Below are 72,089 nucleotides of genomic sequence, written 5' to 3'. Positions count from 1 at the left end.
TGTACGGAGAGGTATTTTCAATCAAGAAACTGGCATGGTTGGAAATGTTATACTTATACCCCTTGCATGGCAGCCTTTATCCAAACTGAGCCTTCCTCACGTCTCTGGGGGCTGCAGTTATGAAATTTCAGTGCCACTTGTAGTTTGCCTCTTAGGTGTTTAGGGTCCAGAATAAAAATGTTGATATGTAGCATTGCCCATAACTTTACAGACAGATGCAGTCCAGGCCGAATCCTCATAGAAGCCAACTGCAGAGCTGCCGCTGTGGTTGCCATGTTAGACACACAAAAGAAATCTCACAGATTGAATCAGTTTACCTTGAAATGCCTTTTCCCTTTCACCTTCATGAGAGTACCAAATGTTTTTGTTAGTAATGAAAACCCATTCATTATATAAAACAGCAGCTGGGAGGTAGGTGGTGGTAGAGCTGCTCCAACTCTAAAGCAAGCAGCCTGTGTTCACAAATGTTATTTCTTCATATTTATGTCTGACAGTTGCATAAAAAACACTTTTAATGACATCCAGGGGGTGTCTTTTAAAATATTTCTCCCCCTCCTGCTTGAGATCCTTCCCTGTTTAATCTCTGCAAAGAAAGTATTGCTTATTCAAGTAAGGCTAACCAATCCTGACTCATTTTCTTTGGATTATTTGTTTTCTTTCCAGCATGCCTTTTCTATCTGAAGTAGATGATCTCTTTCATGTTAGCAGTGGAACTCATACAGCTGAAAAAAGAAGCATTGCCATGTTGTGTTATGACCAAGTCTCATGCTGACTTCCAAAAATATATAGAAGTATCATCAGCTCTCTTTCCTTACTGAGATTAGTTAGTAAAACAAAATTTGGGGAACAACAGCATGTTACTTCAGAAATTATACAAATTTGCCTTTAAAAAAAAAAATCTCAGTATTTTAATAATGAATTAATAATTTAATTTAAAATTTTATTTTAAATAAAGCATCTAGTGATGGTTCTGAAGTATGGAAGGATAATGGTGAACTTTAGAATTCCTCCCCTCTCCTATTTGGTTACTGGCTAAGCCCAAAGTTTGGCTCCAGACTGTAATAAATTTGTAATAAATCTAGATTGTAATAACTTTGCCAAAGCTATGACCAGTATCTATCAATGCAAATGTCCCTTTTGCATTGCTACTTCCTTTTTTGGAGAAAAAAATGCCTTGCCTCTTTATTAAAGGCTTAATGTGTGGAAATTGAGAACGCACACATAGCTGGTCTTGAGGATAAAAGGAGATTGAGGAAGAATCGTACTGCTACAGCACCAACCCCAAATCAGACTTTTCCCTGCAGCCATTGTGGCCGGACCTGCCTGTCCTGCATTGGTCTTGTCAGTCACCAGCGAGCCTGCAGCAGACGTGGACTACTGCACCTTTCTTAAATCTTCGTTTGTGAAGTCAAGCCGAGAATGTGTGGAAATTGATAGCTGGAGCTTTTCAAAGCACAAAGATACCATAGAGTTTTTACCCAAATGCTAGAGCATCTCTTGTGCAATGATGACTTGCTGAGGAGCAATGACATCACTTCCAGGTGATGTCATTATGCTGGGCATGTTGGGCACTGACAGAGCTCTTTGGGGGCAGGGATCCCCCCACCGACCAGCTCCTGCTGGTGGATTGGGGGCCCAAAATCAGGGGAACCTCCGCCCTCAGCAGGAGGCTGGAACCCTAGGGCCTGCCCTGTTGTGAAACAGATGGAACTAGCCTAAAAAAAGATCCATTGGTATTTTCTTAGAATATACTTTTTTAGGGCAAATGCTGTAACGAGTTTTCTGTTGCCTGGAGGAGACTCTCAGGTGAAGGCAAGGGCAGATAATGCAGGGCCCTGAAGCCTGCCACTGGGCTTCACAGTGGTACGTCTTGTCAGGGTTCCAGGCTGCTGTGACCTGACACTGTTGGAACAACACAGTTATAACCTGGCAGTGTTTGCATAAAAACTCCTGCTGAATGGGCACTCTGGTTAATTACCACACCAAACCGCAGAAGTCAGTTTTCCTCCAAAGAGCACACAAACAGAGAAACTTGGCAGCCTCTAAGTGAAATAACAAAAGGTTTGACTGAACTTTCTGTGGAACCTTGAGCTGTTCTACACATTGCATGGAAAGAAACGAAGAAAGGTCTTGCTAGTTAAGATATGTTTTACCAATCCTGGTTCTTTGATGAGCAACCCTGAATGATGTCTATGAACAAGACAAAAACACATTGCAATTTCTATGAGCATTTAAAAATAATCTTAGGTATACACTCCAAAGATGTAATGCGTCAAAGTGGCCCATAATATGCTGTAGAAACACTAAGCACAATTTGAGATCGGTGCCAAATCAGCACAACAATTTTATTCCAACTTGTCTTTTGGGCACAATTTAGATTAAATGCAACAACTGGCTGCTTCTCAGAGTAATCCATGTGATATACTGGAGGAAGCATAGGGAAAATTCCAGCTGAAGAAACAGCCTTGCTGTGTGTTTGGCAGAGTTGGGCAAAGGGGCGGGAGCAGTACCTTATTCGCCAGTTCTTGCCTCCCCCCAAGATGATTTGCCTTCTGGCACTAGAAAAGAAGAGCATGCAGCCACTAAAGAACTGTCTAAAACCTTGCAAAGGGCTGGCACATCATTTTTGGTTCGTTCTGAAGAGCTGGGAGGGTTCTTCATGTGTTCAAAGAATAAAAAACATTAAATAGAACTTTTCCAATAAACCACAACATGGTATGCGAAGTGTCACTTTACAGGCTCTAGCCGACATATGACTGCACTGCTAACGCATGAAGAGCACTTTATCAATAGCACTTGCTACTGCAATGGGCACATTTGTGAAAGAAGAAAAACCCACTTTCCCAGTGAAACACACAATTACCCTGTTGCTATTGTTTTCCTGCAACAACTAATGTACGTTTATTACACAATCAGATTGTCATTGGAAAAGGTCCTGTGTTAGGAGAGACCTCTCTCCCAGGAATGTTCTGAAAACCTCTGTGGATATTCTCAAGCAAATATTCTGCTGTGAATGGTCACTCCAGAGAACTGTTGGCTTTCAGTTGAATGAATTAATACTCCCAAGATGGTGCTCACAAATACCATGACACCCGTCAGTGGGGTTCTGGTGCCAATGCTTCTTGAACAAACGCTGTCTTCCCCAAAATAAACAGTCTGTCCTGGCTGCCCTATAGCTCACTGGAGTAGGAGATGCTTCAGAAGGCTCCAGGATTCCTTTTATCTGCAGGATGCATCCATCCAGAAACAGCTGTCTCCATCATAGCAGAATGCTTAGCTTGCAACCTTCCAATATTCTAAAATTGGCCCCAACAACCCATGGCAAACGTTTTGTGGCACAGCTCACCCCTTGTTCTCAAAATGTCAAAAGTGACATAGGTTCAAAAAGCCTAGGAGCCCCTGTAACGCATAAAAACTATAGGCTGCTTGGCTAGTAAAAGAATTCATTCTCTATTCTGAGCTACACTATATTCTGCTCGGTCACTTGTGCTCTCAGCTCATGGAACTGAAATCCTTTGGCTGATAGTTGGTCATTTTTGGACTCTTTGCTGTTCTGGAACCTGCTTGTTCTGGAATTCAGCCAGTGTCACTGTTTGGCAAGCTTCAGCCTGCAGACTTGGCAAATTCAGACCGGGCGTAGTACGTACATATATATATATTTACTATTGAGTCATTTCGGCAGTTGAGCATTAATTATAAAGCCTCTTTCTTTTTCAGGAGGATGTATTTATGACATATTTAAAATAAACAGTTTAATATCTGACACTTCTCTAATGATTCTGACAGTTTTAATTTCTAGTTTCCTCCATTTTAAATCCTGGTTTGTGGGAGGAAGAATAAACTTTCACTTCATTGGGTGTCTGATTCCAACATCATGGCAAATCAAGAGTTTGATTCAAGGTTTCAGAAAACAGGAATCCTTCAGTTGTGCTTCATGCTCAAGGGGAGACGGCAACAAGCACATGAGTGTAACCATGAGTTTGTGCAAAGTTTGTTCATGATGTCTCGAAGCAGCCGTAAACATGTAGGCAAACATTCCCTTTATATACCTTGCCTTTCTCCCCAATTGGACAACTTTCATCATTCTCTTCTCCCCCGTTATAGCCTCACGACAACCCTAGGCAGTAGATTAGGCTGATAGTGGCCAAAGCCACCCAGCAAACGTCCATGGCGGTATAGGGAATGGAATAGGGTTGCCATTCACCAGTGGGGGATCCCCTGGGTTTTGGGGCTTCTGTCTGCTGCCAGCTAGTTGGCCAATGGGGAAACGCAAAGAGCACTGTTGCTGCACAACATCCCCAATGTAATGATGTCACATGGAAGTGACATCGTCACATTGGGGACATCATGTGGCAATGCTCTGGTTTTTGGGCAAAACCCCTGCCCCAGCATGTTATCGGCACCTGGCAACCCTAGACTGAAACCTGGGTCTCACAGATCCTAGTCCAACACTCTAACCACTACACTATGCTAGCTCTTCCCATGGACATAGCTACTCAATAGGTTTTCTTTCAACACAGCCAACTGTATTATTTTTTCTCCTTAAAACATTTATTAGCTGCCTTTCTCCTTAGTGGAACTCAAGGCAGCTTACAACATACATTAAAAATACAATATGAACAATATAAAATGAAACAATTATAAAAACCCATAAAAAGTCACAACTGTAAATTGTTTTAGAGAGCAATCTTAAGCAGGTGTCAGGGCTTTTTTTGTAACAGGAACTCCTTTGCATATTAGGCTACTCCCCTCTGATGTCGCCAATCCTCCAAAAGCTTACAGGGCTCGTAGTACAGGGCCTACTGCAAGCTCCAAGAGGATTAGCTACATCAGGGGTGTGTGGCCTAATATGCAAAGGAGTTCCTGCTACAAAAAAAAGCCCTGAGCAAGTCTATGCAGAGCTTACTGAGGTCTATTTAGTAAGGTTTACTCAAAAGAAAGTCTTTCTCTCTCTCCCTTTTTGTAAATTATACAGTTATATAAATGTTTCCACTACTTCAATACTCCTGACAAAAATGGCAGAACAAAGTGTATTACAGTAACTCTACTGTATTGTTTTATTTGGTTTTAGTTGCCTTGCAGGGGAGATTTCTTTCTCTTGAATGACTTATGGATATCAGAGGGATAAACTTTGGAATATTCTTATCAAATTCAGCCTTCTTCCTGTCTTTTTATTGCCTTCAAGGGAGTATCTAGAAACCACGCTCAGCATGAAGTCTAGAAATGAAGATGACAATATAAACAGGGAATAATTACAGTATGTGAATGAAACAGAACAGAAGCAACTACCCAAATCCCATGGTTACTGTAGGAATAAAAAGGTACACAGAAGGAGAAATAAATCTTAAGACATCTCAAACATCCTTTTTAAAATATGCTTTCTCATTGGTTGGATTTGAGCACAGAAGCCAAAACAACACCTGCAGTCTGATCCAATGTTTACTTGAAAGTAAATCCAATTATTTCCAAATTGTGGTTCACCTGGAATGTACCGGCAGAAAGGATTTGTTTAAAGACATGGTGTTCAAAAATTATACCAACCTTGTTTGTAATCCTCACTTTGTCTAAAGTCGACTGCATCATATGACAGCATGGATGGTTTGTTGGCAATTTAAGTCAAGAAGTATTTAAAATAGTTTTGATTTTGTGCAAGGATGGATTCGGCATGGTGGCTGACTGGTGGCTTGGCATATGCTCCCAGTGTATTGATTTGCTGGGCTTCCCTATGCCCCAGAGTCATCATGTGCAGGCCATGCATTATTTCAAAACAGCTCCATTTTTAAAACATTTGTGGTAGTGGCACCTGAGCATTAATCTTTCAGCAGCATTCATCATGATGGTGAATGCTCAGAATTTACTGGATTAAACTACAGTTCTCATGTAGCAGTATAAAAACATAAAAAGCTTTTTGTGATCCAGTTTACAACACTTCATTAATATGAACCCTCTCGTCTTTGGGAGACAGGCAAACTGGCTGTAGCTGGAATACTAGACAAGCAACTCCCACAACATACCTGAACAGGCTCAAGACAACCAAAGAAAACACCTTTTGTATGTTTTTTTTTTTCTGTTATGGGGACAGGATGGGTGGGAAGTGTGCAAAAATGCTCATGTGCAACATGCTGCAAAACCTGAAACCTAAGAAGATGTACACCCTTCTAATCCCATTGAAGTCAATGGCCTTAGAAACATGAAATCTACTTAGGGCAGAATTGTAAATGGTATGGGAATGTCTTGACCACTATGAAGCGCATGGGGAGAGTCGTAACAGCCCACAGTGGGCTATGTTGCCTTCTAAACAGATCTCTTCAGCACCTTGCTGCACGTAAGTTAAACAGAATCGCCACCTATGGCTTCAGGCTTCGTCTGTAGGGTTTTTCCACACTACAGGTGTTGTATATGTGGACTAAGGTTGTATATAAGTAATGGGGTTGCTGCCTGGCTCATTGGTGCCTGCATGACTAAGCTTGGGGACTCAGGAACAATGGGCAATAGGATCCAAATCTTTGCTGCCCTGCTCCAATCACGGGCCACCTGCTGGTTTGAATGATCCAATTCAATTGGGAACCTTGCGCGGAAACCTTGAAGTGTATATAGTTGGCCCCGCTCGTTAGTCTAGAGTTCAGCCATTACCATGCTGTACTTAATAAAAGAGCTATGATCAATACAACTGCATCTCCTCCTTGCATTGAACCCACTATATTATAACAAGCTTACATCACCTTTAAACATATTTCTCTTTCTATAATGCCAGACCATTGTTCAGAAGGAAGAGAAAGCAGAGAAGCAATTATAATGAGAAAGAGAATCTTGGACCAGGTAGGACCTGTATTTGGGGAGGGGCTATGGCTCAGTGGGACAACACCTGTTTTGGATGCAGAAGATCCCAGGTATCCTAGGCATCTCCCATCAAAGAGGTCAGGAAACAGGTGAGAGCTGCTGCCAATCACAGCAGACCTTTAGGAACCAATGGTCCAACTCAGTATAAGAAAGTTTCATGTGCATTCTCTTTACAAATCTATTTGATGCAAGACTTTGAGGTTTGTTCCAAAATCTCATTTGTAAAGAGTCTTGCTGTTATCCCTGAGATTGCTAGGTGAAGTGTACCGTAAGATACTTTCATGACTGTTGCCAGATTTTTGAGCTCTTTTTCACACTCATCACAGGAGACATAAATGTAGGTCTGGTGACAGGATACCATCTTGTCAGCTGAAAAGAACTTTGCTAGAGAAAATAATTGGGCAAAAACAATCCCCTGCCACTTCAGCACATCGCTTTCTTTCTTCACAGTCCCCATACAACATAAACAACAGGCAGCGTTTTCCTGAAATGCTGGGCTTGCTCTTTACAACCCATTTCACTAGCTGCAACACCTCTAAATTGCTTTGTGCAGCACTGCATCTTTGTTTATAGAGCATAGTTTCAAATCTCACACTTTTATGCAATAACATCCTCTGGATTTAGGTTTGGAGGAGTCATCACAGTTTTATTAATTCTCGCTACACAATGTATTTGGCAATTTGCTTGCTTGGTCAAAAAAAAAAAAAAGGTTTGCCACAGGTTTAGATGCTTCCAGGCAGCTACACTTCCCACTCCATTTCTTCTCCAGTTCCTTTGTCCACCCTTCTTCTTCATCCCTCACATTCTCTGGGGGCAAAATTACCTGGGGACAGGAGGAGTACCAGAAGACCATAGTAAGAGGCAGTCTCTCCTGATACCCTGAAGAACTCCAATGGATAGGCAGGCTGTCTGGGTCTAAGCTGATGCAGTGCTGGATGCCTGTCTTCATACCAGCTGGTTTTCCATGGAATTAGGGTAATTGCTTGTTTGTAACAGGGCTTCTTTATTTGCACAAATGCAAGTCATGCAAAAATGCAGAGCACGTGGCTTCCCAGCATGGCAATAGAGAATTTCACCAGATGAATATGTCATGTCAAGGTCACGGCAACCTCACCAAGGGGAAAAAAAACACGATGGCAGCTCTAGACAAAAGTTTTAAAATGGCTGCCATGCAGTCATCTGTCTGGTTACTGTTGTGATCCTCAATGTGGTGCCTGCCAGTAAGTTTCTTGGCACTCATTTACTTCTTCCCCAAAGCACAAACCAGTTCTGGCTTTCTTCCACCTCTTTGGAAGAGAAGGTGCCTCAGAAGAACCAAAGAGGCATCACTTTCTTGACTCTAGGGAGCCCCCATTCATACTCATGTGCCAGGGTTACAGGAGGCTTGTACCCCGTGACTGGCCCCAGCACCCCATGTCCAGGGTCGGCCCTGCTACTAGACAAACTAGGCAATTGCCTAGGGCACTGGCCTTCTGGAGGTGCCAAATTGGGTGCCCCCCCATGTGACTCGTTGATATTATCAGTGCGGGGGGGGGGGGGCGCAAGAAGTTAGCTCTGCCTAGGGTGCTGGACAGTCTAGGGTCAGTCCTGCTCATGTCAATGATTTGTGATGGCTCCCAACCCCTGAGGCAGCCACACAATGGTGGTACAGATATGTCACATGAAGGGTTGAAGTGCAACAGAACTTACAAAGTCATGTCACCTACCAATTATTTTCCTTTACCAAACCTAGTCCCTAGTTTCAAAATTCAAGAAGTGCCCACAGGTTCAACAAGATTGAGGTCCCCTCCTCTCCTGATATCTCCAACCCCAGAGCAGGGTTTCTCGTGAATGTAAAAATCCTCATGTCCACTTCGTTTCTTTTCTATAGCAAGGCTAGCCTGCTAATAAAATACATTTGGACTGATGGAGCATCTCAATATACTGCAATCAATCTCTTTCCCCACCATCTTATCTCTCCTGTTAATCATATTTTAATAGCATTTTAAAATAGTGCTAATGCACCTAGCAATGTCTTTAGAGAAGGTTTCGTAAGGTACATACAGACCCTAGAAGCTTGATTTGGCTTGTTTAAAAGCATTGTTTCAGCCAGACACACTAGAGAGTTAGTTAAGGCACACTGACTTTGCCAGCGTGGAACTTTGCAGCACTCTTGATCTATCCTGTAGATTTACCGCACTTTCAAAGGGATTCCAATCTATGCTTTCTACTTTGAAGAAAATTGCTTTCACACTTTGTAAAACCAACCAAAATGCATTTTGCCACTCATCTAGTTCTGATACGTATTGGCTTGTTGGAAGTGCTTTCTCATAAAGAAGCAATAATAGATTGTCCTTCAGAAGATACATCTTAAAAAAAAAAATTGAAGGGTTTTATTTGACTGCTCCCCCCCATGTGCTGCAAGAAATGGGTTTTTTTAAAGTACTTTTGTAGACAACAAAACACATTAAATACCTTCCTTGGCACCAGAGCTTTTTTGGTGACGGTTCTCACCCTTACTGAATACCAACAAGTTTTTTCAGGCTCTCCATAATCCTGATACTCATATGCCAGACTGCCCCTGGATCCTCAGGAATATCCTAGATCAAGGATGGCCAAACCATGGCTCAGGAGCCATGTGTGGCTCTTTCACACATATTGTGTGGCTCTCAAAGCCCCACCCCCCCAACCCATTGGCTGACTTGGAGAAGGTAGATTACTTCTCCAAGTCAAGCCAGCTGTCAGCTTGAAGAATGTATTTACAGTTGCTTTCCTTCCACCTCTCCATCCCTTCCCCGTCGATTTGCTTTCTTTCCACCTTTCTTCCCTCCCTCCCTGTCTTGTGGCTCCCAAGCATCTGATGTTCATGTCTTGTAGCTCTCAAACATCTGACATTTATACTATGTGACTCTTACATTAATCAAGTTTGGCCACCCCTGTCCTAGATACTGGACCCTCAGGAATATACTAGCAGAGATCTGCAGGGGAAGGGAGTGGGATTTATGGAAATCAGCATCACCTCACATATGATTACTGACACCTTAAAAAGTTGCTTGGCATGAAGATGTGGAGAGGAAATCATCATCTAGTTTATCTCTCTGTCAGGTTGCTCTTAGAGTAGGAGGGAAGGATCAGTATAACAAAGTGAAAAAGGAGTCCTGAGAAGAAGAGCTGGTTTTATACCCTGCTTTTCTTTACCTTAAGAAGTCTCAAAGAGGCTTACAATCTCCTTCCCTTCTCCTGACAACAGGCACCTTGTGAGGTAGGTGGGGCTGAGAGAGTTCTGCAGGAACGGTGACTGCCCCAATGTCACCCAGCAGGCTTCATGTGAAGGAGTGGGGAATCAAATCCAGTTCTCTAGATTAGAGTCCCCCTCTCTTAAATGCTAGACCCCACTGGCATCTTCAAGATTTATTTTAGCATAATCACCTAAGGGCTAGAGCCCTCCTTATTAGATGTCTGAAATGATACCCCAGCATAGAGGTCAAACACACACAGAGAGCTAGAAGGTTTACATCCTCCTATTGTCATGTACTGTTGCTGGGTGATCTTAAGCCAGTCACTGTCAGCCTAACCTACCACATCAGACTGTTGTGAGGACAGAGGAGGGGAGATTTTGGGTTCCTGCTGAGAAGAAAAGCAGGTTATAAGTATCTAAATTAGTGTCCTGTCAGGTTAAAATGCCATAGCATGCCAGAGGTTTAAGCAGTGACCTTTCTTTGCAAAGCTCAAAAGTGTACAACTGCTGTAACTGGTCATAATCATAGAATCGCACTGTTGGAAGGGATCTCCAGGGTCATCTAGTCTAACCCCCTGTACAATGCAGTTACATTAACTGTGCAATTACATTAAACTAGCAGTTTTCCAACTCTAGCAAATGGGAACCCTAACGCCAAAGTAACAGTTTTTTGCTTTTCCCCCGCCCCAAGTTCTCCCTTCTTGCATTTTCTATGCCCCAGCAAGAACCTCATGTTATGAGCAAGTTGAACCAAAATGTTTGTACTGTCTACACATGGCCCACCTGCTCTTAGAATGTAACTGATTTCTATAGGGCCCTAACCTTAGTTTTAATCAATCACACAGCTTCAAGATGGGACTAGATAAGCATATGGAGAAGAGGTCCATCGGTGGCTATTAGCCATAGCGTATTGTTGGAACTTTCTGTCTGGGGCAGTGATGCTCTGTATTCTTGGTGCTTGGGGGGGGGGCAAAGTGGGTTTCTAGCCCCACTGGTGAATCTCCTGATGGCACTTGGTTTTTTTGGCTGCTGTGTGACACAAGAGTGTTGGGCTGGATGGGCCATTGGCCTGATCTAACATGGCTTCTCTTATGTTCTTAGTTAGAACCTCTAAGCCAGAAATATTGATTACAGGTGACTAAGCAGCAAAGTTTGCAAGCAGCTGATCTGGAAACTCAGAAGGGGATGAGGCAGAGCTCCTGTCCCTGTTCCTGGAAAGATGAGGGCTCCATTTGCATGTTCGCCAAAAGTGCAAGAGAAGGGCTCCCGAGATCTTATCAAGGGCCTGTTACCAGCATCACAAAGACTCTCTGGAGTATTTTTATGGACCCCCAAAGGCAGAAATGTCAGTCATTTGTTTTGAGGGCTGGATCTGATATAAATCAGGCCAGGCCACGTGGGCCATAAAATGTAATGCCAGGTACTGGAACTAAAAACTTTATAAAGAATACAATCAAACCCAATTAGCAATATTATCTTTTACTCAAAATATAAACATGCTTTAAGCATTAACACAGTATCTCCCTGATGCCCACCCTCCAACTTCTACCACCCATTACTCATTAGTGCTGGGACAGTATACAGGGACACAATGCACAGCCTCCATCATCTGGCAGTGAAGGTGATGACCAGTCGGCTCACAGGCCAGATAAAAGCCCTAGATGGGTCAGTTCCATCCCGTGAACTGTATGTTTGACACCCCTGCCCTAAAGGTCCCCACAGTCCAGCTTTGGAAATGCTGTGTTAAGCTATTTAATGCCTGTAGGGAGTAAGAAATGTCTTGCTTAACACAGTTGACAAATTCTAATCCCTCCAAAGTCTCCTTTTGGAGTTTCTTTCTTGAAGAATGATTAACATGAGATCAATACATTAATGTCCCAGTTGATTAAAATGTTTTGGCACAGTCCTCTAAATGTTGCCAACTTTTATATTAAACCGTTGTGACCACTTTGTGCTATGTATCCAGCAAGACTCGTAGGCACATAACTGCACATATCCCACTAACCAGATGAATGAGACCATGATGGTTTTATGTCCTGTGACAGTATTGTTTAAGTAGAAATAGGAACAGATGGCCAATGGGCTTCTTGCAGGATCTAGTCCTGGACACATGTCTTCGATAGGCTGTCCATTATTACTGACATCTGGCTTAATACAGTTACACCTCTGGAATGAATATTTCTTATATAAACAGAGGAGAGAACAATGAAGAAGAATTGCAGCTTTATACCCCTCCCTTCTCTCTGAATCAGACTCAGAGCGGCTTACAATCTCCTATACCTTCTCCCCCCACAACAGACACCCTGTGAGGTGGGTGGGGCTGAGAAGGCTCTCACAGCAGCTGCCCTTTCAAGGACAGCCTCTGCCAGAGCTATGGCTGACCCAAGACCATTCCAGCAGGTGCAAGTTCAATCCCAGTGGAAGCTGGGTTCAGGTAGCCGGCTCAAGGTTGACTCAGCCTTCCATCCTTCCGAGGCAGGTAGAATGAGTTCCCAGCTTGCTGCGGGGGAAGTGTAGATGACTGGGGAAGGCAATGGCAAACCACCCCATATGTCCTGTTGATTCCAGAGATGATTTCCAAGTAAGTATGCTAAGGGGGGGGGGGGGGAAGCCAATTTGCTTTTGGGCAGAATGAGGTGGTTGAATAGGCTGTGGGTTGCCAGGACCCCCTTGGCTACTGGCAGAGGATGGGAGGGAGGGGTAGAGTTGCCAACTCCAAATTGGGAAACTCCTGGAGATTTGGAGATGGATCCTGGGGAGGATGGAGACCTCAGTGGGGTACAATGCTGTATAGTCCACCCTCCAAAGCATTCATTTTCTCCAGGGGGACTGATCTCTAGTCTGAAGATGAGCTGTAATTCCCGGGGAATCCCAGGCCCCACCTGAAATCTGGCATCCCTTGGCTTTGGGTACCATTAGACTAGAAGCGTGGAGGGTCACATTTTTATTGTTGCCTCATGTGAAAGTGCTCTGCAAACAAGGGGAGGTGGTTCCAGCCTGGCTCTTTACATGCTGTGTAACTTATCCATTTATCAGATAATTTATTCATATACTGAAAATTTTGAAAAATCACCTGCAGTAGGAAACCATACATGCTGCTCATGTTTAGATCAGCCCTAACCCTAGAGCAGTACAACTTAGTTCAACTGAATTGCAAAATTCCTTACAATTTTTCTCATCCTCGCAGAAATACAACTGGTAGTTCCGAGGGTACTCATTTATTTACCACAAGATACTCACCTCTGAACACCTTCTGATTTCTGCAGACGTTTAAATGACCAATTCAAGCCTGAGATGACTGGAAAGAAAACATGCTCGTAAGACCGTGCACTGTATGCCTATTTAGACACTAATTAGAAGAATCTGCCTTAATTTTATGCCATTCCTACACATATTCACATGCTACACTGTTGTCTGCAGTGAAAAGAGAGGATCTTGGACCATTTATGCAGACAAATAGTGTTAATAATTAAAACATTGCTCCTCTCTCTTTCTGCAAGCAGATTCATTCATGCCACCACCTGCCCAAGTGGCTCCTTGAAATGCACTCAAGGCCAGTTCTTTGCAGCAACATATAACAGGATTATGGCTTTTGCTTGTGTCTTCTACTCTCAAACAGCTGTAGCTCAAATTGCTATCGCGAAAGCCAGTTGGGTCCCACTTACAGGCTAACTCTGCCAGTTTCTATGAGTTGTTAGTCACTCACACGGAATGTCTAAAAAGATGAGTTATTTATTTCTGCCCATGTTAAGAGATGCATTTGAATATTAAACTTTAGGCTACCAGACCACAGCCCGAGTGCCAGACTCAGATGATGCAGTTCAAAACTCCACTCTGCTGTGATGCTCCCTGGGTGACTCTCTGTAACTACCTCCCAGGATTGTTATGAGGGTAAAATAAATATAGAGGAGAGGAGACCCTCACACAGACCCCCTCCTGAACTCTTTGAAGAAAGTATGGGATTAAATTATAGAAAACTAGTGTCCATGGAACTTGTGCACCCTTCAGAAAGCAGACAAGTTATGTTCTATATACTAGATATAGATATAGGTGCTATTGAAACAATATGGCACAAGATTCACTTAGGTCTATAGTGCCTGGGAAAATCACACCACTTACTTAGGGTGCATAGGAGACACACACAGTTTTGATTAAGGGTTACCTGACAGAAGAAACTCAAGGGCTCAGAACGCAAACTTAAGAGCTTAGGAGAGCCAGGTTTCCAATCCTCAGCCATGAAACTCACTGGGTGACCATAGGCCAGCTTCGCTCGGTTACCTCTCTCACAGAGTTGTGGCGAAAGAGTACCATGCATATCTCTGAACCGCTTAGAGCAAGGAATGATAGAAACTATACTAAACACCATTCAGCTGCAAAAGAAAAAAAATCGCTGCATGGAACAAGACTGCAAAAAGCCACTTGCTGATTTCCTTTCCCGCATGCAGCTGTCCGAGGCTGCAAGTCACTGGGGCCTGCCGCCTTCCGAAGTTGGCACACACACCTATTTTAGCACTACGCGCTACATACTCTGCAGTCTGTTCTTTCAGGAGACTTGAGTTGCGTTTCACTGAGCACGAGATGCATTTTAAAAGATGGGAAAGGAGGGGGGGGATGCTTTGTTTAGAAACTAGTTAAATAGCAGTTTATGAATGCAGTCTAATTCATAAAGCGGCGGCCGGGGGGGGGGGGCTGGGGCTCACTTTGCAGCATCAAAAACTTCCAAACCACGCTGGGGGGTGGGGGAAGGAGGACTCGGCCCAAACGGAAACGAGCGGTCAGTGCAACGCCATTCATTGTCACCAGCAGTCGCAGCAGCAGCTCACAAAGCTCCGACTTCACAGCTCAGACTGCGGAAGGATATTTCACCTTGTTTACCCTGCGAGCAGCTCATTGAGTGAGTGGAAAGCAGGACGGTGGGGAGAGAGAGGAAGGGCAGGGTTGGCAGCCCGCTCGCGTGATTGATGCTTCCTTAGCTCAATGAGGAGGCCGCTCTGCGCGGGGCGGGCTCTCTCCTCTGAGCCAGTCGGCTCTGCGGCGGCTAGAAGGGGCCAGTCATCAGGCAGCCTTTGCACTGAGGCTCGGTGTAAATGTGCTGGAGGTTCTGCAGCCGCTGCGCCTGACATTGAGTAGTGAGGCACAGCCAGAGAGAATCCCAGCCACGTAAGTAGCTATTAATACATGGTGGGGGAGATGATGTCTTGCTGAAAGGGATTGGCTCGGCCATCCCTTTCCTCTCCCCCCTATTTCTTTATTCAGCCTCTAGGAATAAAGAGCAGCGCTCGAAATATTTTTTTTAAGTGATTGCATTTTTCCCTCTTGTTCGTCGCATCTCAGGACTCTTAAGGAGAACAAAGGAGAAGCCGTCGGGGAGGTCCAGCCTGCAGCATTTTGTTGGGCCGTTATTATTTTTTTCACACACACACACACATTTTTCCTGCTCGCATGTGTTTTGCGCTGCAAGATCTGGTGAAAGCCGAAGGAAGGAGGGGAATTAACTGCACGCCATGGAAAACTGAGAGCATCGATCTCTTAGCTGTCCTCGATTGCACTTTGTGTCTGATCAAAGGGAACCACAACAACAGAAAGCCCCTCGTTGCAGCGCGTGGATCTTTGTGCCCCTCTTCTTGGCAGCGGCGGCGCGTCTCATGTGGAAGACCCTCGCTTTCCTCGCTCGGGGACCGGAGTTTGCCTGCAGAAAAGCCCCCCAACCCCATGACCAAGTCACATCTCGATTTGTCGGTGGAGCTTTTCGCTGACCATATGAAGTTAAATGATCCCTCGTTATTTTTTGTTACATTTCTGGATGGTCCTCGCTATCAGTGAAAAGCTTCAGACGCCATCTACAGTTAAAACGTAGGCAAAAAAAAAAAAAAGATTCCCCCCCCCTTGGACTCTATTAAAGCATCAAGAACAATCGTCTGTTGCACCAGATCACCTAACCTTTTCTTTTCGAAAGCGGGGTTAATAGCTTGGAAGAGAATCCAGAGCAGGGACCTGCCTCCCCTCCCCCGCCCCGGTTTGGCTTTTGAGTAGCGGAGTTACTCGCGGGGCCGCAGTTTGTAAGCGCGCCCCGATTGCCCACTCGAGTTACTTTGGGGGGTCCAAAAAAACCCACGCAGCGTCAGAACCCACCGCGCCGGCCTTTGCTGGGCAGAACCGACCTGCCGCTTCCCCGCCTCTGCTTGATCAAACCGGGCTGTGAGCCCCTCCGAAGCAACCTGCCCTCTACGACGACAGGCACGAAGGCATTGTTCTTGCTGGCCCCGTGGCGAGGGACCTCCGGCAACCCGAGGGGGTGTCCGCGCTTCGGGGAGGGGGGGTTTCTCGGAGAGGTTTGCGCTCTCCATCCCCATGAACATACAAAGGTCAACCCCCATCACGATCGCGCGCTATGGCAGACCTCGGAACAAAACCCAGGATTTCGAAGAGCTCGCGTCCATAAGACCCACCGAGTCCAGCCAGAGTTTTAGCCCCAACCTCGGCTCGCCGAGCCCGCCAGAGACTCCCAGCTTGTCGCATTGCGTTTCTTGCATCGGGAAATACTTATTGTTGGAGCCTCTGGAAGGAGACCACAGCTTCCGAGCGGTGCATCTGCATAGCGAGGAAGAGCTGGTTTGCAAGGTAAGCCCCGTTTGCTTGTCTCGCGCGCGCGCTTGTTTAGCCTTTCTCTTGTCTACCGAGTTTATTATTAGCGGGGGTGACTCAAAGGTTAAAAAGAGAGAGAGAAGCCGAGCATTGATTTCGGCCCGGTGTGAAATTAATTAAACAAGCAGTTCCCCGCTCCCCCCCCCCGCCTGTCCCGCCGCACATAATTAAAGAGCTCTCTGCAACTTTCCAGACAATGGCCACGTTATAGCGGTGGCCCGGAGCCAAAGCCTTGGGGGGAGGGGATACGGTAGGGGGCGGCGGAGGGAAGCGTCGTCCTGGATGCCTTGAGGGTTGTGAATCGAATCCCGTTGTCTCTCTTTTTAAAAGTGGGGATTCCCTTTGCTGATTTTAAAGATCAGCCACTGTGGGGTCGCCCCTGCAAAAATCCTCCGTTCTCTGCAGTCTGACAGCTTTTTTGTCTAAAGTTGCAAGCCCAGGCGTTCTTCCTGGGAGTAAAGCCCACTGAATGCAATCGAGCTTACTTGTTAAACACCTTAAACATTCGTCGACGCCTTGCTGCAAGAAATAAAAATCCCACACCGAAGTCATCTTGACTCAACCAAGCCCCGGTTCGCTGCTCTGTTGTCTGCAAACACCCCCTCCCCCCTCCACGTTCTGTCAAGAATTAAAAGCCCAGTTGCGGATCAGTGTTCTGTTTCTTAAATTGGGTGCAAGGAGAATAGACTCCAGAATCTCTCTGGGTCCACTTGCAAGCTTTGGCCTTCTTGCTTGGCTGCCCCCCCCCCCCCCCCGTAAGGTGTGCTGTGGGGAAAGCGAGCCCGCATGGAGGGAAGCGGCTCCCATTCAGTCGTAGACGATCCTATTTCCTTTGTTCCTAAACTGCTGTGGTTACTCTTCCAATGTGTCGGAGGTGCCAGACTTTTATGTTTCATCGGCTGGAGTTTTCTTCCAAGAGCAACTTGTCCAGTGGCTGTATGGAAAAATCTCCATTTTCAAATGCTGGCGTGGTCCCAAAAATGCATAATTATGGACTGTTTATATATATATTTTTTAAAAAACCAAAAACTGCAAATTCCTGGAGTTGAATTGCCTGGCTGTGGAGCTAACACTAGCAGTGTTGAGCACTCCTTAAATAAATCAAGCGCTTGGCCAGTCTTGTTGACTAGTGGATGTTTTTATTTAGATTCATATGTGGTGGGCAAATTAAATTACATCCTCTGGTTACTCGTAAAAGCTTGCATAGCAGGGCAGTATAAATGTACTGGCCACCAGTGAGTCATGAATCCCAGATCTTAATAAAGATTTAGTTCTCGGCTGTTTGTACTGATCATGTCAAAGAGAGCCTCTGACCTTGCTGGACTTCCACTGCAAGGTGCTGGAAACTGGCGTCATGGCGTGTGGTGTTTAAAATGCATGCCCTCCTTTGCCTAAACTCAATGCACATCAAAATAGCCTTTGCTTCCTGCTACAGGAAGGGCAGTTGAAAGCCGAAGAGCAGGAGACCTGTGCACAAAAATGCAGAAAGCTGGCCGCAATGCTGTTCTGCTTTGAAATCTTTCAGAAACCAGTGATTAATTTTTAAATTGCTAGTACTTATCCTTCCCCCGCACACACACACACACTTGTCAAGCATGTTTGCGGTTAAGAGAAGAGACACCACGTAACCAAAATGAAGCTTCTGTAAACGCATCTCCCTCCATTGTCATGATGTAATGTGGTTCAGCTGTTTAGTAGTATTAGAAGGGGTCCCCCCCCCGTGATGTCACTGGGCATTCTCCATAATTGTAAGCTGAAGTACCCCCCCTAACAAATGCTTGAATTCCAGCACTTCTAAATTTGCAGTACATGCATTAATATGCCTGTCTACACTCCTGGATAAACATTGGCCTGGCCTTGCAAATGCATGACCTGTGCCTTCCTCGTACTGAAAACAGCATTGTGGATTTCTCCCCCAAGCCTGAGGGTTGGATACACAAAGGCATGCTCATTTTATTTGGTTGGCATCCCTAGGCGTGTGTGGTATGTGCTTTTAGAACCCAGCTGATTCCTGTTTATTTCTCCTTGCTGGAAGCAATGACATTAGGCTCCTGATCTCTTTGCGTAGGTACTGAGGGCAACAATGCTAAGCAGATACCTTATTGTCAGTGTTGCAAGGCATGGCACAGTCTGTACTGGCGAACTAACAAAGTTAAAGCTTCTGTGATTTTAATCAAATGACGTATTAGTAATGGCTTGTTAGGGTGGGTTTTTACTAGTACAACGGCTGCGTATTTTACAGTAGCTGGAAGATCATTACGTTTTCCACATGGCTGACGTGTAGGAATATCTGCGCTTACTCCACCAGTCTCTGTTCCAGTAGTGCTGGGAGTGTTCACACAAAAAGTGTTCCTTTTGGAGATAGGTGCTTTCCCTTTTCTCTTCTCTGCTGGAATTCGATCCTACTGGCACAAAATGCCTCCAGGACTCTTTCCTTGTCGATAGGCCTGTTAACCAACACAAGTAGCAGAGCTCCATCTGGAGAGTCAGTGTATGGTTAGGGTGTTGGCCCAGAGCTGGGAAAGCCTAGCTTTGAACCCATACTTTTGCTTGACTCATTACGGAGTAAAAGGCTGGGTCTGGGTCTCCCCACCCTGTGCCATATGTCACACTCTCCCATGCAAGTTGTGGGTTCTCCTCAGTATTGTGAGTGGTGCCTGATTAGGATCAGGACCATGGCACAAATGGCAAGGGGGCTTTTGTTCCCCCTCCATGCACCATTTTGCGGGTGCTATTGTGCCTGTTGGGGAAACCCACATGTATTCCAGATACCGCATGGGTTTCTCCAAACAGCACCTCTTTGGACTGTCTTCAAGTGGGGAAATGGTGCAGGGGTGTAGTCTGAAGCCTCTTCTGGTAAACCATGGTCCTGATGCTGATGAGGCACCACGCACACCAGAATTAAGGAGAACCCACTGGTCATGTGTGACTGTCTTACAACTGATTACAGGGGTAGGAACTTAGACGCGACCCAACCCAACTTGTACATTCAAAAATGTCCGACTTACTTTTTCAGCCTATGTGACCTCACAGGGCTGTAAACTGAGGGAAGGAAGAACCATGTATTCTACCTTGAGCTCCTTGGAAGGGGAGCAGGATGAAAACGGGACACATCGGAAGAAAGCTGGGGTGAAGAGGTCCATGGAATGCCCCTTTTACTGAAGCACTGTTGAACTGACTTACTGACGAGAGGTGCAGTTTTGTGCTTGTTAACTGAGATGCAAGGTCCATGGAACTCAGTTCTGAATAAACATGTCAAGAGTTAGGCTGTAAATCTTCAAGGCAAGCACTGTTTGATCTCAGGAGAGATCGTAACTTGACTTTAAGGTAGATTTTGCATGAGTTCAGGATTTCACCATTGCATTTCTAAAAACTGTATTGAGAGCAAGTTCTAGGCCAGTTATGTTCCTGGATTGCCACATTTTATCTTTATCTTGTGCAATGAGGTCAATCTGTGTGCTTTAATAATAAATCCGGCTTTGTAATTTTTTGACCTTCGTTGTTTAAGGGGAAAGACATCTGAAGCATGCAGTTTATCAGCAGTGAAAGCCTGTGTCTTGTATTGGCTCATGCTTTCCTATTGCAACGCACCCATTATTCTCAATGAAATCCTTTCTGTTGCCTTGAATCCATATGACTTCTAAGTGTTTCATGAACTGATTCATTCATAATCACTGGATTAGTGTAACATTTTTATATTTGAATTTCCCAGCATGCTTTATGCTGTCTTGTAATTCATTCACAAGAGCACAGGTGACGTGCTTGCTGTTAAAGAGGCATTTAGTTTTTTTAAAGGGACACTTACTTTAGAGCCCCACATGTTTCAAAAAGTTAATGACAATCCAATGGAAACACACAGCTGACTTCTTAATGCATGTAGAAGCAAGCTCAATTAGATCTCCAAAGAGTTTCCCATTTAGCCACCATCCTACCCTCAATCAACAAGCCCCCCACCCTTATGTCTAGGATTGCTAGCAGCCGGGAGAAAAAGCATTCTGTCTCCCTATAACCAAGGCTTTCATACATGCTGAATAATACACTTTCAGTCCACTTCAGCAATCATTTGCCAGTGGATTTTGCTGGTTCACACAGTAAAATCCAGTTGCAAAGTAGATTGAGAGTGCATTATTCCATTTGTGTGAAAGCAATATCTTATTATTTACTAGGTGGTGTTATTTAGCTCTTTTCCATTAAAAGCTTCCCCTGCCCATCTCTGCATGCTAAAAGGACAGAACAGATTTTCTCTAGGTTGTTGATGACCCTAGTTATGCCTGTTGCCTTTTCCACTCACGAAAGCCAGATTGTGAGCAGAAAGTTCTTGAACCTTTATAGGAAAGGTGATAGAACTTCAGTTCTGTGACATCATCAGGCAGGGGTCGTTTTGTAGAAAAATAGGTGGTGGAGCTCATCCAAGATTGTTATGCAACTGCACCTACTATTCAATGGACAAAGTGGGAAGGAGGAGGTGGAACTCTCAGAAAGGTTCAGGAGCTGTGCTCCTGTGAGCTCCCGCTGAATCCGAGGCCTGGCAACAGATATTTTATTGGAGCCCTTTTCCTATTCCACATCTCAATTCCTTATTGAGATGCAAGAGAGGGTTTGGCAATGGATTTTCTGTATGTTTCTTGAGTTCTGACTTTTGTGCCCAAACCAAAACATAGGAAATGAGAGCAAGCAGCTGAGGTGCATAAGGAGAAGTCACTGTCAGCATTTTGTCTCCTGTTCATATAGGGGAGGGGGAGGTTCATGAGGCCTTTGCCTGTATCAGGCCCAGTGCTGGTGGACTAGAAATGCTTACCGGTGTGACATTACGTGCACTGAGCATTTAATTTAAATTGGATGGTTATGGATGCATATTCACTGTGCAACATAAGCATACCTGATGCTGTACACTGCTGGAGTGTGATGATGTAGTATAAACAAGACACCTGGGCATGTAGCTTCAAACAGGTATGTACTTCCTGATGGCCCATACTGGGCCTCTATGTGAGTGGCTAACTACCATAATCAGGGAAACAAAAGATTATGTTACATAACAGAAGCACATCAGAGGGAGAAATTGAAAAACTCTTCTCCTTTGTCTCAGTTTACATATGCATGACCCAGTGGGTGGAGCCTGTATTGCCACGCCCTCATATTTTGCATAGTTCAAAATATAGCCCTTGTTTTGTTCTTGTTTTTTTCAAACTGCTGTCTATGGCTTTCAGTTACTTTTCCTGCTGACAGCCTGAAAGTGAAATTGGCTTCTTTCCATTGCCAAAAGAGTAACGGAATACAGGAAGTGTAAATGATTAATAACAGTAGGCTGAGACAGTGGCACAACAAGGATTGTGATACGCTTATAAGGTATCAAGGTCCTATTAAGAACTGTGGTGTGTTCATCCCATTGTTCATGATGAAACTGTATTCAGAACTAGGTGGAGGGGGATCCCCATTCTGTATTTCTTGAGATCTTGCACTTCCCTTCACTGAATGCTGTGCAACTGAACATAAAATCAAAAGGGATATCAGAATGGGAATAAAAACTATCCTCTGAGCAGGGCTAGCCCTACCACTAGGCAAATTAGGCGATTGCCTAGGGCACTGGCGATTGCCCAGGGCCTAGGGGTAGCGATTGCCTAGAGGACCATCAGTGGCTATTAGCCACAGCATATTGTTGAAACTCTCTGTCTGGGGCAAGTGATGCTCTATATTCTTGGTGCTTGGGAGGGGTAACAGAGTGAAGGCTTCTAGTGTCCTGGCCCCACTGATTTACCTCCTGATGGCACCTGCGGTTTTTTTTGGGCCACTGTGTGACACAGAGTGTTGGACTGGATGGGCCATTGGCCTGATCCAACATGGCTTCTCTTATGTTCTTATGCTGGCCTTCTAGGGGCACTGAATTGGGAGCTCCCCGTGTGACTCGGCGATGTTATCAGTTCAGGGGTGGGGCACCAGAAGTTAGACTTGCCTTGGGTGTCAGACAGTCTAGGGCTGTGATCACACTCACAAAATAATGCACTTTCAGTCCACTTTTAATGCACTTTCCAACTGGATGTTGCCAGTTCACACAGTAAAATCCAGTTGGAAAGTGCATTAAAAGTGGATTGAAAGTGCATTATTTAGTGTGTGTGATCGCAGTCTAAAGCTGGCCCTTCCTCTGAGCTGTGATGGGTTTTAATCCTCTGACTTCTAGAGAGTCATTTTTTTGTTGCTTAATTTAATTACGTCTTTTTCCCTGTGAGGGAGAAAGAAATCGGTCTACCCTCTCCCACCTAACAGGATTTGTTGGGGTAGATGAGGGAGAAATAGGTTTCCTGAGGAAGAAGACAATTCCAGGCATCACAGTGCATAAGCGTCTATACAAGGGTCTGTTACAGTCTTGGCATCTGCTGTATTATAGGCTTGACTAGGTCTAAAGTAGCATGGCGGCTGGAATTCATTTTTCTCTCTTAATCCTCTTCTGTTTTCTGTTGTTTCTCTAGGTGTTTGACATTGGCTGCTACCAAGAGTTACTTGCGCCATGTTTTTGTCTGGCTCCCCACGATAACATCAACCAGATAACCGAAATAATTCTGGGGGAGACGAAAGCATATGTGTTCTTTGAAAGGAGCTATGGGGACATGCATTCCTTTGTCCGCACCTGCAAGAAGCTGAAGGAGGAGGAGGCGGCCAAGCTGTTCCATCAGATTGTGTCTGCCGTGGCACACTGTCATGATGGTGGGCTGGTACTGCGGGATCTCAAGCTGCGGAAGTTCATCTTCAAGGATGAAGAAAGGTAAAGACCCTCGCTTTCTGTAGGAAAATAGGTGTGGTTTGAATAAGGCATTTTTTTTCACAGAGCTAAGGCAATGCTGGGTAGTGTTCTCTTCTTCCATGCCTAAGGGAAATGGTGGAACTGACCCAGTTGGTTTTAATGGGGGTGGCCCATGCTGCCAAATGCCAAACAGTGGTTTTCAGTGTAGGGGCGGGTATTGATGCACAGAGGGGCCCTAACCTGTGCAGGGTTGCCAGCTCTGTGTTCAAAAATTCCTGGAATCTAGGGAGGGTGGGTTTTGGGAAGGGTAATATTATTATTTATTATATGTAGAAATTGCCCAATCCCTCCTGCTGCAGGGTTCTGGGCGATGTACAATATCCATAAAAACAACGATAAAACCAGTTTAAAACTTCAGTGGGAAATAATGCAGGAGACAGTCCTGTAGGTACCTTGGTTCCTGACAGTTCAAGGCCTTGTAGGTCAATACCAGAACCTTGAACTTGACTAGGTATTCCACTGGGAGCCAATGTAACTGGCACAGCACAGGATGTATATGTGCTGTCTGTGATGCTCCTGTGAGGACTCAAGCTGCTGCATTCTGGATCAGTTAGAGCTTCTGGGTCAGTCTCAAGGGCAGGCCAGCATACAGCAAGTTACAGTAGTCTAACCTGGAGGTGATTACTGTGGCTAGGTCGGGGCACAACAGATAAGGGACCAATTGCTGAGCTTGGCATAGATGAAAGAATGTCAGCTTGGCAATATGCATGATTTGGGCCTCCATAATCAGGGAGGGATCCAAGATCACTCCCAACCTCTCGACAGATTGTGGTGGTGTCAAAAGCTGACGACCTGTTCCCCAACCCCAAAGGCCCCACCACTACCACAGAATCTCCATTTTAGCTGGATTCAGTTTCAGCCTATAATGCCATAGATGCCATCCTTCAATGTAGCCAGTTTTTGTTTTTGTTTTTCTGAAGAAGTGATGTCTGTAGACTGGAGATCACTGGTAATTCTGGGAAATCTGGAGGTTGGCAACTTTTTCCTGTGTGGATGACAAAGTCAATTTGAAAAACAGAAAGTGTTTAGGACTGGAGTTTGCTTTGCTGTTGTTTGGCTCGCTTGACTCCTTGTTCTGGCAGGTCCTTGGATTGATTGCAGGACCTTTCTCTACCCAGGGTTGGTCCTTGGAGACCTGGCTGTCAGGGCATGGCTCCTCTGTACCTTATGAATAGAAGATGCCTTTTACTTTAGCCACTTACTATTGCCGCACTGCTGGGGAGCCAGCAGTTTAGATCCTCTTACTTCCTCACCTTTATATCTAGCACCTTGCTTTCCAGTGCCCCTCTGTTCCCCCCTCCCCCCCAATATGTATACACTAGGCCTGATTACTCTAATGGCAGAGCCTTGGAGCAGTCTCCACTCAGCCCTACAGGTAAGGCGATGATGCTGGTGAGGTTGTGATTCATGTTAGAGGAAGGGGTCTTGGGCTGTTCTCTTGGAGTACCAGAAGGGTTAGTGGTAACAAGGCACTGCTCTGGCCCCCTCATCTATATAGTGAAGATCAGAGAAAGATGGCGTCCGTCTCAGGCATCTGTTTTCTTAAAGAAGCTGATCCTTGGTATGAGGGAGGGCGTGGTGTTTCTTCACCAGTTAGACAGTCTGTACAGCACTGGTAGGTTACTTTATCTTGCTTGTAGGGTGCAAGTGTGTTCTTGGCACTGAATTTCATATTTCTCCTAGACTTCTATTTAATATCTACCTTTTGAGCAGAAGAACTCCTTCCTCTTTAATCTTCCCTGAGCAGGGTGCTTATTTTTGTGTGTCATGATGTCAGACAGCCTATCATAGTTGCATGATTTTGAAAGCCACCTTGATTTTTTCACCCTGCCTTCTGGCAAAACGTTTTTGTATGCAAAACCTTTCTTAGTTGGTTGCTGAAATGCTTAGTTTTAACTCTGTGTGCTTGGTCAGTTTTTTTCCTGTTGTTAAAGTGCCAGCCTTGATATACAAAGTTGTATATCTCTCCTGCCTAATCTGCATATTCCCATTAGGTTGTTTCTGAGGGTCCACACTCTTTCTTTGGCTCAGTGGGGTGGGTGGGTAGATGGGACTCAGGACTTTGGAGAGCTTTGAAAAAATGGTTCTAGTACTCAGTACCGGTGAGTACTATCACAAAAAAAGCTTGGGTTTTGAATAGGAATCCTACAAGTGTCTTTTGAGAACCTCTTTTGAATATTAGGAGGGAACATAGAGATTTCCAAAAAATTGACAGCTATTTAACTAGTACTGCTGTGCTTGGTTCAGTAAGGTCTAGCTGTTACTTCATCATGAATCTTCCTAATTTTGAGTGGAATTTGCTGTTGTCTTGTAGCATCCTTGCATGCATTAAGTAATGGACATTCAAATTTTGGTTATTGGCAGGAATGTGTAACAAAGGATTAAAGGGGTGGTACCTTTGGATCCTGGGAATGGGGTATGTGTGGATCACGCCTAAGAAGAGTCTTGTGTCTTTAATAGGCCTCTTACAGGTCTGTAAAGCTTTGGCTGATGTTATTTCTCAGGTGTTTTCATCCATAGCATTGGGAAACTTCTGCTATTAGATGTGCATTTAAACCATCCCTTCCATACGAACACACTAAAAGCTGCTTTATACTGAATCAGACCCTTGGCCTATGAGGGGCAGTATTGTCTATTTAGAACAGCAGTGGCCATCTGGGGTCCCAGGCACAGGTCTTTCATATCTCCTCCAACCTGGTCCTTTTAACTGGAGACACTGGAGATTGAACCTGGGACCTTCTGCCTATAAAGCACAGGCTCTGCCACTAAGCCGCATCCCCTCCCCCTCCCCATTTGTGTAACTTTCCTCGGATATCCCTTCAGGTGCTTAGTTTGCAACTGAACCTGTATCATTCACTGGAGGACTAGAAACAAATGTCCATTGTTCCTGCCCCCTATCACTTCCTAGTGCTACCACCCATGTTCCCAGCTGCACACATTTCCCAGCGCCACTAGGGAAAGAGTTGCAGGCAGTGCCAGCAGCTGGGAGTATGAGCGGTGGGAGGTCTTGCAGGCAGGGGAAAGCAGTAGGTGTGAGGACAGGTGGAAGGGAATGAGGGTATGAGCCAGACCTGGTGGTGGGCATAATGAGGATTAGAAACAAAATAGTAAGATCATTTGCAAATGTTAAAAAGAGGCTAAGGAGATGGCTGCATATTATCTTCTATTCCTCCTTTAACTTTAAATGCAATACTTTATCTTTGAATGGTGAAATCAGACCATGGGCCCTTTTTTCACCCACAAACTCTGACCATAGGAAGTATGTTTGACCAGCTGCTAGGGCAGGGCCAATGTCCAGTGTTCCTCTCCTGGCTATCAGCATTCACATTCCCCCCATGGGATTTTGATAATGGTTTTTTTGCCCAGGAAGAGTCAGGAATCTTGACTCTTCCTTTTGTCCTTCTCTGCTTTTTGAGCACTGTCAGGAATCTTGAATCTTCCTTTTGTCCTTCTCTGCTTTTTGAGCACTGTTATGCGCAGAGAGAGGATTTTCCTGCATCTTGTCTGCCTTGGCTTGGAGGGGTATAAAGTGCTCCACTTGTCTTTCTTTATTTTGCAATGTGCTGAAGGCTGGGGGAAGAGTGTCTGGCTGCCCACACCCACGTGCCAGAGTGAAACTGCTGCTTGGTGGTGGTAGGAAATGTTATTACAGAGCAGAATGTAATCACTCCTTGTCTCTGCAGTATGGCTCCTTCCTTTGTCACAAGAGGAGGCTTCGTCATTGTGGAGATGAGAGCTTGAGTCAGAATTTCCTTGCACTTTTTGTTTGTTTGTAATGTACTATTGATTTCAGGATAGAGTGCTTGAGGGATCTTGTGTGTCTTTCGTATATGGTTCTTATTAGCAGCTGCTCTAACTGCTCTTCGGTGAATGCTTTGTTTACGGCATGGAGGAGGCAAAATCAGTAGTGTTCCTGAATTCAGGAATAATTCAGTGTCTGTAGACAATGGCAGTTTGACTGGAATGTGTGGTATTTCAGTTGTCATAAAGTAATGCATTCCGTGACCTAGAAGTAATGCATTCCGTGGCCTGGAAGTTAGGACTTTGGGCTTTGCCCCTGTACTGTACTCCTGCAGCTTTGGGATGTCTAACCATCTCCATTTATAATTACAAACTGGGATTTCTTGTGGCCATTGGTGTCTAGAAAGCCTGAAGTTAAAATGTTTGTGAAGAAGCAGAAAGCCTGAGGTTAAAATGCTTCTGAAGAAGCAGAAAACCCAAGGTGTCAGATAAGTTTCCTATTTCTTTGTCACAGGTGTGCCTGGGTGAGTAAGAGCTCTCACTCACTCCCCCCTTTGGTGGTTGAAGCACTTTCACTGCCATTCCACTTTCCCATCTGAGCTGGTGTTACATGTTTACTACCACTTGTTGGCAGCTCTGAGTCTGCCTGAGTCCTGTCTTTTATTTATTCTGCGGTTCAGAAATGGAGCACTGTGGCCTTGGATGGTGTATGCCCCAATGTGTGTGTGCTCTGTTGTGTGGCTTAAATTTGCCCATGGCTGTGATGTCACCGGTAGTCTTCTGCTGACGCAAGATGGAGTCTCAGCCCTTTTCTTCTTCAAAATGTCAACCGGCTGTCTTTGTTCTGATCTGTGGCTTGTGGTCCGTGTTTTTCCTTTGTACTCTGTGTGTGTCTATCGTGTGGCAGGGTGAACTCTCGTGTGTGAATACATATTGGGTGACTTGGATGCTGTGGTATTGCCATGTTTGTGTAGGTTTTCATCTTACACATGTTGCTTTGGCTATAATATATTGTCACATAGACTTTTAGAATGCAGTTTTTAGACTTTTAGAATGCAGTTAGAATTGCTCAGGGAGAAGGGACATGGCGGTCCTGATCTTGGCTTTGTGAACAGGGTAGTAATGAGCGTTGCCATCTCTTATGCTAAATATGCCCCTATTTTCTGTGGTGCTGGTATTCTTGCCACTTCTAGATCTTTGTGTGAATGCAGCACAGAAGCTGAAGGGGTAGATAACTTCCAGTGCAACATGATCTTTAATATCTTTGTACCACAATAAAGGCTCTAAGGCATACTCCAATTCAATCCTGAAGTCTCTTGATAGAGGACAGGATAAAGTATATTCATTTTGTATAAAAACAATTTTTTAATTGCTTTTCATGAAAGAGTTTAGAACTGAAGTACAGTCTTGGTATGTGGCTTTCTTTGAGTAATAAGGGGAGGAAAACCGATTGCAAGTATTTTTCTCACCGGGGAATCATTAATGATTGAAGAATATTTTTTAAGTCTTCAGTTATATTCAAATATTATCTGTCACAATATTTGCCACTTACATTTGTTAATCAGTCTTGTTAACAAAGTTGAGTTGTTTTTTTTTACAACTGCGTTATGATGGGTCTCTTTTGGCATTCCAGGCAGTGCTTGTATAAGAGAAATTTGTCGGTAGGTGGGAGTTCAGAATGACTGTAACTTGTCATTATGCTTTGTACTAATGAGATGTCAAGTATTAGAAAGCTCTTGCTAGTGTTCAGCAGCAGCTGAGTACCTACTAGGCTGTGCATAGAGATTGGCTGGCTGTATAAGTAATGTTTGTTTGTTTTTCTTTGTTGGCTCCTATATTACACTTTTATCCTGTCCTTCCTCCAAGGAGCTCAGGAAAGAGTTCTTAATTGTATCCTCACAACAACCCTTTGACGTAGGTTAGACCAAAAGGGGAATGAATGCCTTCCCCAAGGTCACCCAATAGGTTTCATAGCAATTAGAATTTGAGTCTTTTCAGTCCTTATCCCACATTCATCTCTATACCACCCAGCCTTTTTCAATTGGTTAGAACTGCTGTCTTGATTAGTACTAGCATTGGAACCAAAATCCTATGGATCCAGGATCAAAAATGCCCAGTTAAGACATGACTGTAACACAGTGGCCTGAGAATCACATTTGTATGGAGACCTTTTCTTACTGCACAGATAGCAACTAGATCTCAAAAAGGAAGAAGATGAAGAAGAGCGGCTCACAATCTCCTTTACCTTCCTCCCCCACAACAAACACCCTGTGAGGTGGGCGGGGCTGAGAGGGCTCTCACAGCAGCTGCCCTTTCAAGGACAACCTCTGCCAGGGCTATGGCTGACCCAAGGCCATGCCAGCAGGTACAAGTGGAGGAGTGGGGAATCAAACCCGGTTCTCCCAGATAAGAGTCCGCACACTTAACCACTACACCAAACTGGCTCTCCGGGTACTGCTGGTGTGAAAAGAAGTTACGACTTTTGATATTTGCCATGCCCATTTGGTTCCTCTGTCCACAGAAATAACTAATTCACAGAAGTATGGCTTCTGGACCGCTCTGGCAAGACATGACTGAATAGTGGTTAGGGTGTTGGACTGTGACAAGGGAGACACATGCTCTCAGATCCCCACTCTACCATGGAAGATTGCTGGGTCACCTTGGGAAGTCCCCCCCCCCCACACACACACACTCTATACCTCTTAGGGTTGTTGAGACGATAAAATGGAGGAGATGAGAACCAGGTGTGCCACCTTTTGAGGTCTTTGGAAGGAGGCCAAGATTAAAAAAATATGAGTTCAGCTTAAACCTTTAATCAGTGGGGTATACACAGCTTTATTATATCATCCTGAATTTTCTTGGATAATTTGAAGATCGAAGTTTTGTTCTCTGAGAACTCCATGAAAGGAAACAAAAATGTGACTGGAGAGGCAAGCTGTTCTATTACTTGGCTGGTGACCAGTAAGTATATATTTCTCATAGCAGTGACTTTTGATTTTATTCACCTGCCATGTTTTATTGTAGTAAGTATTTACAGTTGGTATAAGTAACCTTCTAGTCTTGCTTTAGGGAAGAGCAAAGAAGATCGCTTTCTAGGAGTTACAATAAAGAAATGCTATAAGCCTATTTTAAAACGTATCCTGAGACTCTGAGATCCTGAATTTATTGTTTCACACAAGTAATAGCATCAAAAAGTTATTAAAATAGTAATTTTTTGTTAGCAAATGGCTTGCTGTTCTTAGATCATTTGTTCTCTCAGCAGCTCTATGAAAAAATCTTTTCTTTTTACCTTATTTTTTAAAAAATGTTTTTGTGATCTGCTTTGAGACTGAGGACTTTTTTCTGAATATTGTTTTTTGCCCTTGGGCTTGTTCTCACTATTGATGCTTTCTCTGTTGTTGTGGGTTATGATTCTATTACTTTTTTAATTTTGTGAGCTGTCTCAAGCAGTTTTTTTTAGAGGTGGTGTATAAATTTCTGAACAGATTAAATATCATTGCTTCTTTTAATCTTTAAGGAACAGAAGCCGACAGTGACTTGCTGAAGGTCACTCAGGTGTTTGGAGACTGAACAGATCTCTGGAATCCAATAGGCTGAATAGTGATATATTTCTTGGATCACACCTAAATGATTCCTATCTGCCAGTATTAAGCAAAAGCATAGATCATTTACAGTGCAGTCCTAAACAGAGTTTTAAGCCAGTTGATTTCAGTGGATGTAGAAGATTGTAATGCTGTTTAACATGACATTGTTGGATAATGGTCATACACTTGACAAAATATATATTTCAGGGTATCAGAATTTTAGATGCTCAGGCAACCATGTCAGAATCATTTTCTAAAGATATGGTTGTCTGGCTGCGGGCCTTCCAAAACAGGAACAGAACTTTTCAAACCATCCTAAACAGAGTTATGCCCTTCTAAGATCATTGGCTTCAGTGGATTAAAAATAATTTATTTACAAAATTTATCTCATGCCTCACAATGGCTATCAAGGTAGCTAACAAATTGAAACATACACAGTAAAACCACATTGTAAAACCATTAAAAACCATATAAAAACACACATCATTAAAACAATTTAAAAAGTTAAAGTATGTACAAAGACATTAAAACAGCCATTAAAACAGTCAGGAAGGAGGGATCACTGAGAGAACACCAAACAAAATAAAAATATACTCTCTGTAGTGGAAGATGGCAACAGAAAGGGACAGACAGATCTCTCTGGGGAAGAGAGTTCTAGAGTTTCGGTGTCATGACCAACAAGACTTCCTCTTGGGTTGCCACCCACCTAATCGCAGAAGTTGGGGGCACCCAGAACAAGACATCTGAAGGTGATGACCTTAGAGGTCAGATGAGTTCATGAGGGACTAGGCAGTCCTAAACCATATGATGTGATTTTGTATAGGACTGTGTTGTGAATGTACCCCAACTGAGAAGTCTTAATCTTAGAGCTGTTACAATTTATTTATTTATTAATTATTTTGTTTATGGTCTGCCTTTCTCCCACATTGGGGACTCAGAGCAGCTTAAATGGTTCTCTCTTCTACTTAATCTTCACAATCCTATGTGAGAGGTTAGGCTCAGAATGCATGTCTGGCGCAAGGTCACCCAGCTAGCTTCCCTAATAGAGAGACCGTGACTGTCCTGGAATGGTTTTGTGTATTCAGATGACTCTGCTTACCTGATATCAGGTGAAACCTATATTTGGAAAACAGACTAAAAGTGTATTAGTTGCATTTTTTGGTGTGATTAAAATGCAACAAAAGGCATAAATAAACTTAAGGTCTATATCTAAATTCAGATCAAAACAAATCCCTTTAGGGGTCATTAAATACAATTTGACTTGTGTTTGCTTATTCTCTAATGACAAATGAGTGGAATTTGCAATTGCCATTTCTGTCTTTCTCATTCCTCTCCCCCCACTCCCTTCCTCTTCCCACCAATGTCCTTTTCTTAACTTCTCTGCTACTGCCATAGCAGTTATCATTTGGGAACCTCCCTCCCAGTTTCTACAGGTTTAGAACCATTCTTCTAAGCAGGGAGCTGAGCAATCCTTACTAGGAAAGGAGTTTACATAGTCAGAGTTCATTGTGGAAGGTGAAAACACAGATGAGACCTCATCCTAGAAACCAATGCCTTTTCTAATTATTTTTGAATTTGTCAGTTTGTGTGGGAAGTAGGAGTTTTGTCCTCACAGGCAGTAAATCGCAGTTGTCAACTGAGAGGAAGTGGAATAGTTAGGCAACTTGACTTGGCACCAAAATTCATACTAATTTTTCAATTAATAAGTTTCTGGTTAGATTTAAGCACCCCTGTGTGCATATGTTGGATATTTAGATCCCTTTTTATGTATGCTTCTTAACATTGCCTCTCCAAACTATATTATACCAAATATATTTTAAATTCTGCAGACAAAGACAAGCTTACACTTAGCCATCCACTGAGTTGAAGTTACTAGCAGAATAAGCCCTTAAAATACCCTTGCTCAGATTCATCTGGATAAATTGGCTAGTTGTGTGTTTTGGATGCTTATTGGCAAGGCTGACGTGACATACACTATGGACAGAGCAGTGGCATAATTTTGATGCTGTAGGAAGTTTGGTCTAGCTTCTAGGTCTTGGGGTTTTTACTTCAGGCTTCCTCTGAACCCCACTGGGGTCACTTTTCCTATACTGGGGCGTGCCCTGCCTTCAGTTGCTTCCTTTAAGGCCATGCACTGAGTTCTTCTCATAAAATATATGCAATCTTTAGTGTCATTTATGTGTCGAGTTTGTATTGTACCCTGCAGTATAAATGTTGTGTAAATCGTCTATAGGATCATACAGCATGCAATAAGAGATGAATCCACAAAACTGACCGAAAAGAACTGACTGTTGATAAAAACATAAGCAAAATTGGGAACATTTGCTCATTTTGAATTATATGGTCAGCAATTTCTTGCTGTTCCCTGCTTGGGGTGGGATGGGGGGCACGCTATCTAAAAAGACATTTTTCAATCATGGAAGCCATTGAGGGCAAAAAAGTTGAACATGAGTGCTCCCCCTTCCCCTTATAAGGAGGAGCTGAAATGAATTTTGATCATCAGCTTGCCGATAAATTTTTGCATGAACATTATGAATGAGCCTCTTCTCTTACTGTTTTCAGTTGGGCATTAAGAAAACAGGGTCCTTTGCTCCAGTTAGTAAGAGCTGTGGTCAAGAGAGCACTGAAGTATTTGCACTGAAGTGTACAACTTTTACACTCCATGTACTCGAGGTCACACCCTCTTCTGCCTTTGCATACTTTCAGTATGGTGAGTTCAGTCCCAGTGTTCTCCTTTAAACATTCTGACATTAAAGCCTTTTGAGAGGGAACATCCAGAATATGTATGTCTAGATAGTACAGTTGAATAGAGTTAGAAAACAGACTTGTTCCCAGTGGCCAGATTGCAGACCTGGTGGAGCACTGGGACAGAATACTCATGGCCCCACTTCCCTAGTGGGTTCCTCATTGTGAAGACATTCTGGCCCTGTACACACAGCGTGTTGAGTCCGTGTTAAACTGACCCGGTTCTTTTCCGAATATCTTTGTTCCGGATGTTATTGATCAGACTGCCATACTGCGATTTGAATCACTCTGTGGTGAAACCTTTTTCTGCCATCCACATGATGGCACCATGCAGTTCTTTTTTCCCTCCATTATTATGTGCATGCACACATGCACATGCGTGCATTATGCACACATGCACATTATGTGCATATGCGCATGCACATAGATTAAAACATGTGGTTATGCGCATGTTGCTAAGTAGTGAAAAAAATGGTGACTGTAAACCAGGGGTGCGGTCACACCTACCAGACGAGCATCCAAGAATGCGATTCATTCTGTTGTGCGCGATCAGGCATCCAATACTATCACGCTCCTTTCTTGGACCATGCGTAATCAGAAGGTGATTTCTGGGAGGGGAGGGGGTCCATTGAACATGCGCCCAACTGTTTGGAGCTGGGAAATGAAAACTTTCTTCAGAGGCAGAGGGGAAGGGCGAAAGTTTCCAGAATTAACATTGCGGATCCAAACCACGGAACTGCCAGGAATTATTTTCCTAGAAATTGGCAGTGACAATGATACCTTGAAATCCTCCACATTGAAAAAAAAAAGAATTTTTTCCTGTTCTGAATAGTGGGATAACGTCCCCCCCCCTCCGATCCTGTGTTGATTGGAGAAGCAGAAGCGTCACCTCAGATTCCCGGATGATCTGGCAATGCGCATGTCTGCTGGGGCTTTCTTTGGGGGAAAAAAGGTGAGAGGCAGTATCGCGCGTGAGCTGTCCAAACAACAAAAAGCCAATCTTGTGCCACTGTTTTGAAAAAGGGCCGGACTTTATGTACTGTCAAATTAATGCGCCATTCATGCATAGCAAGCCTGGATGAGCCCGGATGACAATCAATTGCCAGATGTGGTTGTCTGAATGAACACATTTAATCCGTCAGCCAGACAGAGCTGTGTCGTCACTAATGGTACGTGTGACCGCACCCCAGATGTCTGAGGCTCCTTTTGCTCTGGGATAGCCTTCAGACATCTGGAAGTTGGTTAATATCGCAACAGAACTATCCAGATGGAGAAAACTACGAGGTGAAACCGGAGAACTCAGAAAACACCACAAAGGAGCAGGTAACAAAATAATCCGGTTCCGAGAAGGATTGGGGGAGGCTACCACGAGTTAATGTCAGGAGGCAGATGTTGATGTCTGATCAGCCACTTTAAATCCGGAAGGAAACAGCAGTGACATCTGATTATGCTGTGGCCTGATTATGAACAGGGCCTCTGTTGGGTAGAGGAAAGTTTCCTGAGTGCTGCCATCTGTACCAAGTCAAAGCCAAGGCAGTTGGCATCAGCATCAACACTAGGATTGACTCTAACAGCATCTTAAAAGATGTGAGCTTTTTAAAACTTGTCCTTGTGTGACCCTCTATGATAGAACAAGTTGCTTGACTGAGGAGGAGCTGTGCTTGTTACTTTGATTATCTTTATGTACTTCTTGGCTCTCTGAAGGTGGTGACTCCACTGAGGAACAGTTTCTTCCAGTTGCTACTGTTGCTGCCATCTGCACGGCACTGGTGATGGTCAAGTCACAATAAGAGTAGAACAAAGCAGTAGACAAGTTTTATTCAGAATGTAAGCTTTCAGGGGACACTTGTCTGATGAAGTCTGCTTAAGAGCATACGAAAGCTTACATTCTGGATAAAATTTAGTTGGTCTTGAAGGTGAACTTGTCTACCGCTTTGTTCTATTGTTTCAGACCAACACGGCTGCCTACTGGGATCTATCACAATAAGAGTATCACGGATGATATGTTTTTGTACGTATTTGCAGAGGTCAAGCTGAAGCAGTTTGTAATTTGCACTTTCAGCCTGTGCCAATATTAGGATGCACTGCAGTTTGGCACACAGTTCTTAAAGAGACATAAGTTTTATTTTGTCTTAATTTAAATGACCTATGTTCTTCTTTCTTTGTGGTATCTAATATAATGTTGGATGGATGGATAGATATGGAATAATTAGACAGTAGATATAGCAAAATGCTATAAATCGTGTGTGTGTGTGTGTGTGTATATCTGAATAAATAATAAACTTTTGGTTTTAGTTACAATGTTTAGTTAATTTTCATAGGTTCCCCTCCCCCTTGGTACTGAGGATGGGAAACATTTTTGCATGCTTCAAAGTTGGAATTGTGAGGACAGTAATGGATAATGAGTAGTAGCTTCAACAGAGACAAACTGTGACTGCATGCTTATTAGTCTAGCAGTGAAAGCTTGAGAGAAGATGCCACCATCTAGATTTTTTTCATGCCTTAGTTTTACTTCATTGTTGCAGTGAATACATTGTGATAGTCACTCTTTGGGCAAAGAAGTACTTCCTTTTATCTGTTCTAACCCAATTGCTCAGCAATTTCATTGAGTGCCCATGAGTTCTTGTATTGTGAGAAAGGGAGAAAAGTACTTTCTCTGTCTTCTGTAACCCATGCATAATCTTGTAAACCTCATGTCACTCCTCAGTCATCTTTCTCCAAGCTAAAGAGCCCCAATTGCCTTAACCTTTCTTCATAGGGAAAGTGTTCCAGTTTTTCTAGTTGCCCTTTTCTGCACTTTCCCCAATGCTATGGTATCTTTTTTTGCGGTGTGGTGACCAGAATTGTACACAATATTCCAAATAAGGCCGCACCATTGATTTATATAAGAGCATTATGATACTGGCTGATTTGTTTTCAATTCCCTTCCTAATAATCCCCAGCATAGTGTCGGGCTTTTTTATTGCAGTCACACACTGTCTCGACATTTTCAGTGAGTTATCTACCATGACTCCAAGATCTCTCTCTTGGTCAGTCTCTGCCAGTTCAGACCCTATCAACATGTATTTACAGGTAACATTTTTGGCCCCAGTGTGCATTGCTTTGCACTTGGCCACATTGAACCTCATTTGCCACATTGATGCCCACTTGCCCAGCCTCGACAGATTCCTTTGGAGTGCATCACACAATCCTCCTTGATTCCCACCACCCCGAACAATTTAGTGTCATTCACAAACTTAGACTCTTCACTGCTTACTCCAAATAATTAATGAACGAGTTAAAAAGTGTGGTACCCCACTGCTTACTACCCTCCACTGTGAGAATTGCCCATTTATGCTCTCTCTCCGTTTCCTTTTAATGTCCCATTAAAGGTTCATTTATTCTAAATTTCTGTTCATGGGGAGGGAGGAGCTTGGAGGTATGATTCAAAGAAGGACAGGGCATCCTATTGGAATGCATGGCTAGCCTTTCCCTGGTGTACCCTCCTGGATATATACGCATGACTTGCTTTTGTTCTTGCAAGCCCAGTTATGGGAGGGATGCTGAGGTTGCTTCTGATTGTCTGAGTCTGCAAGGTATTTTTAAGGATTCTGAGAAGGTTTGATGTTAATTTGCCTCTCTGTCTCTCCAGCTGTTGGGTATCTGTACTCAATGCCTCTTTTGCCCCAGTTGTATGCTGCTAGTTCTCTATATGCTGGGATGCACTGCCATGAATCTTGACATCCCTTCCTTTCCTAGCTCTTCAGTATGCCTCCTGAGAATCTCTGATTAGCTCCTTCCTTGGAATCCTATGTTCTATTGAGACTGTGAGGCAAGGAAAGGAGGAGTTGAGGTGGGAGTTATCAGGAGCTTTGCACTGGCTTCAGTGAGAATGTGTATGGTTAATACTACCCGTTTTGTGGCCTACTGTTATCAGGCGTCAACTCAACCTTGAGCAAGCATAGGATCCTGTTTGATTTTTCCTCCTTCCCTACCTTAAGCATTGTGTTCAGGCAGCACAAGAGGGTTTATAAGCAATTTATCCTGCTCAGCAGGCTTAACTTGGGGCTCGGGTTGCTTGGTTAATCAGTATAGTAACCTGCTGGTAATTCTCAAGCTCTTCAGGGAAGAATAATGCCAGCCATTGCTGTCTACAGTGCTTCATCAGAAACGGATGCTAACTCAGAAGTTTACATTGAAGGCCCTTCTGGTAGAGTCTTAATTGATCAGGTTTTGTTACAGCGCTGAAGGGCCAAGTCTGAATGCACTCAGTAATGAATGGCATATTGATAAGAAATTCAGAATAGTATTGTTTTTCATGGGTTTCCCTGACGGTTTCTATGGGGACAAAGACGCATTTCCCGTCTTGAGTGCTATTTGCTGCCCTCTGATTGCACTTCTGTGGTTTCATTCACCAGTAATGGGAAAGCATTCATAGGCAGAATAGCTTCCCCTTTTTAAATAGCAATGATTCAAGCTTTCTTTCTTTCTTTTTTTAAAGAGCACTAATGCAGGGTTCTGTCAGTGATCTGCTAGGTGCATAATGCTGCCTTTCCAAGTGCTTATTCCATCTCTGCTTTCCAAGTTGAAATGATATACTGTAATTACACTGGCCTTGACAAAAAGCTTTGCATTATACAATAAGTTTTATTAAACAGTTCTTATCTAGTTCTGGAAGCTCATATTTATCTGACTAATTTTAGTGCAACTATATTGGTATGGTAGAGCTGCAGGAAGAAAACCCAACAACTGGTTGCTCAGGTAAATGGTCATTTGTAGTGTTGAGGGAAAAAATACAGCCCTGTACCTAAAAAAGTGATACCACTGCTGAATGAATTCAAATATTACTGAATTGTGGGGGGGGAGGGTTGGGGGGGGGGTAGCTGTGTTCTTGGCAGATAACCACAAAAATAGTTGCCATTGGTAGCCATAAAGTTTGGATGCTTAACATAGAGTATAAGGCTGCATTCAGATGGGTAGCTCATGGTGGCCTCTTGGCTTTAAAAAATATTGCAGTTTTAAGCAGATGATGCATGCCCAGCTGACAAGAGTATGGGCAATGAGCACCCTCAAGGAGTGGTCACACTGCTTGTTTGCTTGCAGGGCACTTCTTTGGGGTGCCCTGGCCATTCAGATGGCCCAGAAATGCACCAGGGAAATGCTCCAGTGATTTGCAGCCAGGAAGTACCTAGTTGCTTTTTGAAGTGGCAGAGAGACGGTGGGAGGTGAAGTAAGGGCGAGTCTGTGGTGGGGCCCAGAGGTGTGTGTGTAAATGTGCCATTTTAATCCAGGCGTGGGTATGGCTGTGTCAGCCCAAATCGCCCATCTGAATACAGCCTAAGATACCTTTTCCCCTCTCCAGGTTCACAGTAAATTGCAGAGAAAGCAAAGGTATGAGGGTCTTTCATCGTGTACTAGGGGCCAGCCCCTCCCTCCTGAACACCACCTCAATGCAAAAAACAAACTTGAGAAGTGGGGTGGTGTTCCTGTGTGCTAAGTTTTGGAGACAGTCAGCAGCAGATATATCTCACTACTGATGTCCTCCCCTAACCCATTTCCTGATGGTGAACAGCTAGATAAATAAGTGTGGACCTCCCCATGATTGGCTACTACATTTGATCTTAAACCACACTATCTTGTTTCTCTAAGGCTGCAGTCACACACACTAACATAATGCACTTCCAGTGCACTTTCCAACTGGATTTTGCTGTCTGGACTGGCAAAATCCAGTTGGAAAGTGCACTGGAAATGGATTGAAAGTATATTATTTAGTGTGTGATCAGAGCCTTACTGTCTGGAAACAGCAGTTGTTCTAGGATTATTGGATACAGAACAGTTTCTGGAGGGGTACCAAGACGTCATTGATTTTTTTTTTTTTTGCGAGAATGAATACAGTGATTTTTATAAGAAATACAGTATCTGTGTGTGCAGCCTACACAAACATGGATCCTATGTGCTCTGTGCTAATCCATTTCGGCAGGATGAAAACATGGCTGCTGCTGGTTTGCTTTATCCCGTTGGAGATTACGCTGGCACAAGCAGATAAAGGCAAGCTGTTGTTGAACAGCACAGTTTCAACAAAATCTGCTTTCCTGTGAATATAGGTCTTGGTTCTTCAATATAGTAGAGATTTTCTTTCTTTCCCTCTGTAAAGAATCAAAAGCTTCCAAATTTGGTATTCCACACTGCTTAATGGAAGGGGGGGGGTTATGATATGACAAAAGAACAAGCTTTCATTCAGTAAACCTGGAGTATGTCAGGCACCAAGTATCAGGGACGGGGGCAGTGAAGAGTAGACTCTCTCATCCTACAGTGTCAGATTTATGCTGAAGAACAAAAACAGAAGAAGGGAGACGCGTGGGAAATATTTTTTGGAAAGGAAATGAAAACTAGGACAAAGCACCCTGCTTTTTTTTTTTGCTTTTTTTTTGAGGCATGGATCTACCTTCAGTGGAGGAAAATTAAGAAAGGACAGCTGTTTATGCATATTTGAGGGTTTTGTGTATGTGACTCAATAACAAAATGATTACTTCTGGCAGTCATATTTATACTGCAGAAAATACAAAAGTAGAAAGTAGTGTGGGGGGAGGATGTCTGTATCCCTTAGAGGATTCCTGGCTGGCATTTGTCACAGGCAGCACTGGGTTGTGAAAGGGAGCAGTTAGAGGGTATTTTTTAACCCTTTTCAAAATGGCCTTGGGGTTGTGTTAAGTTCTGCAGATATTAACCCAGAATTAAACTTTGTTGGTCTTAAAGGGGCCATTGGATTCAAGCTTTGTTTTAATTTTATGTATGTAAAATATTTTTATACAGGACTGCAGAAAAAAGTGGTATATCCCACCAGGCATCAATCCATTCTGCCACATGTGGAGGCCACTTTATATCCTTGCTATAAAGATAAAGATTCTCCTTTTCTAGAAAACTAAATATCAGAGAGAAAAGACTCTCTGGACTTCTGATGTGCTAGCTTTCTGTATGCGGGAATATTTTTAAAATGGTACAGTTTCCTATCATGTGACCTCCCACCTACATTCTGAAATAATATTGTCAAGAAAAAATACATTAATGAGAATTACACTATACTTAAAAATGACGTTCTGATGTGTTTTCAGCCATCTAAATATGCTTATCAAACATATGTTTGGCTTATACACACTTTGCCTTTTTAATTTTTTTTTTTAAATGTGTGTAGAGACCCTAAGTCTGGGGATAGATGTAACATGGGTAGCGTAATTTACTCTAAGTCCTATTATTAGTGTTGATGTTAACTAAAGTTAGGAGCCCTCAGAACTGGTTTCCCCCATATTTTCATGGTTTCCAACCAGCTTGAACAGTTTTCAGTCAATAGTGCCATTTCCTGACTGGTTCTGGTGGGGACTAGGGAACAGGACACAAATATCTGTGAAAGCTTGAGGTAAATTTGCAGTGAAACATGATGCTTATAATTGCTGAAAGGAGCCTCTAAGTGAAAGAGAATGGTGGAAAAGAAACCAGCTTCATGAGGAAAAAATGCAGTACAAGTGAGTATTGTTTCCTGTGTTACATTCACAGCTGAGTCATATTGTTGATGGCGGTATTAAAATGACAGGAGAATTGGCAAGAATGGGCAGGCTTTGGTAAATTACTACAGTGGGCAGAGTAATTTGCTATAGTGTATAACATATACCTCATCTGTGGTCACTGAGGGTGACATAAACAGTAGCTGTTTTAAATCAGGGTAGTGCTACCTTCTATCTTGTTAGGTAGGAGCTCGTTCCCATGAATTATGTATTTATGACTTCCTTATCCAAGGCTCTTTGCCAAAAGGACTTTCACCCTTGCTAGTAAATGCCTCTGGATGTTAAAAAGGTTTGACATGTGGCTGGAGGTTTTAAAGAGCTGACTTCTGTGTAATAAAATAAATCCCATAATATTTTTTCCCTGGTGCAGCTGAGTACCTAGAATATAACCCTTATGTCTTGGACACTGATGCAGTGTCTAGCTTGCTGTCTTCCAAGGCTACATCAGCTGGCATTTTGTGGGTATTAAATGTAACAGCAATAGTGTATATGCAGCTAGGTATGGATGAAACCCAGAAGAGAAAATCCATGAGTAAATCTTTTGAAGCTGCAGTATACGAAAGTGAACCCCTGGCACCTGGTGGTCTTGCTAGGCTGTTACAGAAGGCAACTGTTGCTTTCCTCAGGAAAGTGGCATGTTCAGTGTGATCCTAAAAAGAGTTACACCATTCTAAGCCATGTTTCAGTGGATTTACAAGGGTACAACTCTCTTTAGGATAGTTTTAGGTAGGTAGCTTGTGTTGGTCTGAAACAGCAGAATGAAGTTTGAGGCCAGTGGCACCTTTCAGATTAACAAAGGTTTATTCTAGGTATAAGCTTTTGTATGCATGCAGATTTTTTCAGGTGTCTGAAGAAGTCTGCATGCACACAAAAGCTTATACCCAGACTAAAGGTGGCCTTAAAGGTGCCATTGGACTCAAACTTTGTTCGCTTTAGGATAGTACTGCAACTCCAGTGTAGTCTTGTCTGTGCTTGAGACTTCAAAAGATATTTGATACCTGTAAGTTCTTGAACAAACGATAATGCTATTATTGTTGTTATGCATGTAATTGGCTATAATGGGGAGGGGACTGGTATTTTCCTATGTAAATACTTATGCATATATTATTTCTTTGTTTTAATTTGGGGGTTTATGGGTATGTTACTATGGGTAAGTAGGCTTCTGGAGTAAGAAAGACAGGAGCTAGATGGGTTATTGAAGTGTTATGATTTGATAGTAGCTGTATTTTAAGGGGTGGAGTTGACTGGTTTGTTGCAGAGAAAGTGGAATTCATTGTGAGTGTGGGAGGAGAGTGGAGGTGCTATAGAGAGTGTGTTCTGTGTGGAAGTTATTAACCTATGTGTCAAGTTAGGAAGCTTTGTAGAAGTTAATAGCCTAAGTGGTGAGTGAGAAAATAAGCCTTTGTGACTAAGTATATTTAAGAAACGTAGAGAAAGAAGAACTGTACCTATCTGCAAAAATTAGGCTGATGAACTTCACTGAAACCATTTTATATTTAAGAGGAAAACAACTGTTTTTATTAGAGTTAAGAATCTTCCTTTACCTTGGAGGCACCCCCCCCCACACACACACACACACTGACAATTCTGTCATTCTGCTAAATACAAGTAAGCCATTCTGTTTTTTTGAGCCGAACTAAGAATTTGAAGGCAGAAGCTTTTGGTGGCAGCAAAAATAAATAGAAACCACTAGGGAAGGCAAGGAGACAGTATAACACATGTCACCTCAGTTCACTATAAAGAGGTGCATTGACACGTCTTATGTGTATGGGATCACAGAAAAAGATCAAAAATATTCAGGTAGATACTGAGATTACTTATATATCTTCTTGGAGTGTGGTACTGGATTCCCTTTACAAGGTGCAGTTCCTTCTGCTAGATTGACTGAACCCTCTGCACCATACAGTCTCTAAGTACCATTGGATTCTCCAGAGCTTCTGGTAGACACCAGTAAGTCTTCTTTTCATGGAAATTCTTGGTAGATTTGACATTGTGCTCTGAAACTGTAGACACCACCAGTGCATACCCTCTGGTAGTCCTGTTTTCCTGGTGGGAAGAATTAGATTTCTGATTCCTCTGAACATTGTCCAAAGAAAATCCTTACTACTTTATGTTTTGAATGGATAAATAATACTTGTACCAGTTTCCAAATAAACTCTTTAAACTTAAATATGGACTAAATAGGTTTGGAAGTATAATGGAGATTTCCTTTCATTTCTGGGCAGGATCCTGAAAGATTCAGAAGTTTCAGAGTTTGTGATTGTCTCCCATCTCTGCTTGTATTCAGCTGTATTAGGGGGAGCAGAGTAGGCTTGATGGTTCCTGAATTCTGGAGGCCTAGCCCGAAGCGTTTTGGGCCTTTGGAGTATGGTCAGAAAACTGTTGATTCACTGATTTAATGCGAGTGGTTTCTTAAAGTTATCCTACAAATCTTGGGCTATGTTCTGAGTGGGTGGTGTTCCAAGTCAGCAAATCAGAAGCTGATACTTAGATGTTTGAATTGTTGTCTTGCTCGATGCTGGGTCTTTGGTTGGTCTGCTTCAGGGTCTGGGGTTTTAGGACTGCAGGTTTTGTAATGGAAGGTTTTATTTTTGGAAGCCACCAAATTGCCTCGTATCCTCCTTATTAGTTATTTCTATTGTTAGTGCAGCTTTTTAAACAAAAGCTTTGGGAATTAATTGATTTTGTTTTGTGTAGATCTTTGGAAGTATTAATTTTTTAAACTACAAATCACTGAGGCACATGTAGTTGGAGTTGCTAAATATCGCTTTCCATATTGCTTGGAAAAAGAAACAACATCCCTGTATCTTAAAATGCATGTCTGCAACCTAAAGATTTGTGAAAAAGTAACTTCTGAAATGACCAATATGTGTCTGATCCCTGGAGATGCATCTGGATGACCATTTTCTAGTATTTTGCCAAATGGGTTGCCTGCGGAGTTAGCTGATTCTCATGTGGGTTGGGAAAAAACATATTCTCACAAAAGAGTTTAGTAACTAGGAATTGATCTCTCTCTTCACTTGGCAATCCAATTTGTGAATGAGCTTGATTGAAGCCATCCCAGTCATTCCCAACCTCTCTGGGGATCAGAGCAGGGCCATATCTGGGGGGGGGGGGGCAGAGGGGGTGCTTGCCCCGGGTGCCAACGGAGGGGGGGTATGGAGTCCATTGTATTCTGTGGGACCATAAAATAGAATGGCCCTCAAGGGGATGTCATTTTTTAATTTTGCCCCCCCCCCCTCAAAAACCATGTAGATTCGGTCCTGGATCAGAGAGTAATTAGAAGGGAAGGCATTTTCTTGTACTGGGTAGGAAGAGGTAGTTCCCAAGTCCTTAAGGTTGCCTAGACTTGTTTGGGAATGAGAGGATGACCTCCCACTTTTGGTGGACAGTATGTATCTTCCTGTTTCTGCTGGCCAGAATGGTCTTCTGAGAGGACACAGAAGGAGATACCATATATAATGGTGAGCTGCCAAGGATAGTCCAAATCTCTGGGTCACTAGGAAAAGTAACTGCTTTTGTACTTTTTGAAGACAGAGGAGTGTAAGGTGTTTTCTACACAGGGGGGCGGTCTTACCAAGTTTCCCCATTCCTACTGTAGCTGCTGATACAGCACAATGGCAGTGACAAGTTTTCTCATAACTTCCCTGCCATAGTCCCCCAGCAGCAGCCTTTCTTTCCCCTGTGCTACCAGGGCTTTTTTTTAGTTTTTTAAAATCAGCAGCTGCATAGTTATACTACATTCTCTGAATTCTCAGCTTTAACTTTAAAAAAGAAAGAAAAAGATAAGTCTTCCAGTAGGGGAGGAAATAGCCGCTGCAAGGGCAGGGAAAATGGCTGCCATGTGGATGGGAGCATAAAAATCTGAACATTCTCACCCGCCAAGTGGCCACCTGGGGTTTTGGTATGATCTTTCTCAAAACTTCACAATAAAGCAGGTTTGGGAAAGATCAGAGAACATCCAGGGAAACCCCAGAAGGTACACCAGTAAACCTGGATGCTGTGGAGAAGCAGGAAAAATCAAATATTTCCAAAGAGCATTGAGCTCGGGGCAAATAGCCCATGTTGAAATAACCTAGTTTTCTTAGGCCAAGAATAGACAATAGCTTTTTCAGGTAGCTGAACACTTTCAAAGAAAGGCTGCTGTTTGTGATGCATATTGTATTTTACTGTAATCATGGTGTATACCGTGTCGTGTTAGCTGCCCTGAGCCTGCCTTTGGCGGGGGAGGGAGGGATATAAAAATAAAGTTGTTATTATTATTATTATTATTATTATTATTATTATTATTATTATTATTATTATTATTATTATTATTATTATTATTATTATATACCCTAAGCACTTTCACACATTTGTTGTAAAAGCCTACTAAACCTGTTTAAATAAGGCAGCATTGGGACAAAAAAAAATACACATCCAACAAGGAAACGACAACAGGTTTCTCAAGCCAGCTTCCAGCTCTTCCCAGGCTACACTTTTCCCTACATCCACAGATCTGGAATCTTACTCCACCCTTAAATGGAGGAAAGATATTCAGGATAGCAGTAGAGACATCATGTGTCAGATGAGTCAGGAGGTCTAAAAAGATCTTGTAGCATATACAGTCTTGCATTTGTCTTGCAGCAAAGTAGTAATTGCATGGAAATTTATCAATGAGTCTAAAAGCGGTCTTTCTGTTCTTGCCCTACAGGACTAGAGTAAAACTGGAGAGCCTTGAAGATGCTTACATTTTGCGAGGAAACGATGATTCTCTTTCCGATAAGCATGGATGCCCAGCCTACGTGAGTCCAGAGATCTTGAACACAAATGGCAGCTACTCTGGCAAGGCAGCAGACGTGTGGAGTCTAGGAGTCATGCTTTATACGATGTTAGTTGGACGGTATCCTTTTCATGACATTGAGCCTAGTTCACTCTTCAGCAAGATCCGCCGTGGGCAGTTCAGCATTCCAGAGACTCTATCTCCCAAGGCAAAATGCCTTATACGTAGCATCCTGCGCCGGGAGCCCTCAGAAAGGCTGACTTCACAGGAAATTCTGGACCATCCTTGGTTTTCTACAGATTTTAATGTGTCTAATTCAGGATATGGTGCTAAGGAAGTAACAGATCAGCTGGTGCCTGATGTCAATATGGAGGAGGACTCGGACCCATTCTTTAACTGAGCATTAGGACCAGTGTTCAAAGACTGCATGGTCTTGGAAAGGACCGATATGAAGGCAGTCCTTTCTGACCATGCAGAATTATATCTGTGGCTCAGCCTGTCTTGATAGCAAGAGAAGAAGAAGAAGAAAAAAAAACACCTTGGCATTCTTTTTGTTGTTGTTTGTTGGGAAAGGAGATGTCCAAGAAATGAGCTAGTTGATGACAGTGTAGTATGAGGACAGGTGGGCAGGCGGGAGGAACCATTGCTATCAAGTTAGATTGACAGGGCAAAAGAAGGCAAGCATGGAGCAGCTGTAGCTTCTCATCTTTATGAAGCCAAGGACACTGCACAACCAAGTTCCCGTGCAGCCACTAAGCCACTCCTGATTCTGTTTCATTCAAATACGTACAGTTCCCAGTGAATAGAAACTTTTGCCTCAAATTGCATCTTGGCATCGCACTGTTAGATATTTAACTTCAGCCATTATTCAGGGAAGGTACAATTAGCTATTATTTGATTCTGTTTTTTTTTCCCTATTTTACTTTTAAAAAACAAACTGATGTTAACAGCTAAAACTGACTTTAATTTTCAGGGGGTGGGTGGGACATGCACAAAGAAAGACGTGAGAAGTGGGTGCTAAACAAAGTTTTGGTTCATGTCTGTTGGTATAGCTATTCACAATTCTGAATAAACTATTTGTTGTGGGGGTTTTTTGCCAGGAGAGAAATGTTTTGTGAAGGAGTGTCACTTTAACAAGGCATTATGGGCTGGTTTTTGTCAATTTTTTTTGTTTTGTTTTGTTTCAGGAAGCATTTTTAATTCAGACTTCCGGATGTATTTGACTGTTCAGATGAGAAAAGAAGAAAAGCATTCTTGCTCTTTTTTATGTTTGTAATGCTGGCTTCTCTTTTACCAAGCTGTGCATAAATTTGACCACAGAGGACAAATCCCCCTTTTGGATAACTTTTTTTTTTTTTAAAGAAACTTAATCCTGTAACCAGCTTTTCCTCTGACTGGCCCAAATGTGAACAGAGGGGCTCTTTATTATTGAAGATAAATAAGGCATTTCCCCCTTCTGAGTTGTTGGAAAGGCAACATCTTGGGTTTCCTTTCCTTTCCTTTTTTTTTTAAAGATAGTGTTTTAATTTCCTTCTCATTGAATTACCCTGAATTTAATATAAGAGGGTATTATTAATAAGCTGAATGTTCTGGGATACAGATCTGAAAAAGTACATGGTAATATGCACCTTTTGTATTGTCAAGACTTATTTATTGATGAATCTGTCACAGTTGTGATGAATTAAGCCAGTACTTCAATTACGGGTTGACTTGAGGTGACATGTTACGTGCGGTAGTTAACACCTTAAATTTTTCTCTTCAGGTATTCCTGGCCCTGAATGATAGTTTCTGTGTTTTTTTTTTTTTAAAAATATTTTTTCCCAACTCTTTTTCCTTAGAGAGCTTTCATTTTGATTTAGACCGGCAAATGATTTTTTTTTATTACTGCATTTATATTGCTGTATGGTATTTGGGGGAAACAACACACACAAATCTCTTGGCATAAATATTTGTGTTTCCAGTACCTCAGTTGTTCTGATGTTACTGCCTTGTATGCGTTTTTGTGAAGTGGTCATGTTTTTTGGGTAGGTACATGTGGACTCTGTAGTATGTAAATGTTACTTGAATTTTGTGCTTAATTATAGTATGTGGCATGTGTGTATGGCTACTTGGCATTTGACATATGGATGCTATTTGCCTGCCCTGCAGGAAGATTTCGATCCCACTCTCCAGACGATGGTTCACAGTTCCTTATCAAGAAACAAAGCTGCAGCTGACCTGCCTTGGTTCTATTTTGGTATCTAAGAATATAAAGGAGTAATGTTTTTACACTCTGAAGATGGTGCTGTGTTGAGGGACTTTTTTTTTTTAAAGAAAAACCACATGTTTATTTTATAAAATTGTAGGAGGAAAGACTGGTGATGTGCATGGTGGGATTTTACTGCCTCTGGTGTTTTTGTCTTGTATTTGGTTTAATGTTTTTGTCCTAATCTCTTCAATAAACAAAATTGTGCATATTTAACTAGATTCAACTTGTAAAGGTTTTTTAAAAAAGGATTCCAAACTGCCGCAGTAACATTTTCAATCCTAAATATGTTTTTTTTTTTTTTTACCTCGGTATGTTTTCTGATAAATGTCTAATGGGATTTGGTTCAAATTAATTCATAATTGGACTCTGCTTGATTCTAACAGGGGGAGGCTCCTCATGTAGTGGGAAAGGAGTCACTGGATCCAACCAAGTATTTCTAGGATTGCAGTGCTAAATAATCCAGTTAAAGTTAAAACTGCCATAGATTTCAGTGGGAAGGATGTAATGCCTTCTCCTCAACCTTTATGTCCCAGCTGTTTGGATTAAAGCTATCTTCAACAATATCGATCAACCCTTAGCCCAATTCATAAGGAAAATATTGAATATTCCCTGCTGTGTGTCAAATGTATTGTGGGCAGAATTTGGACAGATATCATTGGAAGCCAGAGCATGGCTTTATGCTTTCAAACTGAGATTGAAATAGCTGTGTGCCAAGGATGGTTTGTTAGCTGCCCTAAATAGGAAAGGAAAAGAAAAGGTCCCCTGTGCAAGCACCAGTCATTTCTGACTCTGGGGTGATGTTGCTTTCACAACGTTTTCATGGCACACTTTTTTACGGGTGGTTTGCCATTGCCTTCCGCAGGCCCTAAATAGAGATACCCACAAATCGACTTGGATGAAAACCCTGGATGAAAAATTGATGATAGTTGGAATGTCGATTAATGATATTTTTGAGATAGGTAAATCCAAAGCATTTTCTCTGATCAAAAAGTGTGTCCTAGAAATCGATTATAGTGGTCTAATCCTGAGAGCCCGCAGAGTTTGCTCATCCCTAACTTTTGCTTTTTCTTTCACCAGATCTTTACCCCCGCCCTCCAATGTACTATCTCACATCCCATGTTACTGTAGAGCTTTTTTGTTTGCAAGTTTGAATATTATTCCTACAGTGGTTTTGCAGGGAACATTTTTGAATAGGCCCTATTCTGACAGAATCTGCCCTTGTGGCCTTAATAGGATAAATACATCCTTCCATGCCCTGCATGAATGCAGGTTTTTGAGAATATAATGGATCACTATATTAAGCCTAATCAACACACTGGAAATCCTGGCTCTTTTGCTCAGCAATAAGGATCCTAAGTTTACTTTAGCAATTGTAAAATTTGTCTCAGTTCTTTTAGCCCTTTCATTAAAAAAATAAGAAGCAAGTATCTTCTGTTGCTCAAGATGTATGAATCAGTGAGCATCTAAGGGTATGAAAGGAAAGGATGTAATGTCCAGTCCAACAATGCTTATCAAGTCCCAACAATACGTAATGAGATTGTGGCATTAACCAGGTGCTCAGCCCTCATTGGAATTGATGGGGATAAAAAAACCGACCAGTTTTGTCTATCCCTTAGATTACTATTCCTATTGTATCATGTAGAAGGTCTTCTCAAACTCAGTAACATCTTTTTCAGCTGGAGATAAATATGGATTTGCAGGGAGCGACACTGAGCTATCTAACATTTACCCGGTCAAATGTGCATGATCCTGACAATAGAAGCATTCTAGTAAAAAGTTCTAGTGGCCCTGATTCAAAATAAAAATAGAATGCTAGAACTATAGTTATACAGTTGTAGTATGAAAGTGCTGGATTTTAAATCTCTCATAATGCAGTCTTGAGTTACAGCTTTTTGCATCTACTGAAGGATCCCACTCTGCTTGGGATTGCACTGTTAAAATATTTAAGAACATAAGAGAAGCCATGTTGGATCATGCCTGTGGCCCATCTAGTCCAACACTGCGTCACAAAGTGGTTAAAGCCCAAGTGCCATCAGGAGGTCCACTAGTGGGGGCCAGAACTCCAGAAGCCCTCTCTCTGTTGATCCCCAAGCACCAAGAATACAGAGCATCACTGCCCCAGGCATAATATTCCCTCTATACTTTGTGGCTAATTGACACAGATGGACCTCTGCTCTATATGTTTATGCAGTCCCCTCTTGAAGCTATCTATGCTTGTGGCTGCCACCACTTTTGTGACAATGAAGTCCATGTGTTAATTACTCGTTGGGTGAAGAAGTACTTCCTTGTGTCTGTTCTAAGCCTACTGCTCATCAATTTCATTGAGTGCCCGTGAGCTCTTGTATTGGGAGAAAGGGACAAAAGTACTTCTTCCTCTGCATTCTCTATCCCATGTATAATTTTGTAAACATCGTGACACCTTTCAGTCATCATTTCTCCAAGCTAAAGAGCTCTAGTCTCTTTCATACTGACTTTCAAAATAAAGTTATTTAAAGAACTTAACCTGCATCTCACATTTGCATTTCATTCAGGTTCAGGCAAAATATGTAAGCATTAAAACTTTTTTTTGCTGAATAATTTCAGCTCTTATTTTTGGAACAGGGTTGTAGTTACAGTAACGCCCAGTAACTAGCCCCCTTCAGATCATGAAGCTTCCCATTAAGAAATCCTTACAGTCTGTCTTGGAGATCACATCTGTGACAGTTTGGCAGGCTTGCTTTCAACTAAAATGTTTCCTTCTCTGTGGTGGGTTTTTTTTTTGGCATAATTTTACAGTCTCAATTTGTTGTTTGTTTTACAGTTTCATATCATTTCTCATAATGGCAGCATAAAAATTCATTAATGTGTAAACTTGGAAAGAAATTAGTTTTTAAATGCCGCCAAAGTTTAAATTACTTGAAACTCTTTCCAATTAAACTCCTACAATAAATGTGCTTTGTTTGTATAAACCAGACTGTGATTCTTTCCTTCAGTCCTTTTTGCAATGGCAGTTTTGGGGGAGAGGACTTGGATTTTCTCCCTCCCTCTTTCCAATTCCTTCAAGTCCACCTCCTTTTGGAGGCTGTGCAAGCAGCTTCTGTTCTGTTTGGGTGGAAATAGTTAGATGTGTGCATGTTTCATTGGCACTGCCAATAATTATATAAAAATCTGGCTGACTAATGGTTGCTCATTTGCAGTGAATTATATTAAACACTAAGGCCTGCTGCTGGCTGTTGTGAAGAAACCCTGTGAGAAAAAGAAGCCAGATTCCTAATGAAAGGCAGATTGGAAATTCCTTGTTTCTGTTACTCAAATTTTGAAAGTCCTACTTTATATATAAAGGATACTTAGTTTCTATACCTATATTTGTTGTTGTTTGAAATGTAAATCTAAAATTCCCCCGAGGACTCTCATTAAAACTACATGTATTGTGAGTGGAGTGTTGATAACATGTTTTCTTCTGGAATTGCTAATTCCTGTCACAGATGCTTCCACGCGCCATCAAACTTTAAATCTTTATTGACACTAGCATTTGCAATAGTGTATAGAAATGAGTTTCAGGTTGTAACCAGTCATATGCAAGGAGCTTGAGGCAGCTGTGTTGCAAGGTTTAAAGCTCTCTGTTGTAGCCAATAACTTTAAAGCCTTGTTAAGATATACCTATATATATATTTTTTACATACCTGCTTAAATTTGACTTACAAAAAGCAAGTGAGAGGGTGCTTGGTCTACAGAAATGCACAGGGTTCGGACTGCTTCTTGAGTTACTGCAGTATCATGGAAGCCATTTGTGATAACGAGATCCTGTGCTGCTTGAATAAGTGTCTGTGGTTTGGAACTGTGTGATGGAGCCAGTCACAATGTCCAAGAAATATACTATTGATCAGCCCTAAGGAGTGCTGCTATTCAATGTGGCAGGATAAAAAAAAATAATCAATTAGGGTGAAATTTCTAGTTCCTGCTTTAAAAGATAAACAATCAATAATAATAATAATAATAATAATAATAATAATAATAATAATAATAATAATAATTAATAAGTTTTATTTATATCCCACCCTCCCCGCCGAAGCAGGCTCAGGGCGGCTAACAGGACATGGTATATACCATGATCAGTTATATAATTCATAAAAGATACAGTTAAAATACAGTTTAAAAGTTACATAAAAATTATAAAACCATAGTAAATTAAGGGTGCTACTGTGGCCGTTAATTCAATATTGGTTCTGTGTTGTTGTGACATGCCAGGTTGGAAGAAGCTGCGGAGCAGGCCTGTCATTTTCAAAACATCAGGATGCTACAACTGGACTGACTTTGTGCAAAAGTGTAGCTAAACAAAGTAAAAGAAATTATCTTCATGATTTGCTTGAGGTGCTTCCAGACCCTTATTTCCATATTTTGCAAGCTGCCGGAGGAGGTGACTAGATAATATCAAGACAATGGCAAAGTACTGAGCAGGGCAGAAAAATGCTTTTCTTTGAAATAAATATGTAAAAACTTGGAGACATCTAAGCAAGCCCTGTGACTAACAGCATAACAAATAGAGCTCTTCTGCCAGGACTTCGAGGTGCGGGTGTTCACTCTATAGCTGGTCTCCCCTTCAGTGACCCCAGGTCTGAGTGACCATTTCAGCCCCATTGGGTGGAGATCCATTCAGACACTAGTTAAGTTGAATGATATTCTGATACATAACATGGAGTTTATTTAATGGTTTGTATCGTATGGTTTTATCATGGAACTCCCCCTAAGCCTGCTTGCAGGGAAGGTGGGATATACATGGAATACAATAAATAAATAAAGCATTCTGGCTAAAGAAATAAGTGTTTCTGCCAGGGCCAGCTTCAATGCATCTGGCACCCAAGGCAAGGCCCCACACCCCTACTGAATTAATGCATCTGGCTAATCAGCAAAGGACTGCAAGAAAGCATGCAGCAGTCTGTTCTGCGAGATCTATGGCATCCAGCATTGCCTTTTGGTGCATTCTACTGCCCTGCTTCCAGACACATGTGCTAAAATAGAGGACTTTGAAGGAGACCAGCTGTTCTCGATCAAGACAGATGAGGCCTTGGAACTGATCAAAAATAACAAGCAGATGGCAAGGTCATTGGGTGTAACATGTTGCAGGGGCCCACAACAGTATGGTGGATGTGCTGAGCAGTTTCACCCTCCTTCAACACAAGTGGTCACTGTCAAGGGTGTATATCTTTCCAATCTCCCAGCAGCAAGATGTATGACTGTATTTATCATTATGTTGTTCATTGTCCTGAGTTGTGTATTCAGGGGTAGGGCAGTTTATAGAAATCATGAAAAAATAAGAAAGCTGGACTTCCTGCTGCCAAAAGTAGAAGGAAGGGAGTTCTCCACTCATCGAGGTCTCCTCATCAGTTCCAAGGAGAATGGACCTTCACAGTACGTACCAATGCACCATTTCCCGCTAGGGAAAAGGACATGTATAGAAATGTTGCACCCTCACTGCCAAACATTTTGTTTTTTTAAAAGTCATATGAGTGTCATCATCCACCAACAGCCCTTTGATATGGTATGGACCCTTTACAGATCACTGAATCAGAAGACCCTCTGACCACCAGGTGTTCAATTTCATTTTCCCAAGGGAAGATTCTTTCAAGTTCTATTATCCAATAACCCTTCAGAACTCTCCTAAGTGACCATGAAAATCTAACCAGTTCCAGACTTGGGAAGTCATTGTGGGTTCCCTTCTATGTTTTTCAGGCCTCCAGGTAACAATAGTATGGATGTCTGTGCTATGTTTGATATAGGGAAAATGATTTATTTGATTTGATTGATATTCCGCCCTCCCCACCAAAGCGGGCTCAGGGCGGCTCACAGCATAAAATCCCAACAGATGGTTAAAATGAATAAATATTAAAATTACACATTCAACAATAAAAATATTCAGTAGTTAAAACAGTTAATAACAAAATATTGGTTTGGTGCTATTTCAGTGGCGACGCTTTTCTTCCACTTCCCTGAAATACAGACGCCATGTCAGTTAAACGCCAGCCGGAAGAGAACAGTCTTGCAGGCCCTGCGGAACTGTGCAAGGTTCTGCAAGGCCCTCACTTCATCTGGCAGTTGATTCCACCAGCAGGGGGCTGCAGTTGAGAAGGCCTTGTCTCTGGTGGTTTTTAATTTGGCCTCTTTCGATCCAGGGATTACTAGTAGATTTTGCGATCCCGATCTGAGTACCCTCTGGGGAACATGTGGGGAGAGATGGTCCCTAAGGTAGGCAGGTCCTAGGCCATATAGGGCTTTAAAGGTAATAACCAGCACCTTGTAACGAATCTGGTATACTATTGGCAGCCAGTGCAGTTCCTGCAGTCCTGGCTGAATTAGCAAGGCGGGGCAAGGGTCCACCTGAGGAGCCCCAATAACAGCCTGGTGGCCGCGTTCTCCACCAGCTGCAGCTTCCGGGTTTGGCACAAGGGCAGCCCCATGTAGAGGGCACTACAGTAGTTTAGCCTCGAGGTGACCATTGCATGGATCACTGTTGCCAGGTTGCCGCGCTCTAGGAAGGGGACCAACTGCCTTGCTCGCCTAAGATGGAAAAAAAGTGGATTTAGCAGTGGCTGCTATCTAGGCCTCCATTGTCAAGGCAGGCTCCAGTAGTACCCCCAAGCTCTTGACCTTGTGCACCATTGTCAGTGGCACACCGTCAAATGCCGGTAGGGGAATTTCCCTACCCATAACGCCACGACTCGGGCAAAGGACCTCTGTCTTCGCTGGATTGAGCTTCAATCTACTCAGCCTAAGCCACGGTTTGTAGCGCCAGGTCCAGATTTTCTGGGACACAGGCCATCCATCCATCAGTAGATAGAGCTGGGTGTCATCAGTGTACTGGTGACAACCCAATCCATACCTCTGGGCAAGGGGGTGCATATAGATGTTGAACAACATCGGGGAGAGCACTGCCCCCTGAAGCACCCCACAAGTGCGTGCCTCAGGGACAGTTCATCTCCAATCACCACCCTTGGTCTCTGACCATCTAGGAAAGAGGAAAGCCATTGCAAGGCCAACCCCTGAATTCCTGCATAAGCAAGATGGCAGATCAGCAACCAATGGTCGACTGTATCAAACGCTGCCGATAGGTCCAACAACATCAGTTCCGCTGAGCCACCTCAATCCAGATGCCGCTGGAGGTCATCCACCAGGGTGACCAGCACTGTCTCCGTCCCATGACCTGGGTGAAAGATGGACTGCTGTGGGTCTAGGATGGAAGCGTCATCCAGAAAACTCTGTAACTGTAGCCCTACTGCCCTCTCAATAATTTTACCCCAAAAGGTTAAATTCGAGACCGGCCAGTAGTGTGCCAATTCAGCTGGGTCCAATGTTGGTTTTTTCAAGAGAGGGCAGATCACAGCCTCTTTAAGAGGCGTTGGAAAATGCCCTTCCATGAGGGATCTATTTACGATATCCCGTATAGGATATATAAGCTCCCTCTGGCAAGCTTTAATTAGCCAGGAGGGGCAAGAGTCCAGATCACAAGTTGTTGGGCATACAGTAGAGAGGATTCTGTCAACTTCCTCCAGACTGAGTGTATCGAAGCAATCCAGAGCTGAACCAGAAGACAGGCACAGGGCCTTGAGTTCACATACTGTCTCCAAGGTGGTGGGGAGGTCATGGCGGAGTGACGAGATCTTATCTGCAAAAAAGTTTGCAATAGCCTCACAGCCGATCTCCAATTCCCTAAAGTTTGGCCTGCCTTGTGGCAGTGTTGTAAGACTCCGAATTGTGTTAAACAATTGTGCCGGGCGTGAAATTGCAGATGCAATCTTGGCCGCAAAGTAAGTTTCTTTGTGGCTTTGAGTGCCATCTCATAGGACCTCATAAATTCTCTATAAGATGTTCTAGTCGCTTTGTCTCGAGTACGCCGCCATTGCCTCTCTAGCCGTCTGAGCCCTCGTTTCATCTGCCGCAATTCTGGCTTGTACCACAGTGCTAGCTTAGAACGAGGGTGCAGAGTGCGCTGAGGTGCGATCTCATCGATGGCTCTGGAGAGTCTGCCATGCCAAGACTCAACCAGGTCATCCAGGAAATCGCCAGGGGGTCAGGAATTCTCTAGAGCCATTTGGAACTGTTCTGGGTCCATCTGGCTCCGTGGGCGAGCTAAAAGGTGCTCAGCGTCTAAACAGGCTTGGGGTGGGACATCCACACAAGCCTTGAGGGCATAGTGGTCCAACCATGGCACTGCTTCAGCAGTAATACCAGCCACTAAAACTCCTGCCGCAAAGATCAAATCTAGCATGTGCCCCGCCTGGTGAGTGGGCATTGTAACAAATTGGGAGAGTCCCAGTGTCACCATGGATGACACTTGGTCCATCACCTGACTGGAGATCGGATTATCGGTATGGACATTGAAGTCACCCAGGATCAAAAGCCTTGGGTACTCCAATGCCCAGCCTGTTATGACCTCCATCAGGGACAGTAAGGCGCCAGCTGGTGCGTTAGGCAGATGGTACACCAACTATATTGCCAACCCCTCCCCGACATCCCACGGCAGACCAGCACATTCAATGACATTGATCTCTGGGGCTGGGAGAGCCTGGAAGGAGTAAGCCTCTCGTATGAATAGAGCCACCCCTCCCCCCCCTGCCCTCTAGTCTGCGATTGGTGAAAGACTGAGTATCCAGGGGGAGCCGTTTGGGAGAGAGCTACCGTCTCCCCATCTTGCACCCAGGTCTCAGTCACGCAAGCCAGGTCCATGTCCTGCTCAAGCAAGAAGTCCCGAAGGACAGGTCTTATTATTTATGGACCTGGCATTGCATAACACCAATGACAGAGGTGAGTAATTCAGCCTGACCCGTCTACCTGCCACTGTTGGAATGAGACACAGACTGGAAGGGGGCCGAGCACTATCATGTCTTGGTCTCCTTCCCTTATGTCTGTTCCCACTGTCATACCTTCCCCTCCCCAGGAGTACTGGAATCCCCAGGCCGGTCATCCCCTGCTGGTCTCCGCCACAGCCTCAGACCAGCCATGGAAAGACCCAGCTCACCATCCTACTCATGAATTTCTAACTTGTCCAAGTTTTGTGTGGAGTTTCTGAGTGTGTCTGATCTCATTTTCTTATTAAGAGAATTCCATCCTGATCAGAGAAAGCTCCTGGTTCACATACTATTTATCTTTTTGGAGGCAATTTTGGAAAAAAATCTGGATTCTATAAGCCATGCACAGCTGATCGACAGGATGCAAAATGGTGGTTGCTATACAGAAAGTGAGTGTAATAAAATGTATTTGCAAGCAAAGCAATTAACATTTTAATGTTAGCGTAAAAGAATCTAATTTGCAGGGGCTTCAGTGTGAGAACCACATCTTTGCATATTAATTATGATCTTCATAAAATGTCAGATGCTCTCATTTGTTTTGACTGCTGTTTTGTTTTCAGGGTTAAAAGGACTGACATTTAAGTAGCCTGTCATCATTTCTATAATGCTCTTAATTAGTCATTGTAATATTAAATAGGTCTGAGAACTGTGTGTTTATGGACAACAAAGCTCTTTACCTATTAGGAACTGAGTTATCCTGAGATACCAAATTCATCTTGAAGTAAATATACGGAGCTGCTAGACTTAAAAGAACTGAAGACCAAAAGGAGAGGATATTTATAACCTTATTTACTGATAATGGAGGAGTTTTGTGTAGTAGTTAGTAGTAGTAGTTAGGAGTACAGACTCTAATCTGGGATGGCCAGGTTTCATTCCCCACTTCTTCACACATACCTGCTGACATGACCTTGAGTCATTCACAAGATCTTTCAGAGCTGTTCTCTTAAGAGCAGTCCTTGAAAGAGCTCTCTCAGCCCCACCTACCTCACAAGATGTCTGTTGAGGAGGAGGGAAAGAAGATTGTAAACTGCTCTGAGGGACGGACAAGTAGGGTTGCCAATACCTAGTTGGGGACAGGGTACTCCCTGGTTTGGAGGCCCTCCCTCCACTTCAGGTTATCCAAAGGGGGGGGGAGGGAAATGTCTGCAGGGCACTCCATTATACCCCATGGAGACCAGTTCCCATAGGTTATAATGGATAATTGATCCATGGGTATCTGGGACTCAGGAGGGAGTGCTGTTTTTTGAGGTAGAGGCACTAAATTTTCAGCATAGCATCCTGTGCCTCTCCTCAAAACACCCCCCAAGTTTATAAAAAAAATTGGACCAGGGGGTCCAATTTTATGAGCCCCCAAAGAAGGTGCTCCTATCCTTCATTATCTCTAAATGGAGGGAAGGCATTTAAAAGAAGTATGGTCCCTTTAAATGTGGTGGCCAAAACTCTCTTTGGAGTTCAGTTGTGCTTGTCATCCCCTTGCTCCTGGCTCCACCCCCAAAGTCCCCAGATATTTCTTGAGTTGGTCATGGCAACCCTACGGGTGGCATATAAATCCAATTACCTCTTCATTTTACACTGATGAGATTATAAAAACCCACTGACAAGGCAACTTGTGACTTCTCCTTGCAACAACTTTATGGCTGTCACATAGATAGGAATGGGAAGTGGCTGAATGCTTTTTCATGGCGCTTTCTTTCAAGGCACTGTCTGGGATGAAAGTGTTTGAAAAGGACACCTTGAGCTGCCTATTCATAGATGGGAAAGGAAGAAGTTTCAAAATGTACTTCACACACCTGTGTTTTTATAGGGCATGGGTCTCTGCTATGGGTAGTATTGATCTAAAGCCCTGTCGAAGGAGAAAGATTTTATGGTTTTGCTCTTTGGCAGTAGCTGGCAAGACTTCGAAGATCTTTGGTTCAGAATCATTGACTGTAGAACTTCTGTAGAAACAACAGTTTGCTCTTTCAGGAGAAAAATTGTGTTCTTCCTCTCCTGGTTGTTAACCCTTGAGAAAAGATTTCTACGCCTGTTATAACACCATAAAACATCCTGAATAATCAAGGAGCATCTATATACTATTAAACACATGTCGGCCCCATCTGCAGATAGCTAAATCTGTAGACTGGGGCCACATGCAGGCTAAACATTTTTCAGCAAACCTGGGGCATCCCCCAGTTTTGCAGGAAACCCCCCCCCCCCAAACATAGTAATTTCAAAGAGCTTTGTGGTGCTATTGGATGGTTGGACTTTGCATCAATAACATCAGCAGGTTGTTGACCTGTGAATTTTGGACACGGTTGAGGCATGGCCAGAATGAGCGAGTGGTTTGAGAGTTTGGTTACATTTGTTGTTTTATGACTATTTCGCAGAGTATTTGTTTAGAGAATTCACTCTTATTGTTAGCCATCCTGCTCTGTGTGAGGAAGAGCGATCTCAGCAGGGGTCGTTTTGCAGAAAAATAGGTGGTGGAGCTCATCCAGGGATTGTTATGCAGCTGCACATACTATTCAATGGACAAGGAGGTGGAACTCTCAGAAGGAGGAGGTGGAATTCTCAGAAAGGTTCGGGAGCTGTGCTCCTGTGAGCTCCCACTGAATCTGAGGCCTGGATCTCAGTACTTTTAATGAGTAAATGAAATGCACAATTCCTGATCCCTACATGTGTCTGAGTCTTGTCAAATTAATCATAAGGAGCCAGGAAAAAAAATCTTTGAGATCTTCAGATATCTTTTCAAAATGATCATATGAATCCATCCCTATAGCTATATTTAAATACATTATCACAGATTAGAACTAGGCCCTCAATTAAAGCTTCACTGTCCTTATCATGCTTCATTGCAAATACTCCAGGTGTCTGCAAACGGGGCCTGAAAATCTTATACTTAGCAGGTCACAATGAACAACTGAAAACAAAGAACTCCAGTGATTATTTCTACCTGGAATCAAAGAACAAGATCAGACATAGTGCCATCCTAAGCAAGTCTCCTCAGGCTCCTTCTCATGTCTATTCAATAGGACTTACTCTCAGGAAAGTGTCCTCAGGATGTCACTGTTAGAAAAGGAAACTAGTTATGTAACATAGTCTAATGACAGTTTGGGATGTGCTGCAATTGTTGAAATTACACAATGAAGCCATACTTGGGAAAATTAAGGAATCCCTCCCCCCTCATCCTGCTATGCAAACAGGAGGCTGGGATGTTACTCTGTGAAGATGCAGCAGTTTGTGATGAAGTAGCATTTCGGCTGATGGCCAAAAGAGAAGCCATGACTGGTTGCAGCTTCTTGTCCAGATAACGGCTACAGACTAATACAACTTCACAGAATGATATCCTGCCTTCCTTTTTGCCAGTTTGGTGTGGTGGTTAAGTGTGTGGACTCTAATATGAGAGAAATGGGTTTGGTTCCCCATTCTTCCACAGGCAGCTGCTGGATGACCTTGGGTGAGCAACAGTTCTCTTAGAGCTTTTCTGCTCAATGGCAGTTCTCGGAGAGCTCTCTCAGTCCCACCTACCTCACAAGGTGTCTGTTGTGGGGAGAGGAAGGGGATTGTAAGCTGCTCTGAGACTCCAAGTGAAAGGCAGGGATAAATCCAATCTCCTCCTCCTCCACCACCACCACCAGGAATAATAGGCAAATATCCTCTCCTATGTTGGCAAAAGATGAGATGGCTGGACAGCGTTACTGATGTAACTAACACGAATTTGAGCAGACTTCGGAGGATGGTAGAAGACAGGAGGGCCTGGCGTGATTTTGTCCATGGGGTCACAAAGAGTCGGACTTGACTGTGTGACTGAACAACATGTTGGCTTTTGGATCTAGCTCTCTGCTTCTGTTCACTGTGTGGCTGCATCTTCACAGGTCCCTGAAGTCACCTCATATGGGTTTAGAAAGGTGTGACTTGGTTTGGGATTGTGCCCTCAATCTCTCTGTTTGAGCATATGAAGCTGCCTTATACTGAATCAGACCCTTGGTCCATCAAAGTCAGTATTGTCTACTCAGACTGGCAGCGGCTCTCCAGGGTCTCAAGCTGAGGTTTTTCACACCTATTTGCCTGGACCCTTTTTTGGAGATGCCAGGGATTGAACCTGGGACCTTCTGCTTCCCAAGCAGATGCTCTACCACTGAGCCACCGTCACTGTTCATTCTGGATACAGGTAAAAAAGCCAGTGGCTTGTTCAGCAAGCCTCAGGGAGCTTTTCTACACATTTCAATGCACCTTAACTACTTCCCCTGGACATTCTTTGCATGACAAGTAATTCTTTATTTCAGAGTGAAATTGTAATGCTCCTGGAAAGAAATGAAGGGGCAGGGAGAGAGGATTCAAATCAGGCACACAGAATTCACATCCCAGTTGCAAATATCTTTGGTTAGAGGTAACCTGGGAATAGTAGTGTGTGTGTGTGTGTGTGTGTGTTACTGCTAACCTTTAGCCAACAGCTCTTCTTCCTAACAAATATGTTTATAAGACACTCCCCCACCCCCTTGCAAGTCAGTCCTGGTACAGACCTGCCTCAGGTTCAGCAGTTGCTTATTCAGTAAGATCCTATGGCAACCAGTAAGCGAGAGCCAAAATATGTTGCAGTATTATGTCAAAGGATTCATCAGCTTATTTTCCTTCCTAGCCTTGCATAACCCTCTTTTATTTGTGAACTCTGCCTTGTGTGGATTTTTTTTCCTTGTAGCTGCTCTACTTACAATGAATGTTCAGCTAATTCAGAGAAGAAATGACTCACTGATGGTTTCCCATGATGATGTTATCCTGGTCTTCCATAACCCTTGGATCTGTGGACGCTTTTTGAAGAATATTTGTGTTCTGGTATTTAAAACTCCAGAGCAAATCCCAACATTTATGATCAGAATGAACACGAGGAAAACAGTACAGTTATTGGGTATTTCCCCTAAAAGTATTTAAATGCGTTTGCATATTGGATGAGCCGCTATCACCATCATTTGGAAATCCATGAACAGTAGCATTTATGAATATCCCCTTACTTTTTTAGGTGATTGGTGGGAGGAACGGAAGAGGGTGTGAATGCTATGTTCCTTCCAACAGGGCAAAGGAGGACAATGAAGAATGAACAACGCAGGGAAACACATCACCAAGAAAAATCCCCTGGCTACTGTAAACTAGTCATGTTATGAGTAAATTGCACACAGAAACTTGTTTCTACACATGGATTGCCCCCATGGATTGAATCAAAACGTCAGACTGGGTACATAAAGACATCTCACTGTGAGAATGTTGACTGCAGCTCTGTTAAACAAATGTGCTGCAGTTCTTGAAACAATTTTTACGTGGGTTTGAAACAATTGTTATGTGGGTTTTCTGTCTAGAGCAGCTAGTGAGAAAGACTCACCTGTGGAAGGTGCCTATTGGCTTAACTCCATAGTCCTAAATCAGTTTTACAACTCTTTAAAAAAATGTTTTGCAGTAGGTAACGGATGAACATATAAATGGATTTAAAGTACATGTTTTTTTAAGTACAACATACCTACAGGATTGACTCTCCTCATATGTGCTCCAATGAGCTTTATGCTCAGCTGACAAACACCTTCTGGCAATTCCCAGCCTCAAAGGCATCCATTTAGCCTCAACAAAGGCCAGAATCTTTTCTGCTTTGGCCCCAGCCTGGTAGAACATGCTCCCAATGGAGATCAGGGCCCTGCAGATTTATTACAGTTCTGCAGAGCCTGAAAAATGGAGCTGTTCTGCCAGGCCTTTGACTGTGGTGGCAGACGTCTAATTTATCTCAGCATCTCCTGCTCACACTGCCCATTTAGATCATATTGTTGTAGTGCTATAGTGCCCATTTTGGTCTGCCCAGCTATGAGAACAACAATCATTTTCAGGTTGCTACATATGACCACCTAAATAGCTTGCTTCAAGTGGCATCTGAACTCCCAGCATTAAACTGCCATCTTAGGTTTTATTAGAATTTTATTGTTATTTATTAACTATTGTGCTTTAAGTCTTCAGCTGCTGGTGGAAGCTGGTGACAGAAGGCGACAGGCAAGTTTCTCTGGCTCAGGAAGGAATCCTTAGTTGGAGAACTGGGTTGTTGTTTCAAGCATGTCTATATGGAATCCTGAAGAATGGGGGAAGAGCAAGAAAGAGAGGGAGAGAACAATGGTGAGTGAAATAAGATTAGATGGGGTGGCAGGAATGAGTGAATGGAGGGTTGCAACCACGCCAGCTCCACAACATTGAGTTTCAAGGTTAGTGTTATATCAGCCTTTTCCCATTCTTTGTTTAGAATAACTAGCTGTAACGAGACATACAGAATCATCTCTTTTCACCAAAGCTGTACAAATGGACCCTTATCACCTAAGATGAACTCTGTCATCCATTCAGCAGCTGGATTGTAAATTATTGATTTTTTGAATGCATGAGGAGCTAATGCATTATTTGAGCCCAGTAAACTGACGTCGATTACTCCCTTGCAATGAGGCTCGGTTTCCAGCTAGCCTTGGAGCAGGAACAGTTACTGGGGTCTCTGAACTACTTGGCAGTGTATTGAACTTCAAAGTTCACATTCAGGTGATCAGATTGTAACTGGCTTCTGTAAGATTTGATGAAAGGAGGCGTTTTCACAGAATTCATCATGTATGAGAAGTTCTATAGTACGATGAAAGTAGAGGAGACCCTGACACTCTTTGCATATAGTCACCCACCTCAGACTCCCTGTTGGTTTTCTCTCTTTTTTTTGTAGGGTTGTCAAGTCCAATTCAAGAAATATCTGGGGACTTTGGGGGTGGAGCCAGGAGCAGAGTTGTGACAAGCATAATGGAACTCCATAGGGAGTTGTGGCCATCACATTTAAAGGGACCACACACCTTTTAAATGCCTTCCCTCCATTGGAAATAATGAAGAATAGGGGCACCTTCTTTGGGAGCTCATAGAATTGGACCCCTTGATCCAATCCTTTTGAAACTTGGAGGACATTTTGGGGAGAGGCACTGGATGCAATGCTGCAAATTTTGTGCCTCTACCTCAACAAAAACAGCCCTCCAGAGCCCCAGATATCCATGGATCAATTCTCCATTATACCCTATGGGAATCAGTCTCCATAGGGAATAATGGAGTGCTCAGCAGACATTCCCCCCCCCCCACATTCTGATGACCCTGAAGCAGGGGGGGAGGGTCTCTAAATCGGGAATCCCCTGCCCCTACCTGGGGATTCACAACCCTAATTTTTTGCATTCTTCCCTCTCCAGAAGAAATACTAATGGCCAACTCTGTTGACTTGAGGGCATAAATAAGGACACTGAGCAAGTACCAGAGTATTCAAGTTTATATGAGGACAGCAAAAACCTTGTAATGCTTGTGGAAGCCATTTTTTAAAAAAAACATTGAACTTGCAAAGAGAATGACCTAAAAATCACAAAATCCATTTCTCACAAAGCCTAAGCAGGATTTAACCCAGCTCTTCAGAGGAAAACATAGTATTAATCTACTTTGACACCAATAACAACGTAAGGAGAGTTCTGTATTAAGAGCAAATAAATACGATGAAATGACTTTTCTTTTTTCTTTCTGTAATCTCAGCCTAAAGGGGTCACCTAAAAAGTCAACAGAGCTTCCTACTGATTCCTGATAAATTCTTCCAGGGTACTTTGAACAGTGTTTTTAACAGTGCTAACAGTATTTCAAACTATTCTATCAGACAGTAAGCCACAAAATATATAGCCATCTACTCCCTGGGGGGGATACCTGGCAACCCTATAGCCATAAATGATGGGGGGGGGGGAGAGGGGAAGAAGCAATAGCAAAATGTCAAGAAGTTCTATTTTCAATTTTAAGAACCATTAAAATTGTACAGTACTTCCAGAATCCATTTTGAATAAGGAGTTATTGAAACAATACTTAACAGAACCAATACTTGATGCTGAAAGCACCCCCCCTTCATTCTTTCCTTTCTTAGGATGCCATAACTGGGTCATTCACCCCCATTTGATCCTCAAAACCCTGTGAAAGTAGACTGAGCTGACAGAAAGTTTGATCCCCCAATAAATGACATAGCTAAGGTGGGGTTGAACATCAATCTGTTTAGTTAAATTTGCTTTGGCCATATGCTCTGCTGCCCGGGCACAGGCCCAAACTATGGTCTGCTTCCTGGATCATGTGCAAGGTAAATTAGGCTGAGAGTGTGTTAGTGGCCTAAGGTCATCCTGTGAGTTTCCAAGGTAGAGTAAAAATTCAAATCTGGGACTCCCAGACACTAAGTCTGACACACTAACTACTCACACCACGCTGCCTTTGGCACTGCTGGTCATCCGCTTTAAGAATGTCTGGAATGAATTGAAGAATCCCTCATGCATTGTTCCACAATCCCCAGCAAATGGCTTCATTCCTTGCAAAATTGGAATGCTAGACCAGATCCCCATAGGTTCCCTTTTTTATAGCATGGACTTCTTTCCTAATGTTCTTTAATGGTACTTCCTTGATTTTTCTAGAACATGGGTAAAGAACATATTATTTTAAGGACATGTTATTTTGGGGCAGGTAAGGAAAAATTATAGCAGCGGATGAAGGCATGAAACGGAGAGTGATTTTTAACTGAGTCTTTCAGTCCCACCCTAGACATTTATATTCATCAATGAAAAGGAGACTGAGTCACTTTTCACATTGGGAGAAGCAGCTGTTGGCCACCTCATTACGCAGCAAACTCACAATAGAGTATTCATTTCTCAAATAGTGATGCTTTTGTGGCAGAAAAGCCAGAGAACTGAGGCTGTGTTTGCATGTTACGGTTCAAACATACTGTGTGGTTTTTGTAATCGCAGGGTAATGTGAAGGTGCCCTTTGACTTTGTGAATGGGTATATTTATCCCATTTGTAGCCAAGGAGCACAGGCTGGCATGGAGGAAGTTTCTCTCATTTGTAAAAAACACTGTGAGGTGAGTTGGACTGAGTTGGACAATTAGCCCAACAACTCATGGAGAGGGTGAAATCTGTAGGAGCCAATGGCAGCTTTGCAGAAGTGCTTTAAATCATAGAAGAGGTATGAGGAGATAGAGTTAAGCATCATTTGTTTCAGTGGATGCCCCCAATCTTCAAAACTGCTAATTAACATTAAAAAAAATGAAAACCCCAATATAGGAGTCTTTCATATCAAGTCTGGTTGGGAAAAAGACAATCCTCTTCTCCCATGTAAACAGGCTTGCAAATATAGAAGCTCAGTGCCCCTACAGAAATATGCTTTGTCCATTCCTTGAATTCTCAGTTTTCAGTTTTAAAAAACCTCTGGCCATTTTTGTTATGGAGATATAAGGGGGAATGGGCAAGTACCTTTTGTCCTGATTGCCAGTCAATCCTCTATGAGTTTAATAAAGGTCTGTTGTGAAGAAAGGCAGATTAAAAATGTTTAAACTATTTGCTCTCAGCTGCTATCTTCCATAACCAATCTCCCTCTATCCCTTGTTTCTACCTTGTTTGTTTCTTTCCCTCTTTAGTGCCTGCAGTGAAATTCAAACTATTATGAAGTTACTGTCTCTGTTCACAGTGGGAAATCTGCTTCAGAAGCAGGGTTACCAACTGGTCAGGAGAAAAAAAAAATGTCTGGTCCATTCATTGAAGCTTAATGTGTGGAAATGGGTAGTTGAAGCATTTCATGGCATGGAGATAAATAATATCACTTGGTAAGTAACATTCTTTATGTATGTATGTATTTAAAATATTTCTTAGCCACCTTTTTGCTTTCTGGAACTCAAGGTGGCTTACAATATAAATAAAACAGTTATAAACACACACACAAACAATATAAATAAAACAACTATTAGAGAAACACATAAAACGCCACAATTTTAAAACTCCAATTAGGCATCAAAACTGGACTTAAACGGTCATTTTTCAACCAATGAGAGTCGCCAATGTAAAATAATGAGAGCTGCTTTTGTGAAATAATGGTGCCCCTCCCACTTTGCAAACCTCAACCACGGTAGACTGGAAAGTGGCAACTTTATTATATTTTATGGTAATTGATGCTAAGCTGTCACTGAGGTGCCAAGGGACAAACTGCCCACCTTAATGACACATACTTCCCCTCTCTTTGTTAACAGCAAATCCGTGAACATCAAGGAGAATTTTTTGAAATTTCTGCATGTCAGAGGTGAAAACAGGAAAAAGGACTTGCAAGCACTGTGTTGGGAAGTGTGGCAGAAAAGTAAAGATTGTTGTTGTCTAATTTTTGTAGCCAATACTGTGATAATGGTGCCAAAGGAATGCAAGCCATTGCTCTGGTAAATATCCCCAAGGATTTCTTTGTACCTTGTTCTCCCCAAAACTAGAACCTTGTGATGAGGTTTGCTACAGACACTTCTGGCCAAGAAAAGGTTTGGAGAGTAGCTAGGAGAGTCGCTGCCAGCAACAGTGGTGTGATCAGGGGTGGAATTCTAGCAGGAGCTCCTTTGCATATGAGGCCACACACCCCTGATGTAGCCAATCCTCCAAGAGCTTACAAAAAAGAGTCTGGTAAGCTCTTGGAGGATTGGCTACATCAGGGGTGTGTGGCCTCATATGCAAAGGAGCTCTTGGAGGATTGACTACATCAGGGGTGTGTGGCCTAATATGCAAAGGAGCTCCTGCCAGAATTCCACCCCTGGGTGTGATGGTGAAGTTGCTGGGAGGGCAGGTGGCCAGGACAGTCTCTGCCACCACTGCCGTGTCTGGCATGGCTTCCTTCTGTGCTGCTGCTGTGGGGGTGGCAGAGATTTGGGCTAGCAGAGAGCTTCCTGCACCCCCCAACATTGTTGCTCTTCTCTAATGTTGAAACAGGGCATTCTGCTCCCCCAGCTTCACTACCTCAGTCCCCTGTTCCTCCTGCCACCTCCCCCCCCAGTCTGGTGCAGATCCCTGCCCCCTCCCCTATGGTTGCTGCCAGACTCCCTGCCATACCCACAGTGGCTACCCCCCTTCATCCTGTAAACTCCTTGTGGGTTCCCACTTGTCTGTTTCTGATTGTTAATGCAAGCCACCTTGCTATCATTTGCTTGTATGAAAGGATGCAAGTGTGCAATTCTTTTATTACTATGCATATCTGTAACTTGCATGCAAAGGTAAGGTGATTCTGCTCTTTTTCTTGATGGCACACCTGAAAAAAAGCACCCTAGACGTTTCAGTGAAGTATGTGAAATAAATTTGAATGAATAATAAATCATTCTCTGAATGCTGAGACTGCAAATATCTGCACGTGTCTTTCCTGTCTCTACACAGCAGGGCTTTTTTTGAGCACGAATGCACAGGAATGCATTTCTGGCTGGCTTAGTTCCAGGGGGTGTGGCCTAATATGTAAACAAGTTCCTGCTGGGCTTTTCTGCAAAAAAGCTTTGTGCAAATCAATGGTGATGTCAGGATGTGTGGCCTAACATGCAAATGAGTTCCTGCTGGACTTTTTCTAACCCCCCCCCTCTGCTACAATATCTACCTATATGTAGTAGGGCAAAGACCCCAATGTGAGGCCAGTGGTGACATAGTGCCTGCCAACACCTTTCCAGATGCTCACCATGTATTTTAGAAAGTCTGTGAGGCCAGACAAGACTTTTGCCCAGATCATTGGAGATCTAATTGTCTGTGCAGCATTTTTTTTAAAGTGTTGTTTTAGCAGCAGCTGCCACTGCAGCACCAGGATCCTCACTGTTTGACTGAAGAAAGTAGGAGTCCAGTAGCACCTTTGAGACCAACAAAGCTTTATTCAGAATGTAAGCTTTTGTGTTCATGCACACTTCTTAAGATGAGGAATGAGGTACAGTGAGCAGAGCTACATATAGCTGGTAGGCAGTGGTTTAGAATGCAAAATGGTACAAAGTTAAAATCCAATGGCAGAATAGCAAAAATAACAAATTGAGCAAACCAGGTGCTACTTGACTTCTACCTTGTTCTATTGCTTCAGACCAACATGACTGCCCACCTGGATCTGTTGGACTGAAGGTAAGAAGAAGAAGAATTGCAGATTTATACCCCCCCGCCGCCCTTCTCCCTGAATCAGAGACTCAGAGTGGCTTACAATCTCCTATATCTTCTCCCCCCACAACAGACACCCTGTGAGGTGGGTGGGGCTGAGAGGGCTCTCCCAGAAGCTGCCCTTTCAAGGACAGCCTCTGCCAGAGCTATGGCTAACTCAAAGCCATTCCAGCAGGTGCAGGTGGAGGAGTGGGGAATCAAATCCGTTTCTCCCAGATAAGAGTCCACACACTTAACCACTACACCAAACTGGCTCATTCTAACAGATAAGCTGTTAGAATGCAAGGAAATATTTTTAAACCATATGTTCATTTAAAAAGGCATCCTCTTAAACAGAGTTGCTGGCTGAAGTGTTGAATAGATACTGTTAGAGTTACACATGACCTAACTGCCTGTCGTTACGTGGTTCGCTCCACCTCCTCCAGCAGCCATTTTGTGGTTGACTTCGTGCCTTGTGGCAGCCACTCTATGGTTGTGCCCATGACTGAATTCCAAAGATGCTCACAAGTTCAAAAAGGTTAGGGACCCCTGTTTTCTAGATGGGAGGGAGTGAACAGTGAGCAGGTGTGCCTTAAGAATCTCCCATTCTAGTCAATGAGGGAGAGAAACAAGCAATGCGTGCATGTGCATGTTAAAGTTCATATATAATGCCAGTTTAATGTCTGCTTAGTGTAATAAGTTGGATACAGCCCAAGGGAGACATGTTAAAATGGAAGGTGGACAATCACTCTGCGCTGGAGATTGGTTAGATTTGAGGTTTACTGCAGATGTCAAAAGGTACCACTCACAATCTGCCATCCATGAACTCCAAGCCTCTGCCTGAGCCTCAGAGGAGATGGAAACCTTAGTACTGTCCCTTTAAATCACATCTCTATTCTGACCTGTTTGCTGAAACCAGCTATATATCCAAGGACTGATTTCTAATACATTTATATCTTTTCCCTTAGTTCTCTCTCCTGTCTGGGAAACTTCCTTGTCATAATTAATATTTGCTCAGACATTTCCTCTGGTTAATCATCCCATTTGTAATCAGAACTTCCTGTCACAGAGTTTTCTGGTGAAGTGGTCTGTCTTCTATTGTGTAACTTCTCACACAGCAGAATGAATTGATAATGACTAAACCGGTAGACGATCATTTCAAAAGCCACACCTACAATTTCTCGAAGTGATTCCTACCAACTAACTGGGGAAAAGGAGCTCAAGTACCAGGAACAGGAAGAAAGGAATAGGGGTATCGTGTGTTATTCTCCATCAGAGAAATGCTAAACCAGACCGACAGATTCAAATTATGTGCTGTTTGGGGCTGCGGGCCTCACAATGGCAGACATTTGCAGACAGAATACTCTTAACAAATCTTCTTGGTCTTGGCTAAAATTGAATTTGCAGAGAATTTCTTCACCAAAATCCACTGCACAAAACCACCCTATGCGGATATATTCTCATACATGTTGATATATTCTCATCATCCAATATGTGGATATATTCTCATCACCCAATATGATTTAGCCACATTTATTTGTTTTCACTTGGATTCAAAACTCTGGAATTTTGAATCATGATGATAATCTTTGGTTAATAAATGCATTGCTTTGCTCTAGTGCAAATGGCATCAGTGATTATTGGAGCAGAAGACTCGGCGCAGTCTGCTGTGAGCTTGCATTTAGTGGTAGAAAAAAAAATTACAAGATTGATAGAGACACCTCATTTAAGAATACATTGCCTCGAGCTACATTATAACTAATGTACATACATAAACATTTACTGAACATACTGTGCACCCTCGGTAGAATATTCTGGGGGTGAGCTTTTCCTATAAATTATCTTAGCAACTGTTAAAGAAATGCTTCCAGCAAGCAAAAACCCTCTTGCTATTACCCTTTGTCTGTTGTCCCCTAAGGCCCCACATGAGCTTCTCACCATGCAGCACAATCTCCCCTATCCTTTTCCATGCAGTGTATGTCAGTCAAGTTTCCCCATGCCATGGGATTTCTAGGAAAGGATACACTTTATACGAGAGCTCATGTGAGGCAGCCGATGGCACAGTCGGACTTGGACTGTGGAGACAGGAACTGAAATACCTTCAGTCTGGAATGTTTGTGAAAGATGTTGAATAAATCATGTATCACCAATAATTTGAGGATGGCACAAGATAACTAACCACTCTTTGAGAATGTAATACATAAATGTAACATCTCTGTACTGGGGTGGGGGGGCACAATATAGGTGAATTTACGTATATGTCACAGGCCAAAGCAGGGATGTGCTTGTAAAACTGAAATGAGAATCAAAGTCAGAGCCCCTCGTCTCTTGCACACGGCTAAAAACCTCTTTCCCACGAACTGTACAACGCATTCTCTGCAAAGCCTGCCTTCTGCCATTTTGAAAAGTGTTGTGTACTGGCCAGTTTGGTGTAGTAGTTACGAGTGCAGACTCTAATCTGGGAGAGCTGTGTGAGGAGAATCTGGGAGAACCATGCAGCGGCTCAGATCCGGGAGAACTGGGTTTGATTCTCCATTCTTCCACATGCAGCTGCTGGTGTGACCTTGGGTCAGTCACAAGTTCTGTCAGACCTGTTATCTTCAAGAGCAGTTCTGGGAAGAGCTCTCTCAGCCCCACCTACCTCACAGGGTGTCTGTTGTGGGGAGGGGAAGGGAAAGGAAATCGTAAGCCACTCTGAGACTTTGAGTGAAGGGCAGAGTATAAATCCAATCTCCACCTCCTCCTCTTCTTTAAGAGGCTATCCTAGTAGGCCTCAGAGCAAGTAGGAGAGTCAGAGGGACTCAGTGCTTCTCTTCTCAGTCTCCCTACTAGCAGCCTGTAGGAGTGCGGGGCCTCCTAAGATTCTGCAGAAGCAGGTGGGGTTTAGTGCGTTTAGTGGTGGAAAAAAAATTGTGAGATTTATATTCTACCCTTCACTCAGAGTCTCACAGCAGCTTACACTGTCCTTTCCCTTCCCACTCTTGTTTTTTAGAGATCTGGAAGCTATGAGGGAAATTGGAGGAAACCATGGATCAAAACGTGCCTGCTCAGCAACTGGCAGGGAATTGATCGCTTGAGCCAGGGAGAGCAGAAGCCTGGGGGCAGAACAACTGCTAGGGAGGAGCTGATCAAGGTATTTGCTCTTTTGTTCAAAGATTATTATAATTATATGAGAGAAAGTCTGCTAAAAACCAGTCTCAAAAGGGCCTACATTATA

The 72,089-nt window shown here is 43.1% G+C and overlaps 1 protein-coding gene across 2 annotated transcripts; it reads left to right on the top strand.

The window, feature by feature from the left end:
* Window positions 1-15,101: 15,101 nt before the first annotated feature.
* On the top strand, window positions 15,102-48,174 carry TRIB2 (tribbles pseudokinase 2). 2 transcript variants are annotated; one of them, XM_060233754.1, is made up of 4 exons: window positions 15,102-15,217; window positions 15,392-16,678; window positions 23,167-23,459; window positions 45,800-48,174. In XM_060233754.1, the coding sequence occupies exons 2-4, from the start codon at window positions 16,409-16,411 to the stop codon at window positions 46,266-46,268; spliced, it is 1,032 nt and encodes a 343-aa protein (XP_060089737.1). In that variant the 5' UTR covers window positions 15,102-15,217; window positions 15,392-16,408; the 3' UTR covers window positions 46,269-48,174. The 2 variants fall into 2 exon arrangements, with proteins under 2 accessions (XP_060089737.1, XP_060089746.1); XM_060233763.1 differs by lacking the exon at window positions 15,392-16,678 and having other exon boundaries at window positions 15,119-15,217.
* Window positions 48,175-72,089: the final 23,915 nt, after the last annotated feature.

This window comes from Heteronotia binoei, chromosome 1 (assembly GCF_032191835.1).
Source record: "Heteronotia binoei isolate CCM8104 ecotype False Entrance Well chromosome 1, APGP_CSIRO_Hbin_v1, whole genome shotgun sequence".
Taxonomy (NCBI): domain Eukaryota; kingdom Metazoa; phylum Chordata; class Lepidosauria; order Squamata; family Gekkonidae; genus Heteronotia; species Heteronotia binoei.
This window is presented reverse-complemented; position numbering and strand designations above follow the sequence as displayed.

Coding starts and splice junctions, on each gene's coding strand:
- TRIB2 (XM_060233754.1), top strand. CDS start 16,409: ATGAACATACAAAGGTCAACCCCCATCACGATCGCGCGCTATGGCAGA. Junction 16,679..23,166: donor AGGAAGAGCTGGTTTGCAAG/GTAAGCCCCGTT, acceptor TTGTTTCTCTAG/GTGTTTGACATTGGCTGCTA. Junction 23,460..45,799: donor ATCTTCAAGGATGAAGAAAG/GTAAAGACCCTC, acceptor CTTGCCCTACAG/GACTAGAGTAAAACTGGAGA.